At 36.0% G+C, this 72,089-nt stretch overlaps 4 protein-coding genes across 4 annotated transcripts; 3 read left to right on the top strand and 1 right to left on the bottom strand.

The window, feature by feature from the left end:
* The first annotated feature begins 39,605 nt into the window (after positions 1-39,605).
* Positions 39,606-41,130, top strand: LOC147530885 (histone H3.3). The gene is made up of 5 exons (XM_086647668.1): positions 39,606-39,681; positions 40,101-40,173; positions 40,253-40,329; positions 40,550-40,640; positions 40,766-41,130. Exons 2-5 carry the CDS (start codon positions 40,102-40,104, stop codon positions 40,934-40,936), a joined length of 411 nt encoding a protein of 136 aa, XP_086503794.1. The 5' UTR covers positions 39,606-39,681; position 40,101; the 3' UTR covers positions 40,937-41,130.
* A 7,002-nt stretch (positions 41,131-48,132) lies between these two features.
* On the top strand, positions 48,133-50,072 carry LOC147530884 (histone H3.3-like). Its single transcript, XM_086647666.1, has 5 exons — positions 48,133-48,333; positions 48,905-48,976; positions 49,056-49,132; positions 49,532-49,622; positions 49,713-50,072. The coding sequence occupies exons 2-5, from the start codon at positions 48,905-48,907 to the stop codon at positions 49,881-49,883; spliced, it is 411 nt and encodes a 136-aa protein (XP_086503792.1). The 5' UTR covers positions 48,133-48,333; the 3' UTR covers positions 49,884-50,072.
* A 1,565-nt stretch (positions 50,073-51,637) lies between these two features.
* Positions 51,638-59,165, top strand: LOC147530883 (uncharacterized). The gene is made up of 5 exons (XM_086649687.1): positions 51,638-51,937; positions 52,201-52,364; positions 52,544-53,051; positions 55,194-55,288; positions 59,063-59,165. Exons 1-5 carry the CDS (start codon positions 51,638-51,640, stop codon positions 59,163-59,165), a joined length of 1,170 nt encoding a protein of 389 aa, XP_086505813.1.
* Positions 59,166-65,469: 6,304 nt separating this feature from the next.
* Positions 65,470-69,843, bottom strand: LOC147530882 (uncharacterized). The gene is made up of 5 exons (XM_086647864.1): positions 69,626-69,843; positions 68,475-68,840; positions 68,302-68,384; positions 68,049-68,130; positions 65,470-65,789 (listed from the first exon to the last, which is right to left on the bottom strand). Exons 1-5 carry the CDS (start codon positions 69,659-69,661, stop codon positions 65,736-65,738), a joined length of 621 nt encoding a protein of 206 aa, XP_086503990.1. The 5' UTR covers positions 69,662-69,843; the 3' UTR covers positions 65,470-65,735.
* Between the last annotated feature and the right edge of the window lie 2,246 nt (positions 69,844-72,089).

Here is a 72,089-nt window from a genome sequence, read left to right as displayed (position 1 = left end):
CATCATCCGATTGAAGACGCATGTTTTGTGATAGAGTCAACACCTTAATGTCGATCCAAAGAAATGATCTCCTTAATGAGGCTCCTACTATTTGCTCTCAGACTCCCTTTGGTATAACAGGAAGAATTTGTCGGAATTCGCCAGCAAAGACAAAAGTCAATCCACTAAAGGGCTTATTGTTGTCACGAATATCTCGAAGTGAACGATCAACAGCCTCGACCCAATATTTGTGTCACATTAGAACTTCGTCCCATATAATCAATTTCGATGCTCGGGAATAAAATTCGCAAGTGTTGTTTGCTTACCAATGTTACAAATAGAATCTTCATGCACATCAAGAGGAATCCAAAAAGTTGAATTGTGGTTGTTCTCCCTTCGACCAATAGCAAAGAGGAAATAACGGATGAAGCAACATTGATAACTATATTGTAATTTTTCCGACACGTTGTTGCAATTGTATTGAAGAAAAAGTTTTTCCTGTTCTAGTCCCACCGTTGAGAAAAATAATAATCCTTCAGTGTTACTTGGAGAATGAATAACATACTCAAAAACGTGTCTTTGTGCACTATTAAAAAGGTCAACTTTTGCAGTCAATTCCGTTTGATTGATTAATACTTCTAGTTGCATGTGTTCCCAGATAAACCGGTTGCTTAACATTTGATTTCATTGTTAATGCGATTGAGGTGTAGATGGAAAATCGTCTTTAAGAGTTTTGGTGTAATACTAAATCTCATATTTGAGAGTTTGTTGGTTCGGTAATATCTCGTGTACTACGAAGTTGATGTGCGAGATCATCACAAATGTTTAGGGAGAACCTATCTCATAAAGAAGATGAATTTAGTGGAGTACACTAATAATATGATATAAAACAGTCTCCGTAATTGGTAACCTGTGTTTATAACAACAGCTTCTTTTAAACATAATACCCATTCACCATCATCTTCTAAAATTCCACGGGCAACACATGCATATCTGAATGTGTCATACAACCTCTCCTTTACAGTAGTAACGATCCAAATGACACTAGACCTTTCACAACGATTAACAATAACCGTAAGTAGAATCTTTCCTCTTCAATATGATTAACAAATGTATTCTTCCTATTACAAAACTTTTTTCCGTTTCACTCACAATTTAGATTGTTTGTCCCACACATAGTGTTGTGGAAATTCTTGATAAGTGTAATTTCTTGCAGTTTGATTCATGCCCGGAAGAATAAAAAAGTCATTAAAGTGAAAATTTCGTTAACAACTTTATACTGAACGACATCTGGATGATCCATAGATTGGAAAACTACATGATACATACCAGGTAAATGCAGCCAACCTAACAACATATGGATATTCTTCATGCATTAAATGCCCAAATAATCTTCATGGCACCTCCGGTGGTGCAATATATCGAGAGTCAAGATATTGTTGAATCTCATCCGTAGCGCCCACAACTAGTACGATCATCACCTTTTTAGATATATTTGTTTATATATTTAGCACATCGTAAACTTGCACAAACTTCCACATTAATGTGGCAATCAAATAATTTGGAGAGGTGAGGACTATAAAAAACAACACTTATTATCAACTAAATGACCTCGAACGATGAAAGCACGATTATCATTACGACAACGATATACTGGGTATCCATCTTTCCCTATAGTTGTTTTATTTACAAACTTATGGGGATAATTTTTTGAGCATTTTCTGTTTATCGTGCACGATGATGTAGGACGTCGTAGACCACATGGACCGTGTATCATACAATTTTTAACTGTCTCAAAAAGTAGGGGATTAGTATCTTGATCTGGAAATTCTATACAAATGAATTTATCTACCTCAGTAGGGTTGTGAATTTTGTCTTTTCCTTGAAGGAAAATGAGAGCATGCATATGGGGCAATCTACATTTCTGAAACTCTATAGTACGTGTAAATGTTATGATGAAAGCAAGTAATCCAAGAAAAACAATAGGAAATAAAGAACAATCACACAGAACACAAGAGATTTACGTAGTTCGGTTGGTGAGACCTATTCCACCGCCACAACGGCGCAATAATTTCCACTATAATAAACAAATAAGTTACACAAGAGATTAGTGAGAAATCGACACAGATATCTCCTAGAGTTTTAGTTTATATAGCCACTAAAACCCTAATCCCACCGACACACCGCTTCACCGACTCTCTCTTTCTAAAATTAAAATACTGATGTGGCATTGAAATGCCACATTTGGCTCACTTAACTTGGATGAGTTAGTTTTTTTCAGGTTTTAAAACTAATTATTTATGCGTTTTTCTTCGTAGGCCTACCTTATTTGGAGTTTAACGTTTGATTTGGAATATAACGAAGCAATTCATCACATTTTCTTCTCACGTGGAAGAGACCGGAAAGAAAGAGAACCAGGGGTATTTTGGTCATTTTGTGAAAAACAGAGCTTAAATGGCAAGTGGAGTCTATGGTGAGTCCAACGGCGAAGACGGAAGTCGAATCGGAGTTCGGACGAAGAAATTACGGAAGAAATAAGTCGAAGGTTATTTTGGTATTTTCTGGAAATTAGAGGAAGTAGAGACAAAGTTAAAGGCACTCCCTTGAATTCTATATTAAAATCAAAGTCCAAGCCCAAGCCGAAGCCCAAGAGTCTAAGGAAGAAGGAACATAAAGAGATTCTAAAAGCACCTTTCTTATGAAGACCAAGTCTATCTATGAAGACCAAGTCAAGGGTTTATGTGGCCATGTTGAAAGAACAAAAGGAGCAGACTTCATCTTCTTGATTATTAAAAAATTAGGGTTCTAGAGACCAAGAGAGAAAAGGGAGAAAGAGGGAGATAGCAGCCGCCGACCAAAGTTTGGCCAGCAAGGTTGCTACTCGGGACAGACGGGAATAGCCGGAAAAAGTGGCAGCAAGGTCACAAGATCAAGGATAACACAACAGCATCTCTCGGTTGAAGAAGGCACGGGACAGGGAAGCTTCAAAAACAGAACTCTGTATACCTTAGGAGGAACAGCTCGGGGAACCGAGAACTCCATTGAAGCACAACTCGGTTTATCATTAGGCACGGGATTAGCTCGGGATTTGGTTGAATCTTCAAGAGGACAGCACGGGGTAGCTTGAAGCTCGGTCTAAGTGGCAACAGCAGCTAGGGTTTCAATTTCTTGGCCGGAACTATAGCCGGATTTTTCGTGGTGATTCCGGCCATTATTTTGGCCGGAAAATTTGGGAGTTTTGCTCCTTTGATCATTGCTTTGAGCTCCTTGTGGTTTCTTGATGTTTTGTTGCTGTTTGGTTGTTGATCTTTAGAGAGAGAGGGCTTAGTTTAAGTTTTCAAGGTGGATTTGTTTTGAGGAAGAAGAAGACATTGTCGCTAAAGGGAGGTCAAGTTCTGCTGAGAGGACACCTATTGTACACTGTTAAGGGGAATTCTGCATTCTGTTACAGGAAGATCGGCAGCACTTAAACACATATATTCCCCGTCGATCTTAGTCTCGCGCCTCATCGAAATAGGGAGATTTTCACCTTAACTCATGTCTTTCTCTATTATCTTCTCGTTTATTATGTGTTCCACCATGTCTAGCTAGCTTTTGTATTCGGATACTCGTGAAACATTTGTTAATGTGATAAATGAGTTTTATTGCTTTTAATGATAACATCTTCCAGATTTTAGACCATTCATGTTCTAGAATCCGAGTAATATAAAGAGTTCGTTGACCAATCCAAGTAAATGGGTGAAGTTAACTAACTTTTCATGCTTATAAATTATTAGTACTAGTCACTATCGATTTTGTGGATCGGAGTATCCTCCTCACTTTATTCTTGCTCGACCATTTTTCCCGAATCTCACTCATCTCTCCTGTATATAGTTTAGTTTACTTTTCGTTATTTCCTATTAATCAATCCAAAAACCAAATTATCATCTTTTATTTTAGTTTGAGTTCAGTGACACCTAGACCAGTGGGATAGACTTTCTCGATATTCGTATTACCTTCCTATCTTCGTGGATCGATCCCGGTCTTACCGGGTTATTACTTGACGCCCGTATACTTGCGGGTGGAGACCTTTTAGGTGTAACCTTCTAGGCCCATCAAGTTTTTGGCGCCGCTGCCGGGGATAGGTTTAGTAGTTTGGATATTGTTTGTTTGTTTTGTTCATTAGTTTAGTGTTATTTGTTAACTTAGACGTTTTTCTTTATTTTCGTAGTTTCTTACTTCCGCGTGTTTTCAGGAACTACTTTACGAAAAAAAAAAAGTCAAAAAGAGAAATAGGAGCGAAGGAAAGGAATCAGACAGCTTACGGAACGGAAGAACGAAACGAGAGGAGCATTCGCTAGTATCGTATTCTATCTCTTTATTTCTTACTTGTGTGTGATTGCTCGGATAGTTTGCATTTATAACTTGTGTGTTAGTTCCTTGAACATTGTGAGATCATGGCACGTTATTCTAACGGTTGGTCATTCCATGATGATGATGATGACCTTGATCTGAGGAGTTCCCACATTACCCGACCTGATATGACCTTTGGAGATTATCAACGAATGTGTAGAGATGATCCGATTAGTGAGAGGAATAAACCATCTGAACCTGATCGATCTCGTATGACACTAGTGTAGGGTTTTGTGTGTATCTAATACAACTATCTAGTGTTTTAAGCGGAATCTCAAACATCATATTTTAACACTAGATTACCCAGAATCATATAACATGAACTAATCAATGAACTAGAAGGGAATAAATACCTCTATCGCGTTTTTCCCACGAACCTTTCCAATCGCGTGTGAAGATCGAGAGCTCCAAGTGTCGCTCCTCTACTTGAGACACCGAGTAGGTTGACTTGATCTCCCTTCCTTTCAGTCTGCTAGGACTTAATAGAAGGTTGAGAAGAACCCTTCTTCTTGACTAGATTGATAGAACGAGAGCTTTTTTCTCTACAATCCTCTCTCTCCACTAGCTGTATATTGAGAGAGAGAGAGCTGTATAATTTTTCCTCCTGAGAAAAATCCACACCTTTTCTGTTCTCTAATGACCCTTATATAGAGAAACCCTAATTAGAATCATATTCAAATTAGGTCTTTCTATTTTCCGAGTCACAGAAAAGATAATTACCGGTATTTTGGATTTCCCCTTTAGTGTGGCCGGCCAGGGCAGCCCACTGTAGGGATTTAAAACCTTATACTAGTATTTATAGCGGATAACGACATCTAATGTCTAACACTAGTATCCCCAAGATCATCATGCAAAACTAGTAATTAAACTAATGAAGATAGTAGATTACCTTAATCGCTTTTCCCTCAAACTAGTTGAATTGATTAAAGAAGACCAAGAGCTTCAAACGTAGCTCCTCTACTTGGGACACCGAATAGTGTATTTAATCTCCCTCCTTGAAAGCTCGCTAGCACTCCAATGATGGTTTGATAATAAGAAGACCTTCTTCTTGCTTGACTAGAAGATAGCTTGGGAATTAGCTCACTTTCTCCTCTCTACTTGATGTGGTAGAGTAAGAAAGCTTAGAGAGAAATTCCACACCTTATTCTCTGCCCTAGGAGTGTTTATATAGAACCCTAATAAAAATCCACCTCCTTTTAGGTTTCCTAAAACACCCTTTAGAATAAGATTTAGGGAAATAGTAGAAAATAGCAACTAGTTGATATTTTCTCAATTCCCTAAGGAGATGACGTCCAAAACCAGCCAAAACTGGTAGATTTAATGTTCATAACATAAGGAAACGTCCCTCCAAAAATCAGCCCAATCCGAGCCCTAAAAGTGCCCGAATCGGCCTAGGCCCAAAACCCTTATTTTGGGCCTTTTTGCTATCTTTTGCCCAAATTCTATTTAGGCCTGTGAGATATGTTTATGGGACATTCCCAATGTTATATCACACTCCCACTAGTCATATCATCCGATTAAATACCCATTCTTATGTGTAACCCGATGTAGGATCCGATCGAAGTTAGCCGCGAATTACTTCGTAATTCGACGATCGTAGTTGGTTTCTAGCTAAACGCTACGACCCCTAAATCAATCGGACTTGATGATTCATTGCTTCGGTGTGTACTTTGTTTGAGCCTCTCAAACGTTCTGAAGTTGTCAGAGTACATATTGAAGTAGCTCTCGTTAGCTTCTGCAAGTAAACTTATAGGTCTGCATAATACTGTATGAGTCCTAATAGATTACTAGTCTTATGCCCTTTTGAAAGGGTGACTTCGTCAATTAGTCCTTAAGACCAAATCGACAATGCTGAAGTTGATGAGTTTGAATCTCTTGATTTTAGCCATTATCAATGTTAACCTTCAGTTAATTTTACCACTGGTTTAAAACATCATACGTTTCTAGAAGAACAAAATAATCACTATTAAGTTCTAAGCTAGATCAGTGTCTAAAAGAAGACTTTGATCCCTTTCAGCATCCTTAGCATTACTGCTTCTGCTCCCTCTTGGATCTTTACTTCTTTTAGTCAAGTATGTGATTTCCTTGAGCTTTACCGAGCCGTACATCCGGTATAAAATACCTGATGAAGGAATTTTACGATACTTGTTTTTAACTTTGTTAACAAGGATACGGAACCGGAATTCATAATTCCATTCCATTTGTCCTCTAGGTGCTAAAGGTAGTTTCCTTTTAAATGGTCTAGCCATTGTTTGGAAACATTCACAGTAATGAGGAATACTCTTGATCATGTACTCGGCAATTGCTTTTCTTTTATCAAATGTTTGCCTCACTTGACTGATCCTTTGCCCTTTTGAATCTCAAGAACTCTTTCTTAGATTCCTTGTACCAAATCTCAAGAACCCTTCTTAGACTGGATATTCCCGTATGTTCTGCTCAGTTTGTTCGTAACAACCTGAGTGACTCATCTAAGGTCTTTATCTATCTTTGTTCAATCGATATTGAATTGGGTGATATATGTATTCTGTTGTCTTCCCTTAGGATGACTTTCAGATTGCCTTGGAGGTCTCGTACCTCCCCATTTATGACTTCTGTAGGAATTTCTTCCTCGGTTTGTCTTAATGGTTATGCTAGCATCCATTACTCTTCCAAAGAGAATGTTATACGATTGCTTGCAAATGGCTTTTGACCTTCTTCGGTATGAGTCAACATTGGGATTGGGTATTCTAGTACGCTTTCCTTTTAAATCGGAGAACCTTCCTCGATTTATTCTTCCATTCTAGGAAGTTGATCAGCACCTCCCTTAGGTGTGGTTCAATGTTGAAATCGTTTTTGTCATCTTTGAACTACATAAAAGAAATGGCAAAGTTTTAAACTCGTTATCATTTTGAAAAACTTAGTTTTCCCACATTATTCAATAGAAATCGTCCCCGATTGAATAAGTGATTCCAAGATCTCAGTTCTTCGGAGTAAAGTGGACGAAGGCCCTACCCTTTGACTCCGTCGTTCCGGGTGAGTGAACTGCTTCACTGATCATACCTTATGACTCTTGGTTGATAGATTTCATTAATGAATGACTAATCTATCCTTTTGCCTCGAGTATCCAAGACTCTCTTGCTGATCTCGTTGAGTAGAACCATTTAGACGTGTAGGCCTCTTCTATAGACCTACCCGCATTGTCCCAAGGTAGAGGAGGTACTCTGCGAAGGCCGACCCACCTTCCTCGTACAAGGGCGCAACGAGTGTCTTAATCTGGATAGGCGATTACTCAAGATTACGTTTTGGGGACTTTTACGCTAGTCTGGCGTTTGTTATAGTGAACTATTTAGCCTAACTAACATCCACGACATAAAGCGTAAATAAGTAAGTAAATGCGCGCGAGAATGTAAATCAAGCAGACATGGATCCTAGTATGGCCCCTAACCTAGAAGATCTAATCTCCTTTGGTTTTCTTCTTGTTTCGCCTTTTGGTTCGTCTTAGATCGCCATCTTTGAACCTCCATTGATTTCTCCCACTCGCCTTTGGATTTCATCCTCGAGTTTCTTCAATGGACTCATAGACCCTAAACTCTAATTACAAGACTCTAACGATTCGCAAATCGTATATACTTGAAATTAAAATTAATTACAAAGCATGCACCCATCCGTGCTTAAAACAAGAATAAAGAAATAAATCTATGGCCATACTAGTTTCCCGCATTCACATCACATGCAATCATATAATATATCAAGGCTAAGAATTATATATGCATAATTATCTTGGGAGATACTTTTGTTGACATCACATGTCACATTACGGACCTTAAGTCTAAATTCGAAGAATTCAACTAATGGTGCGTTCCGGTTTTATCTTTTATGATTTCTAAAATCATATTTAAGAAAAACTCCGTTTCGGGTTCTGAAAGCCCGGGTTAATTTCGGAAAAAATATTGGTTCGATTCTTAATGATTTCATAAATCAATTTAAAGAGAAATCCGTTTTGGCCTTCTGGATGGCCCGGATTGATTTTGGAATTATTTGGTTGGAATCGGAAGAAATTTTGGCAAAAACTCCCACTCGAATGATGGTCCCTTTTCGTGGTCCGAAAAGCCTCGAAAAAGCCCGGGACAAGTCCCGGCCCAAGCCCACAAAAGGGCTCGGACAAGGTCCGGACATAGCACGGCCCATAGGGCCGGCATATCCTGGCCGAGGCCTATCAAGGCCTGGTCTCGTCCTGGCCGGAGCCAGGACGCTAGTCCATGCACCGGACGCGTCCTCGACGCGTCTGGTGCTGGACCGGACCAGCACTAGGTGTCTCGGACTAATCCGAGACACCCAGAACCTCCCAGACGCGCCTCCAAGACGCGTCTGGTCGAGTGCTCTGGACGCGTCCAGGAAGCTCCCTCGCAGCTGTTGGTCGCGTCCTAGACGCGACCTGGACGCGTCTCCAAGACGCGTCCCAACAACGGCTCTGGACGCGTCTCCAAGACGCGTCCAGAAGCTTCTGTTGCAGCTGCTGGTCGCGCCCAGAGGACGCATCCAGGAGCTTCCGACCGGCCAGGAAGCTTCCTGGCCGGACACTAGGGTTTCCCCAAAAAAACCCTAGTTTCCAATTTTTTTTTTTTTTTCTTATGCAACTCTAAGTTGCTATTTTCCAATTTTAAAGCTTTTCTAAAATTTTGAAATTCCTTTTAAAACACTTCTAAAATTTTTCAAAACTTTTAGAAACTTTTAAAATTTTCCAAATTTGTTTTGGGAGTTTCCTAAACTCAAAATAACTCCTTTTAGAACACTTCTAAAATTCCAAATTTTTGTTTTTCAAAAGTTTCCAAAACTTAAAAACAACTCTTAATCAAACCAATTTTGGATCAAAATCTAGGTTTTTGAAACTTTTTCAAATCACAATTTTGAAATCAATTTGAAAAATCTTTGAATCCAATTCAAAATTAATCAAATTTTATGTTTAAAACCTTTTTAAACATAACTATCAACTTAATCAAGCATGGATTAGTTTGAAATTCAATCAAATTGAGTTTTTAAAACACTTTCAATCATCAATTTGATTCTCAATTTGAAAATTTTATTGAATCCCATTCAATAATATCAAATTATGAGTTTAAAATACTTTTAAAATACTTTTATAAACTCAATTTTCAAACTATCAAGTATATCAATTATGAATTAGTTCGATTCTTAGCAAAAACTAGTTAATTGCAAGAGGCTCTGACGCCACTGTAGGGATTTAAACCCTTATACTAGTGTTTATAGCGGATAACGACATCTAATGTCTAACACTAGTATCCCCAAGATCATCATGCAAAACTAGTAATTAAACTAATGAAGATAGTAGATTACCTTAATCGCTTTTCCCTCAAACTAGTTGAATTGATTAAAGAAGACCAAGAGCTTCAAACGTAGCTCCTCTACTTGGGACACCGAATAGTGTATTTAATCTCCCTCCTTGAAAGCTCGCTAGCACTCCAATGATGGTTTGATAATAAGAAGACCTTCTTCTTGCTTGACTAGAAGAGCTTGGGAATTAGCTCACTTTCTCCTCTCTACTTGATGTGGTAGAGTAAGAAAGCTTAGAGAGAAATTCCACACCTTATTCTCTGCCCTAGGAGTGTTTATATAGAACCCTAATAAGAATCCACCTCCTTTTAGGTTTCCTAAAACACCCTTTAGAATAAGATTTAGGGAAATAGTAGAAAATAGCAACTAGTTGATATTTTCTCAATTCCCTAAGGAGATGACGTCCAAACCCAGCCAAAACTGGCAGATTTAATGTTCATAACATAAGGAAACGTCCCTCCAAAAATCAGCCCAATCCGAGCCCTAAAAGTGCCCGAATCGGCCTAGGCCCAAAACCCTTATTTCGGGCCTTTTTGCTATCTTTTGCCCAAATTCTATTTAGGCCTGTGAGATATGTTTATGGGACATTCCCAATGTTATATCACACTCCCACTAGTCATATCATCCGATTAAATACCCATTCTTATGTGTAACCCGATGTAGGATCCGATCGAAGTTAGCCGCGAATTACTTCGTAATTCGACGATCGTAGTTGGTTTCTAGCTAAACGCTACGACCCCTAAATCAATCGGACTTGATGATCTTCTTCATCAATTGTCCTAGCCGACATATTGCTCGCATTGCCATCTTGGTCGAAGGACATCTCCTTCAACTCCTTCACCCACTATGGGCTTTATCTGGCCGGCCCACTTATCTTGGTTGGCCATCACATGGCCGGCCCACTTATCTTGGTTGGCCATCACATGGCCGGCCCTTAGAGCCTTGCTCCAGGCACCCCCTTTTGGGCCCGGTTCTTTCTATCTTGTTCTGAATCTTTATTCGAACCTTTTCAGCCTATTTAGTTGGATCTAATCAATCTTTCAGCCTGTTCCCGTCTAGTCAAATCTCTTCGACCAAGTTACCACTCTTATGTGTAACCCGATCCGGTATATGTTAGCCGCGAATCACCGAAGTGATCCGACGATCGTAGTTGGCTTCTAGAAAAACGCTACGACCCCTCATTGGACTGGACTGGATGATCTTTACACTATGGTCATCGTTATCCTAGCTGAAAAATTGATCGCATTGCCATCTTGGTCGAAGGACACTCCTTCGGAAGGACATCTCCTTCAGACCGAACGAATATATCCTTCAGTCTCTCACTTGTACTTAGAACAAGTGCAATGAGCGATTCTCATGTCTCTTCGTATCTCATCTGATACGTCATACCTCTCAAACTTTCTTGATCCGAAAAACAACTGTCAAAGCAAATGATTAACCATTAATCCATTTGAGTGTGGCCACACATTTTCAGTTGCTTCTCCTCAAGTGGCCCGGAGATACTAATCCTAACCTAATAGGAGGACATAATCCAGTCTTGTACTCCCACTTAACTTCATGACTATCTTGTCTCCCCCAGTAATCCGCCTTTGTAACCTCTTTTTACGGCACGGCGTTTGACGGTACCAAAGTTCGACATTCCTTACATAAGATGAGTGGAGTACTCATGTTTAAGGAATCTCTCCAATTTTGCCTATGATTGTTCATGACATTTTTCAACATTTTGAAGAACTTTCATGTTTGGGTTATCCGGTGTATATTCCCAATCATACACTCATGTAATTGACTTAAATACTATATTCCTATAGCCCATGAAACAGCGCTATCAGTCAACATCACATGCTAGTCTTCATGAGTCATTGTTGTCCATGCAATGACCTAGACTAGGGACTTAATAATTAATCTATTTCAAGTTCACTTAGTAGGGTTTCAATTACCAGATCACACATCTGATAAACCTACTTGGAATGCTTCACTATTTTTGGACTGTCGATTAAACACTAAACCATGATTTAACGACGAAATAATTAACTTATTTCTGATAATAAGAGTTTGTAATATTGAGCCTTCCCGTGTAACTCTTACACCCTCAATCTTACTTGTCTAAGCTTAAAGCTTAATGCCTATGACCCTAGTATTATTTCCATACTTGGTCTAAGGTGACAGTTTAGTTAATAGATTAAATCTATATGGATTTTGCTTGTTATCATCCGATGATAATCTTTAGTATTACCATACTAAATTAAAACTTCCCAAGTTTTAACTACTTTCTTTTATTTGTAAAGTTTGCAACAGTCTCTGCCTGGAACCTTTCCAGCTTACTGTTCTTCCATGTCAAGATTGTCATCTTATTATGGAAGTTTGCAACATATAACTTTTCAACCTTTTATTTTCATACCGAGATCTCACAACTTCTTCTCAAGTACATTGTGCGATTCAGATCAGCTCATCTGGATTTGATTGGTGACGACCATAGATACTCGAAGTATTTTGCGACGTCGAGGCGAACACTAATCATGCCCCACATGACCGATCTTATGCCTTGAGCATAACCATCTTTTCTCATGCGTGCTTGCTTATCAGAATCCTTCAGATGTTGAATCTTGCTAAGCTATGTGCCATGAGACTTGGGTAGAAATACTCCGTTTGAGTGTTTCACATTGGACTTTTCAAGACCCTTTCTTGAACAAGTCTTATCACCTTCTCGATCTATCGTTGTAGATCTTTGGTGCCCAAAAGCATTTCACCTTTATATGGTCATTTTATTGAGTCAGTTCTAAACTTTTTTCAACATCATAATATTGTACTCAATTTCTAGTATGTCGTCTACATACCGGACCGAAGAAAACTGGGTCACTCCCACTAACCTTCTTGAACTTCTTAAATTCAAGATTTCTCTTCATTCCAAAAAAAACAACTCTTTTATACTTTGTTGAATCGAAGATTCCAACTCCTACTTGTCCGCTTTAATCCATCGATGGATTTTGAAGCTTGCATTTTCACTAGCTTTAGAAGAGTTAACTTCCTCCTGAATGAGTCATGTACACATTCTTTGGCTAGTAATAAATCATTATGGTCTTGATCATTGTGACACGAGGGTTGGTCTTCCTTGGTCCATACCACGAATTTTGCGACCTTCTTTCTAAGTCTTGCTCTGGGAAACACCAATGTTCCCATCCTTGTCTATTTTTCTCTTTGAAAAACCTCTTTGGACTTAACAGGAACCATTCCTTTAAGCAAATAGACCAAGTTCCAAACTTGATTTCAGACATGGATTCCATTCTGATCATATGGCTCCAAATCATGTTTCGGAGTGATTCCGTCACAGCTTTTGTGTAGCTAGCTCATTTTCTTCTTCAGCCAGATCTCCATCCTCTGAGACAGATTTATGAGCTTTCAAGGTCTATAAGGGGTGTGAGCAACTTTGAGACGCTCTCAACACTTTGAGAGTTCTCCTGCGAATCTAATTCGCTTTATGCAAGGAGGATCTTTGAGATCTTCCATCTCTACCTCTCTTTCCATGTCTATTGGCTCTGAATAGATAGGAACCGCAATTTCTGACATTTGTACATCACTGTCAGTTTTGTTGCTCAGATCGATTTTCTTTGATATCTAATATTTCTCCCACTTGTCTTCTTGAAATAACTCTTATTTCAAGGAAGACACCACCACGAGCAACAACCACCTTGTTCTCTGATTGCTTGTGAAAGAATCCCCTAATATTTCTTTATCCCATAAAGAAATATTCTGTTTGATATGTAATATTGGTTCTCGGAAATCATTTACGTTAATTTCATATCATTAGACCTTAAGAAAAGACTACTTTGGAACCATTCCAAACCCATACTCTTATGGTGTCTTTTCAGCTTTAGACGGAATATGCTTAGTTAGGATGAACGACTGTGTTTGAGAATATATCCCAGAAAGTGTTCGGAAGATTAGCCTTTATCCATCATCGATCGACTCATGTCTAACATGTCCGATTACTCCCACTGGACTCATCACCCATATGATGTGTTTGTGGAGCAAGGTGAGAAACTCTTTCTCAACTTCTTTGATGGTCATCAAATTTTTGATTCAAATATTCATCATCTCGATCCAATCGAATGACTTATATTTTCGTCAAGTGGATTCGGGTTAACTCTAGTTAGTGTATTACGTACATCTTTATGTACGAAGACTATTAGTTTACTAGCCATTTCTCCCTTTCTAAAAGGTGACTTTGTCAAATGGCCCTGTTGAACAAAACTCACATATGTCTTATGATTCCAAAATCATTCAGACTCAGAAATCCATACTATTGGAACTTCTTTCATGTGTCTTATGTCAATTTGACCAATGACAAAACATGAGTTGACCACTTTGAATCCTTTAATTATAGCTTATAGTATCATTGTTAATGCTCTTGGTTCTCTAAGAACCTTTTTTTAATTTAGCACTATTTTAAAATATTTGATGTTTCTAGAAGAACATAATAACGTTTATTAAGTTCTACCTAAATTAGTGTCTAAAACAAGACTTTGATCCCTTTCAGCATCCTTAGCAACTTTTTGCTTCTGCTCCCTCTTGGATCCTTTCTTCTTTTACTCAAGTATGTAATTCCTCCCACTGAGCCGTACATCCAGTCTTAAACACCTGATGAAGGTAGTATACGATACTTGCTAGATTAACTTAGTTAACAAAGATACAAGAACCGTAATTCGTAATTCCTTTTCTTTCGTCTTCCCGGTATTTAGGGTAGTTTCTTTGAATGGCCTAGACATTGCTTTAGAAACCTTTACGTCGACCCTTTAACCTTTTGAATCATAAGAACTCTTCTTATATTCTTTTGGTTTCTGAATCTTAAGAACTGGCTTCTTAGATTCAATGTTCCTCAATGTTCTTTTCAAGATGACTTTCTTAGAGGCACCGCCCTCTCCATTCACGATATCTAGTGGAACTCTTCCTTAAGTTGTCGAATGGTTGTGCATGCATCCATATCATTAATCTCTACGAGAGAGAAGAATTTTATGGATGTTCACAAAACAATTTGTGGATAATCATATCCTAAGTCGTTTGAAATGGTAGTGAACACCGGGAATGGGATATTCTCGGACGTTTCCTTTGTTTCGAATACGAGAATGTTTCTCGGATTCTTTACCAATCGTGAAAATAACTTTCGTTTAATTCCTTCTGAAGGAATGAGCGAAGGTTAGAAAACTATTTTCTAATAGTCATTTACAATACTTTTAAAAGAAAATTAAAACAATATCCTAAAACTTATTATCATTGCAAAAACAATTTTTGCCACATTATTCAAAATCGTCCCCGGTTGAATAATGCGATTCCAAGACCCCATTCCTACGAAGTTAAGCGTACTTTGGCACTGCCCTTATCTCCGCCCTCCTGGGTGAGTAAACTCTTTACTGATCATACTCCTATGACTCTTGGTTGATGAATAACACTTTTGTGTTTAATTCATCCTTTTGCCTCGAAATCCAAAACCCTTTTGCTGACTCGTTGAGAATAACCATTTAGACGTGTAAACCTCTTCATAGATCTACCCGTATTGTCCCGAGGTAAAAGATGGCACCCTACTTTGGCATGACCCACCATCGATGAACAAGGGCGCAACAATTGTCTTAATCTGGGTAGGCATTACTCAAAATTGTTTTTGGGGACTTTTACGTTTTTATCATGCATACATTACTGTGAACTCTAACATAATCATCCACGATATAAAAACGTAAATAAATAAGTAAATGCGCGCGAGAAAATAAATCAAGCAGACAAGATCTTAGTATGGCCCCTAACCTAAAAGATCTAATCTTCTTAGGTTCTTGCTTGTTTCGCCTTCGTTCGCCAGGATCTCCATCCCCGAACCTCCATTGAATTCTCCCACTCGAACCACGATCTCATCCTTTGGCTCTTCAATGGACTTTATTGGACCCTTAACTCTAATTACATGACTTAACGATTCGCAGATCGTATAAACTTGAAATTAAATTAATTAATACATCGGGCACACATTTGTGCTTAAAAACAAGAATAAAACACTTCTATGGCGATTCTAAAACCCGCATTCACATTCATACATACATAATAATAATATGACATTTATAAAACACCCAAGTATGTATGAGAATCGCTTCCTAAGGTCGAATCTAGGTTTGCTATGTTCTAAGTAGCAATGCGGGAGATACTACTGACATCTCTATGTCAAACGTGCCTGAAGTCTAGTTTTCGTAAAATTCGGACTGATGGCTCGTTTTGTTTTTGTACTAAAAGATTTTGAAATCGTTTTGGAAAAACTCCGTTTTGGGCCTTCGGATAGCCTGGGTCACTTTATGGTTAAAGTCGAAGCCTCCCAATCAAGTCAAGGCCCAAAAGACCCGAGTCAAACTTTAAAGACTTAAGTCAAACTTGGTCAACAGACCCTTTGACTTGTCTCGGGAAGACCAAGACAGGTCATGGTCAAGGTCCGAGCCATGGTCGGACCCTGGTCGGCACCTGCCAGAACGTGTCATGTCCATCGGGTGGACGCGTCCTGGCCCAAGGCCAGACGCGTCCCATGCCCTCAGACGCGTCCAGGACTCGTCTGACCAAGTATACACATCTCGGATGGTCGGGATATGCCAGACACATCCTAAGATGCGTCTGACCTAGGACGCATCCCAGGTCATCTCGGACTTCAAGTCCGAGATGGTTTAGGTTTTCCCCAGACGCATCTGGAAGGGACAGTGTCGGTCGCATCTCGGATTCCAAATCCGAGGCGCGCTCGGACTACGCTGGTCGCGTCTGCTGACGCGACCTCACGTGCTGGGATGCGGATCTCTCGGGATCCCAGTCCGAGACAGTCTCGGACTCCTGTCCGAGACAAACTCGGACGCGTCTCTGTCTGAAACATTCTCGGACGCATCTCTGTCCGAGACAATCTCGGACTCCCAGTCCGAGAGGGACTGGGACGCGTCCGAGACGCCCACGACTGGCCAAACGCATCCTCGGACGCGTCCTGATCAGTCCGGCTCTTGGACAGCAGCTTCTCCGTTCCTGTTTTTCTGATCCAACCTACTTTAGTTGTTGTTTTTGTTGAAAACTCATCAAAAACAGCAGATTTTGAAAGTTCTTTTCAAAATCCATTAACTTTTAAAACTTCTTTTTCGAAAACACTTTTGAAAAACTCGAAATTTTAAAGTTTTACACATTGAAACCCTTTCAATTTCTATCCGATTACGTCTAAATCTGATTTAAACTAATCAATTTCATGTCTAAATCTATATCTAAACATAAAATTATCTAATCAATCAAGTTCGAATCTAATTCGACTAGTCAGAGATAGTTTCATGCAATCGGCTCGTGATGCCACTGTAGGATTTTGTGTGTATCTAATACGACTATCTAGTGTTCTAAGCGGAATCTCAAACATCATATGTTAATACTAGATTACCCAGAATCATATAGCATGAACTAATCAATGAACTAGAAGGGAATAAATACCTCTATCGCATTTTTCCCTCGAACCTTTCCAATCGCGTGTGAAGATCGAGAGCTCCAAGTGTCGCTCCTCTACTTAAGACACCGAGTAGGTTGACTTGATCTCCCTTCCTTTCAGTCTTCTAGGACTTAATAGAAGGTTGAGAAGAACCCTTCTTCTTGACTAGATTGATAGAACGGGAGCTTTTTCTCTACAATCCTCTCTCTCCACTAGCTGTATATTGAGAGAGAGAGAGCTGTCTAATTTTTCCTTCTGAGAAAAATCCACACCTTTTCTGATCTCTAATGACCCTTATATAGAGAAACCCTAATTAGAATCATATTCAAATTAGGTCTTTCTATTTTCCGGGTTAAAGAAAAGATAATTACCAATTTTGGCTTTCCCCTTTAGTGTGGCCGGCCAGGGCAGCCCACTATGGGCTTTATCTGGCCGGCCCACTTACCTTGGTCGGCCATCACATGGCCGGCCCTTAGAGCCTTGCTCCAGGCACCCCTTTTGGGCCCGGTTCTTTCTATTTTGTTCTGAATCTCCATTCAAACCTTTTCGGCCTATTTAGTTGGATCCAATCCATCTTTCAGCCTTTTCCATTCTAGTCAAATCTCTCTGATCAAGTTACCACTCTTATGTGTAACCCGTTGTAGGATCCGGTCAATGTTAGCCGCGAATCACCGAAGTGATCCGACGATCGTAGTTGCCTTCTAGCAAAACGCTACGACCCCTAATTGGACCGGACTGGATGATCTTTACACTATGGTAATCGTTATCCTAGCTGAGAAATTGATCGCATTGCCATCTTGGTCGAAGGACATCTCCTTCAGACCGACCGGATATATCCTTCAACTAGCAGAATACCGACTTATGTATAGAGATGGTCGGATTAGTGATGGATATGGTCCGACACCAAATATGTATGAGAGACCGTATAGTCCACACTATTCTGAGACCAATGACTTTAGAGACAGGTATGATCCTAGTATGTACGGTGGGTGTTATCATCAAGAGTCTTCATCTAGTTACACTTCTTGGCCTATGAAGAGACTCTTAAAGATAGACCCCAATCAGAGTCTTACAGTCGTCTTATTGAGATGATCTCACAATTTGTAGAGGCAGATACTCAAATGAGGCAAGAAGTACATCAGACAATTGAGTTATTGACTCAACAGATAAAGATGCTTAAGTCACAGTTATTCGTCGACGAGGAAGGGGTTTCACCACCCCAAACTCAAGAGGGTACTAGGTACGATGACGAGGGTAATATGTCTAACCCTAGTACTAAGTTAAATGTCGATGAATCTACTGAGAGGGCCCAAGGGTCCGAACATATTGATGACCTTGTTTCGTCTTTACCTCGACTTTTATCGTCTCACTATGATAGGACTCTACCAGACTTTGTTGTTCAAGATGATGGCTCTATGAGCAAGTTTGAGGATGACACGATCATGAACTATCCGATTTTTGACACTTGTAAGGAGTCAGTATTAGATTCAATCCTAGGAAGGCCTGATATTATAACTGACTGTGAGGCTCTAGATGTCTTTGAGGATATTGATGACGTAGTAGTTAGAGACATGTTGGATAGTTTGTCAGACTATTTACCTAAGGAAACCATGGACCTTGACTTGGTCCCCAAGCATATTGCCTTACCCTTAGAGTCTAGTTTGACATTTCACATGATCTCAAACTCGATTGTTGATCCTTTTTGGGACATTTCAGACGTCTTTCCGAAGACGTCTACGGACATAGTGGATATGCTATCCACTAAGCTTCCAGATGATTTTTTGCCTTCGATTGATATATTGATCCTTCACGTGTATGTTGATTTTTTTGATGACTTCTTCATTGTCGTTCCTTGTATTTATGCCTACTTAAAGGACTGTGCACCCATTAAGTTTGGGGATGGCTTATTTTCTTCTATCGTCTCATGTGCACTTCATTTTCTTTATCTTTTTGTGAGACGGTTAGCACCTGCATATAGCTTTCTTTGGGTTGACCCCCAAAATTTTCGTCTCTTATTGTATGATCTTTGACTGATTGAGATGGTTCTTGATGTTTGTGGGTATCATCTCTGGAAACCCTCCACGAGACAGAACTCGTGCTCTTGCGAAAGCAAGAGAATCAACGGCTAATTGCATAGCTCAATGCAATCGTGTGTACCCGCGTTAGTGGTCATTTTTATGGTCATGATCTTATGTGCTTCATTCTCATATCTCTTGTTGATCATAGGAGCATTTCTTACTTGTTTTGCTTCTGAGACATAGTTTGTTCCAAGTTTGGGGATGACGACGAGCTCGACATCAACTTGGAACCTGTTCATACACGAGTCTCGGTAGTATTATCTTTTATCTCCTCCGGCTATGGTAATATCTTTCTATTCTTCTCTTTAAATTAATATGTCTTATCTTTTGGTGAGTATATGCTTGAAACATTGAGGACAATGTTAGTTCTAAGTTTGGGGATGGGGCATGATTTTCATCCATGACCATGGGGTTTCAAAAGACAAGAGGGTTCGATAAATTCGACCAAATTTGAAATTTTTTTGGGTAGATTTAATATGACTTTAGTGGTATAATTAAGTATGTTGATGCATGTGTTTCAGTTTTGGTGAATGTTATGCATGTTCTTAGTCTTTTTCATGAATGTCGAGTCCTTTAGCGTTTGTTGTCTGATCATGTGAGTAGCATCCTAAGGAAGAAGAAACATTTATGAGGGACCTATACTAGTCATTAGTGGAGACTTAAACCCATGTGATATATCTGAGCCTTTATATTGTTTTCGAGTGTACTCTTCTGCGCTAACTCTGAGTAGAATGAAGAGTTACTCAACCTCGTAACTTTTAAAAGAGCTTAGACGATCTCATGAGCTCAACTTTCTTAGCCACTAGGAATGACATCAAGATAGCACCTTACTCTTGTATTCCATGAAACCCGATAATAGTGTCAACTTTAGGTAGACGGATACTCCACCATCTATTCATCATCTTACTCCCGATAATGAAGACATGATAGTTGTAGAAAGAAGAATGTGAAAGCAAAGTGCGAAAGAAGAAAAAGTTGTTTGTTGAGAATACTAGTGTTAGTATTTGTTTTGTTATAAAAAAAATAAAATAAAAAAAGAAGAAAAAAAAAGTGAAAAGAAAAAAAGAAATCAAGTTTGTTTGTTATTTTTGTGTGTTGTGAAAAATAAAGTGTTCAAAGCAAAAGCTAAATTTAGAAGTTGTTTGAACGTTCTTTTTATTGAAGGCGTCGACATCCTCGGGATCTCATCACTTTCATCTCATTACTTGTAGCCGTTGACCTTTAGGAAACATTGTTAGAGGGTAGATTGAGTGAGAAGGGTGAGTGAGCTTCCCCACTCAATTTTAGTGGCTATTTCCATTCTTTAGAGATCATTTCGTTCTAAAACAGTTTATCCTCATTTGTTTTGTATGTGTTGAGTTTCACTTTATTCCATGCTCACACTTTATAGTGAACCCATTATTATCCTTTTTTTTAGCAATTTTATGTTTTTGAGTGTATGACAGTGAGGCGAAATGTACTAAGATAGGAATCGAGGTTTTGCAACTTTGGACTAATTAGATGATGCTCATTATGGTTGGACACTTACATTTTAGGATGAGACTACTAGTGAGGAGACTTTTAGCATTTATATGCGTTTGTCGATTTTGATTCGCTTGTTTAGCATGCTTGAGTGTGTCATTTGTTGTCATTATCTTATTTACATTGATGTTGAACTCCTTTATGTCTTTGGAATCTTGAATTTTGTGGGTATATTCACTGAGAACCCTCACGAGACGACACTCGTCCACTAGGGGTAACCTAAGGGTTTAACAGCTTGTTGCATACGGTAAATGCAACCGGGATTCTTCCAAAAGTGAGTTAGGATTTTACTTTATAGTTTTGTTTTGTTTATTTCCTCGAGGACTATCAAATTCTAAGTTTGGGGATGTTTGATGTGGCGTTGAAATGCCACATTTGGCTCACTTAACTTAGATGAGTTAGTTCTTTTCGGCTTTTATTTCTAATTATTTATGCGTTTTTCTTGGTAGGTACCTTATTTGGAGTTTAACGTTTGATTTGGAATAAACCGAAGCAATTCATCACATTTTCATCTCACGTGGAAGAGACCGGAAAGAAAGAGAGCCAAGGGTATTTTGGTCATTTTATAAAAACCAGAGCTTAAATGGAAAGTGGAGTCTATGGTGAGTCCAACGGCGAAGACGGAAGTTGAATCGGAGTTCGGACGAAGAAATTAAGGAAGAAATAAGTCGAAGGTTATTTTGGTATTTTCTGGAAATTAGAGGAAGTAAAGACAAAGTTAAAGGCACTCCCTTGAATTCTATATTAAAATCAAAGTCCAAGCCCAAGCCCAAGCCCAAGAGTCTAAGGAAGAAGGAACATAAAGAGATTCTAAAAGCACCTTTCTTATGAAGACCACGTCTATCTATGAAGACCAAGTCAAGGGTTTATGTGGCCATGTTGAAAGAACAAAAGGAGCAGACTTCATCTTCTTGATTATTAAAAAATTAGGGTTCTAGAGACCAAGAGAGAAAAGGGAGAAACAGGGAGAAGCAGCCGCCGACCAAAGTTTGGCCAGCAAGGTTGCTAATCGGGACAGACGGGAATAGCCGGAAAAAGTGGCAGCAAGGTCACAGGATCAAGGATAACACAACAGCATCTCTCGGTTGAAGAAGGCACGGGACAGGGAAGCTTCAAAAACAGAACTCTGTATACCTTAGGAGGAACAGCTCGGGAAACCAAGAACTCCATTGAAGCACAACTCGGTTCTTCATCAGGCACGGGATTAGCTCGGGATTTGGTTGAATCTTCAAGAGGACAGCACGGGGTAGCTTGAAGCTCAGTCTAAGAGGCAACTGCAGCTAGGGTTTCAATTTCTTGGCCGGAACTATAGCCGGACTTTTTCGTGGTGATTCTGGACATTATTTTGGCCGGAAAATTTGGGATTTTTGCTCATTTGATCATTGCCTTGAGCTCCTTGTGGTTTCTTGATGTTTGGTTGTTGTTTGGTTGTTGATCTTTAGAGAGAGAGGGCTTAGTTTAAGCTTTCATGGTGGATTTGTTTTGAGGAAGAAGAAGACATTGTCGCTAAGGGGAGGTCAAGTTCTGCTGAGACGACGCCTATTGTACACTGTTAAGGGGACTCCTGCATTATGTTGCAGGAAGATCGACAGCACTTAAACACATATATTTCCCGTCGATCTTAGTCTCGCGCCTCATCGGAATAGGGAGATTTTCACCTTAACTCATGTCTTTCTTTATTATCTTCTCGTTTATTATGTGTTCCACCATGTCTAGCTAACTTTTGTATTCGGATACTCGTGAAACATGTGTTAATGTGATAAATGAGTTCTATTGCTGTTAATGATAACATCTTCCAGATTTTAGATCATTCATGTTCTAGAATCCGAGTAATATAAAGAGTTCGTTGACCAATCCAAGTAAATGGGTGAAGTTAACTAACTTTTCATGCTTATAGATTATTAGTACTAGTCATTATCGATTTTGTGGATCGAGTATCCCCCTCACTTTATTCTTGCTCGACCCTTTTTCCCGAATCTCACTCATCTCTCTTGTATATAGTTTAGTTTACTTTTCGTTATTTCCTATAAATCAATCCAAAAACCAAATTATCATCTTTTATTTTAGTCTAAGTTCAGTGACACCTAGACCGGTGGGCTAGACTTTCTCGATATTCGTATTACCTTCCTATCTTCGTGGATCGATCCCGGTCTTACCGGGTTATTACTTGACGCCCGTATAGTTGCGGGTGGAGACCTTTTAGGTGTAACCTTGTAGGCCCATCAAATACACATGGATATGCTAACACTAATAACCGACATAAGCCATGCTTCGCATTCTAGCTCTGTCTCACAGCCCTGCTTCCCATACCAGCTCTGCCTCGATGATCAGCCCTGCTAATGGGGCCAAAATTTTGCGCCAACACTGATGCTGGTTGGCGGGTCAGAGATCAGGTGAGACATCAACCCATATTCTAAGACACTTTCAACAATAAACATGAGCCACAACTTTTCCAAATCGACCATCCTTATTAATTACACTCATTAATTTTTTGCATTTTAACTCAAAGACACGCGCAACTAATTAGGTGATTAATAGCAGTTTGATTTAGTAATAGTGCAGTTGTTATCTTTGGTCATTTGGGGTTTGCAGTCATTGTTAAGAAAATACTTGGATGATGGTAACGTGTGATTGTCATGGAGTCTTGATAGATTTCAAATAAATGTCTACTACTACTTGTAAAGGAGGATGGCAAGATAAATCAACGACCTACTTGACCATGACGCAACCCATCACTTGCAATATCTATGAGACCATTATATAGTTCGAAACGCAATTGGCTATGATGAAGTCTAATATAATTTAAGCGGTTCTGCTCGGTTGAGGCCATGCATCCACCAAAAACTCTTGGAATAAATTACACGTCCTTAATGTAGTTGAATATTTCTCAATATGTTGGAATAGGCGATAGTTGTATGACTGCATCTGAGTTAGGCTTTTTTACTTATCCGGATCAATTTTATATCCCACTGCTGCTCGGGTTTCAATCCTAACTCCCCGTACAGAAGTAAAAAAACATAATGTAAGGGCAAATAAGTAGGATGACAGTCTGATATTCTCATTAATTCATTACCCCCATTCAAGTGCAAGTTTATATCATGAGATGAAGGTACTTCGGTGCCATCTCCTGGGATTATCATGCCAATTTCTTCAGTTGTAGGTAGATTATAGCGTAGTCTATCAGATGATGTTTTATAGCGTAGACTAACAACGATATCTTTGTCTTGCGAATTGAACCATATTAAAATGGAAAGAGTTTGGAGATGAATTGGGAAGAATACATTAAGATTTACCAAAGTGTCATGGATAATTTGGAGGATTGAAACATCTAAGTCGTTGTTTATGTGACTACGGATGTTTAGAGCGGATGATGGATCATAAATACTGCCTTGGTCCCAAATTAATAGTCCACCCTTCCTTTTTTAGGTGTCCCAAATTAAGAGTCTCATTCCTTATATATCACAAAAATCCCTTACTTTTCCATAAATATCCTTTCTTATATGTTTCCAATATATGGTACATTAATTAAACTAATTAAGACATTTGATTATTTCCAATACAAAAACTTATTTTTTCAATAAACAAATCCTTTCTTTTAGATTAACCAAATGAGAAATTAATATGGTTACATCTATTTCTAGAATGGAAATTGTAATCTTTGAATTAATTCAAGAAAAATTATCAAATAAATAAAGGCAAACATGGAAGAAGAGAAAATATGACAATAAGTTAGACTCTGAATATGGGACTCTTAATTTGGGATGGAGGGAATATAACGTTACACATAAGAGGGAGTTGGTCCATCTTCTGGTATGAGTGATCCAGTCATGTGTCGCAATTCTCCGGGAAAAAGTGAATGGGAGAGGACGTTGTCCGTTAAAATTTATGCGCTCTAAGTTGCATCCAAGACTTGTGAAAGCATTTAATGCATTGTACCGCCGAATATTACATCGAAATGCTTTACATTTATTGTCAGTGTCATCATACAATGCTTTTAACGACAAAGAGGGTTCATGCAGTTGTGGTAGTCGAATTTTCTCTTGCAAACAACATGTCCCAAATAGTGGAGTATTTGTACAAGAGTTCACTAACTTTTCATCAAACCAATGAAATGTTTTACAATGTGAGCATTCAACTTTCATTAATCTCAGGTAGTGACAGACCAAAGTGTCAGTGGGTATATGGCCGACCATGGGCCTAAAGCAGGCAAAACCTTGCTTTGGGCCCCCAAACTCCAAAAATTTTCAATAGCAATTTATTTTTATCATGAATTTTAAAGGCCCCTGACTAATGACTTAAAGATTGGGCCACATTTTTATTACCCACTCATTTGTTTTGTATTGTGTGGCCCCACCAACTCAATAAACTAACCCTATAAATGCTTCCCCACTTTTTTTCCCTCCCATTATCCTTCCTTTTGAAACTTTAGAAACCCCCAATCCCCAAACGTGAAACGCCAAACTCAGCTGAACCGACTTCTCCATAACTCCATTAAAGGCTACCATTATCTTTCCCACTCCACTAACACATCATAAGTCAACACAAATCATCACTAAGAGGTAATTTTTGTTTTCTTTCTCTAATACTATTTGATTTCTTCAATACCTAGGTTTTGGGTACCCTCTTTCACTCTCTCTCTAGTCTCTGATCAATATAATAAAACAGAAGGGAAAACGATGACTGAGACAAACATCCTTTTTAATAAAGGATATTGTCTAGAAGCCCTTCTCAAAATTTAAAATATAGTCCTTCGTAGAAATAAAATTACTTATTTAAAAAACAATAATCATTTCCTTCTAAGAAATAAAATAACTAATTTACGAAAAAAAAAAGAAACAAAATAAATTTCAAGGGTTAAAAAAAGAAATTAAAATCTCTCTCTCTCAATAAAATAATAACTAATTTAAGAGAAAAAAAATAAAAAAATAATACAAAAAAAAAATAACTAATAAAAATGTCTCTCTCTCAATAAAATATAACAATAAATTTCGTAACATTTGATTGATACAAGTGTCCGTGCCCTAGGGCACGGGATATACCCTAGTCATACTAAATATGAAATATGTGTAACTAATGTGTTGTTTATAGTATATAAATTATTAGATGTTTCAATATATATTTGACAAAACCTAGCTAACTATTGTTCCTATTTATAAACTATTATTTTTGTTTTTATCATGTGATATAGTTTTTCTAATTGACTTTTGAAGATTTAGTTATGCTTCCAAATAGAGTACGAAAGTATGTATCGGGGTCCAAAAAAAGTAAAAAGAAGAGAAGAGAAGAAGAACTAATTCAATCCAAGTTGGTGCCCTTGATCGATTTATTAAGACAAAATAAAGACGTAAACATTGAAAGTGCGGGAGACGTTTCAACAAATGATAATAATATGAACGAGGACATTGTAGATGATATTGAGAGAGAGAATACAAGTCAACCCTTATGCGACAATACAAATGAAGATCTCATTAATGAAGAACTCATCAATGAAGAACACGGACCTAAAAATATCTTTGGTCCGGGAAATTGGGACACCATTGATCAAACTTTAAGGGACTTTTTGGTACAAAAAGGTCCGACAAAAATTACTAATTTTGATTTTCCTTTGGATGAACATGGTAGATGTTTCTCTCCGGCATATTATACTCGTACTACTATAAATGGTGATAAGTATGATAGGATATGGCTTGTATATTCAATTTCGAAAAATAAAGTATAATGTTTTTGTTGTAAGTTGTTCGCTTGAGGAGATACTAGTCAACTAGCATTTGTAGGATTTCAAGATTGGAGAAATCTTATGGGCAGACTTAAAAGTCATGAATGTAGTAAAGATCATTATGAAGCTTCAACTAAATCTTACGGGAAGGATTTCAAGATTGAGAATTTTGAGTTCTTGCTTAGCATGGTTATTTGGTATAATATTTTGTTTATGGTAAATTCTGTTAGCAAAGCACTTCAAACCGAATATATAGATATTAATGTTACATTAGATAAATTGGAAGGACTCCTTCGTTATCTTCAAAGTTATAGAGAAGTGAGATATGAAGAAGGCATGATTGAAGCTAAAAAGATTGCAACAATGGGGGTCGAAGCTATATTTCGAGAAAGACGTATCGTTCGTAGAAGAAAACAGTTCAACGAGAATGCAAATGAAGATAGATCACTATCAGCTGAAGAATCCTTCAGAATAAATTACTTCATATACATATTGGATCATGCCGTTTCTTCATTTAAGAGTCGATTTGAACAATTTCAAGAGTAAAAAAGAATATTTTGTTTTTGTTCGAATTGAATAAGTTAAACTCTATAGATGATGGTGGTTTAAGAAATTTATGTGCCTCCCTTGAAACTTTTCTAAAGTATAACGAGTCATATGATATAGACGGTCTTGATTTGTTTTCAGAGTTGAAAGTGTTGAAACATCTTGTACCAAGAGAGGTAAAAAAACCAATTGAATTGTTAAATTTCTTGAAAAAAATGGAAGGCTTCTATCCAAATGTGTGGATCACATACAGAATGTTGTTTACTATACCCGTCACCGTTGCATCTGCCGAAAGAAGTTTCTCAAAGTTGAGGTTGGTCAAGTTATATATTGGATCTACTATGTCACAAGAAATGTTAAATGGGTTAGCTATCTTGTCGATTGAGAAAGAAATGACTGAAAATCTTGACTACTCGACAATTGATAGTGATTTTGCATCTAAGTTGTACGAAGAACAAATTTTAATGAATATAATCATCATTATCCTTTTGGAATATAAATATAATGAAAATTTTGAAGTACTTATGTATTTGTTTTTATACTTGTGATATGCGTATAGTATAGGGGTCTCATTTTCGGATCTCGTTTCGAGCCCCCAAAATGTTAGCACCGACCCTGAGAGGGTATGCTTTCTACGAATGAAGGTATTGGTGGAGTGGATTCACTAACCGTACTAACAAACATATTTCGAGTGATCTACCTTCTTCATAAATGTCAGATTTAAACCTTGCATGCTTAGCCAAATGTGTATGCTCATTTGTCGTGATGATTGCATGTTCAAGTGAATGTTTATGATGACAGAGACTTAAATGTTTATTATAAATATTTTAACACAACTAAAGGTGTAACAATATATATGGTCATGGTGTTATGGCTTTTATATCGACAATATGTAATTGTTATCGACACGAAATATAAGTAAACAAAATTAAATGCATTATGCATCAAGGTTAAGTACAGTTATATTTATTATAGTTGTAGATGCACTTTAAATTAAGAGGATAAAATTTTAAAAATGAAAAGATAATTTGTTGGCGTACCTCGGACTGATGTTCTACTGCTTTTACATATTTGACGTGTTACCATTTCATTCTGACGACGCATGCGTTGAGTTGTACATCGATTTTAGATTGATATTAAATATATTAGTTGGAATCTCGAACATAATTATTTGTTTTTAAATATGAGAAGTATGTATGAAATCTTACGTCCGAAGAAGGCGATAAAGATGCGTTAACTACTTTTGGCGTCTCTGTCAACGAATGCGATTCACGTTTCGTTTCACGTCTTTGGCGTTAAGCTAATGTTTGTGTTTGCTAAATAACAATGCATAATCAATGATTACTTTTACTAATTCGTACGAAAAAAGAATTTACTCTTTACAAATATTTAGAAGCATACATTTAATTGTGGCGTTTCAGGGTTCTCTAACACAATATTCTCAATATTAGCCAATTGCCTAATGGGAGAGTTATGCATTGAATTTAATGGTAGAAGATCACCAGTAGAAGATAATTGAACCAAATACAACTGCAGAAAAATAAATAAATAATAACAAATAAGTTGTAATCAATAACATCGAAAAGAAGCGATCACTAGTGAAAAGCAATCATTACCTTTATGAAAACGAAGTCAGTTTGAAGTTGTAATATGTTAGTTTATTTATAAAGAAATTTGTCAATACTCACCTTCTTGTTAATATGCAATATAAAGTGAGCAAAACAATTACATATTTTAAGGGTCATATTAGAATGTATTAACTGTGAAGTTAAATATTTAGTAGCAACACATAAGTTGTACAAATCGTTAATTTATATAATAGATTTGTATAGACAATGATAATTGCACAATGTTCAAACACTACAACGATAATTGATGCGAATAAAGTTTTTATGGTTGATCACCCATCACTCGGAATATGCAAATGCTTTGACTACATTTAAGATCGGTAATGAAATCTGACTCCTATCTTGTAATGGGGTTTGTGCCCTTACTAAAGACGATTAAACTAAATAGTTCGTCAAATCAAGTAGGCACACAAAACACATACAAAGACCCACTAATAGGGGATTCGTGGGTGGTCAGAAAAATTACCTCCTGTTGAAGACGGGCGATGACCTTTGTAGACGACTCGGGCCACTCTTCCCTTAAGTGTCTGAACCCGAAGCTTCGTTTGATTTTCGGTTACAATTTAGAAGCCCTCTAATTTAGGTTCAAAACGTTTAAACCAAAAATAAAAACTAGAAAGTCTAAAATCTCTCTTTCTCACCAAAATAAATACAAAAAATAAAAACTGTAAATTTCTTCTTTTGAGGTCCTCCTCCTTGTTGCGCCTCCTCTTCAGCTCCTTAGTGTTCTGCACACCAAAAACAGATAAGCAAGTCAAAGTATCCAAAATTCAAAACTTACCAAAAATAAAAACTTTCCAAGATTAGAACAAATTAAAAACTTAGTCCCCGGCAGCGGCGCCAAAAACTTGATGGGCCTAAAAGGTTTTTACCCGCAAGTATACGGGAGTCAAGTAGTAATATCCCGGTAAGACCAGGGTCGATCTGCAGGGACTAGTCAAACCTATTCTAAAACTTAGAAGTAACACGTTTTCTTTTAGGGTTTTTGGGATAAAATAATAAAATACTAAAACAAATGATAAAGATGAACTCAAATGGGGGGAGATGACCTAAGGTTTTAGAATCTGTTTTAACAAGTATTAACGACGACCTAATTATTCATATCTTTTTTATCACTCAAGTTTTGGTAACCGAATGTACCAAACCCCGGAAAATATTCGAATTAAAGCTGAATAATCCTAAAGTCAGAACTCAAAGTATCGAAATATCGAACTCGCAACTATTAATTATCAATCTATAAGCACACCATCAGAGGACCTAACCTAAGTATGATCTGTCAAACTAAAGGTATAGCGAATGAAGAAATATTCGTCCATCGAAACTAAGAATTCTTTTATAAAAATCAAAACACTTCAAGATATTAGAACATGAAAGGAATATCATTAAAAATAATATGCTAAAACTTCATCATAAACCCTAGTCAGAGAGTTTTAGCTATCCATGAAACAAGATTAAACTAAACATGAAAATGGAAGAAGGATAAAGTTTTTCTCACTGATTCAACCAAACGCGCCCTAAGGGAGTCGTTTTCTCATCTTCTCGGAAGTATTTTCTCTCTGAGAAAATTATTTTCCCAGCAATTTTCTCGTCTTCCTTAAAATTGTTTTCTCTTTCTCTTCTCGTTCTTTCTATTTTTCACTTCTTTTAATCTCTCTCTCTCTCTCTCTCTCTCTCTCTCTCTCTCTCTCTCTCTCATATAACTAAGAACAAAACAAATACAGAGAGGTAAAAAGAATTGAGATTCAACAAATGGTTTAATTGATTGTTTGTGTCTCTCTCTCTACAATCTCTTTCTCTCTCTGTAATTTCTCTCTTTCTCTCTCATAAAGAAGGAAATACAAATAACAGAAAAAAGATAGGTGATGGATAACTCTCTGTTGTTAAGCTCTCCCACTCTACAATTTCTCTCTCTCTATAAATATTGAATCATTAAAGCTCCAGAAAGGGTTCCTCCAAAGAGAAAATAAAAATGGTGCTCTCTGTTTTAGTTGTTCCGAGCTCCCCAAAAGATGAGATGATCTAAATAGTTGATGAAGCTCTCCCTTTATACTCCAATGGCTAACTCTGAAATCCAAAACAGTAGAGAAAGGAAAGAAAATCAGAATCCTACAAACCTCTTTCTCTCTCTAAACTAATTCTGTCGTCCAATCTTGCTTCATGTTCTCTACTGTACATAGAGAGATATCTCTCTGTCTTTCCTGTAAAAGAAAACAACCGAATAACTTCTTCCTATAAATCTCAAAATCTCCACCGATTTCTTCTTCAATGACTCTTTCTCTCTTCATGAAAATCTCCAGCCGTCGTCCAATAGTTCTTTCCATCTCTCTGACTTATTTCTCTTTTAATCTCCCTCTTCACTTTCTCTCTCTGCTGTTAGAGATTTGTTCACAAAAATAAAAGTGAGAGAAAGTTGAAAGAGAGAAGATTTGCAATAAGGTTGGGCCCACTCAACGCTGACTTGCTAGAGCTGATGCTGGCCGTTAAGAGGGGATGATTTGATGTCGCGCGGCTTCCTGAACAGAGGTGATCTGGCCCATCAGATGGAGTTGATGGACGCGTGTCAAAACACCATCATCGAATCTGGAAGAGGAGTACCGAAAGTTCGTCGCTTGCATGTACCGGATCCGTATTCATTTTCAGTCCCAAATAAGTACCGAAATTACAAATTGCCTTTCCGGATTTGGGCCACATGTTACGAAAACATATATGTTGACCTGGTTTTGACTGTGAACTTTGACCTGTCATATTTTGCTCATCCAAACTCCGATTTGGCCTCTGTTTTCACCCACGGACTCGTCTTGGACTTTACTTTTCATTCGAGCACTAAAATTTCCAGAATACCCTAACCTCCAAATGACCAAAATGCCCTCAAGTGTGTCTTTCTCCCTATTTTAGCTATTATTCACACCGAACTCTGTTAAAGACACATGAGAAAGAGAAACACGTAACTTATCAGAGTAACTGCTCGAATTGGACTAACTGACCCGAATTAAGAGATTCAGATGGGACATTTTATTAAAAGAGTTTCCTAAAATTGAAACAAATAAAATTATTAAAATGAATTAACTTCACTTTGTAGATTCAGAGTCAACGACGATGACATCCATTGACCAAGAAGAAGCTTAGACTCCATATCGTAATTTAATTTCTCTGCTTTCACTACTACTACCTTCACCTGTTTATCACCATTGTAAGTTTCCTCCTTCATTTTTAGATTGAAGATGTAATGTTTTCCAATAATACTATTGATAGTATAATTGAAGTTTTCTTCATCCTCTTCTATCAAACTATATAAATTTTCTGCTGAAACGCTCATTATCCCCACATAGAGTTAGTTCTATAGTATAGCCAGAATTATCCTTTAACCACTGAGCTCTTTTTTGCGTGTGAGTATCATCCATCTTCGTTATAGGTTTAGTGGCATTTATAGACGAAACAACTCCAATTATCAACAAATGTACTAGGTTCCCTCGTTTCAATAACATTGACGGGTATGAACATGAAATGATGTTTAGGTATAGACGAATCATCCTCTAGACACTTCTGAACCCTAGAGTATTTTTCTAGATATAGCTCGTAATTGTTTCTCAGGTGATTAAAATTCTTCAAGGCGGATTTCAATACTCTATTAGAAATCAAATAAACGTTCTCAGCTTCTATATCAGAGCAGAATTTATTGACTACATCGTTAAAACATGTAACATGTAGTTCCCATATTTAGAATCTAAGACATTGAATGAAAACAATTCCCCTGCTCCTCGAGCATTTGTAGGTTTTGAGGGGGCCTTTTGTTGTTACCTTGACTCTCACTTTTCAGCTTTTCAGGTGAGGACTTAGGGCCTTGACAGATAATTATTTTGAAGGAAAATGTTTTCTTAATAGAATCCAACTCTTGGTTTTGATCTGACATACATTTCCTCCTCATTTTCTTCACAACATTGGTATTATTAATTATAAAACGTTATCAGGGAAAACGATAGTCTAACCAACAATAGAAAAGAAAGGGATGAAAAAGCATAAAACCTAAAGATCCATATTATTTGGTGGTGTAGGTTATAAATACGATGTGTCAGCACTAATAATGAAAATTTCGCGTTTTATTATGAGATATGTTATTGAGGTGTAGTACTATAATTTTATTATTTCTCCAACGCAAATTATATGAACCACATTTGGTAAAACAACACTACTATTGTCGGATCTCAACAATCAAAGTGAATATGGAGTTATCCTAATAGTGTAAAACTACGATTTGTGTTCGTTCAAATAATTATATGGAAATGATTAAAAAATTTGAACAATAGTAATAATTTATCTAACATTCATATATTAATTAGTTATAGTGGTCAGGATGAGAGAGAGAATTAGTCGTATCTCAATCTTGAAGTGTTTATGAATTATTTAGTTGGATGTTATAGAAGGTAGCTCTGAAGAATATCAACTCTGTTTACCCTATAGAACACTGCAGCTAAACAATAGATTTATCAAAGAACGAACCTCCTGTAGAAGATCGTACGACTTTGGTTGTGAAAGCGACAAATGATATTCAGAAGAGTTCTGAATTCTGATTTGGAATTTTTAGATGTTTGAACTTATATCAAGACGATGGTTTGTAAAATCGTTTTTTTGTTAAACTAAGATCGAATTCTTCTAACATATTGACTTAATTCTTTAAGTAAGATCTATTTTCTCATACGCGCTTCACTTAATGCATAGGATAGAACTGTCTATGCCCGCCTGTGTGTGCCCGGCGGGCACGGGTTATGCCCGCGTAAAGTTAATGATTCGTATATGAATATATATATATATATATATATATATATTTAATAATGAAACAATTTAAACTGTGGTTGGCACAACATTTTAGCAAGAGGAATAAAATCAACTTATTTTTTTAGTGTTTGTAAATTATATTTCGATTTATATGGTGGATGATCGTCAACAATCCCATAAGGTACACTTTGGAAAGAACAATGACACAACATCGATCAGTGATGGTATCTTTAATGTAATACTTAGTCACGGAAATACAATAATGTTAAAAAAACTTACACAAAATATAATTGTTAAAAACTAAGAGCCTAAACGGAAGAAACCCAAGTTAGTTAGATGAAATGAATGCAAATTTTCAACCGACAACCACGTACACAAACACACAATTTATTGCTTTCATTATTGATGAAAGTATTACAAAATGAAAGGTCAGGTGCGAGTTAGATAAAAACGTCATAATTAATCTCAAGATGAAAGGGGCTCAAAAGAGTAGCTTAGTTTATTAGTCTTCACATTGCGACTTATTACTGTGTACTTACATTGGCATTTCTTGTAACATATCACCATGTACGTCATACTCACCCCCCTTGAAGCTTCGGATATCATGATACGATGTATGACATTTTGGACAAGGCGACTAGCAAAAGTAGTCATAGTTTGGAGGTGGGCATGGGCGTTGTGGTGGTGACTTAACAAATTGTGGAGATGAAGTGTGGCTTACTGATGATGAAGATGAAGACGACAATGAAGGAAATATTGTCCTATTAATGGATGGTGATGTTGGCACATTAATGGATGGTGATGATGCAACTGATGACAAAGTCGAGGATGACCAATTAACAAATGGTAAGGGCGTGTCTTGTGTTTCAAATTCATTTGTTTTTCTCTTTTCACGTGGTCCATTGTGTTCTTTTGTGACAAAGGGTAATTTGTTTGAAATGCTTTTTTTTTGCTCTTTTGAAAGCATTGTGGATGTGTCAACATATTAATTCTAGGAGACGCCCAAAAGAAACAATACCTTTACTCGAAAGATGAAGAGTGTTTGTAAAAAAAAAGAAGGTCAATTTTTATAAAATAAGGAGGAAAAAATAATGCCAAGGCGTGGAAAGATATACATATAATATTAGTAACCTACATATATAGACTTTGAAAAACCAACATCAAAATACCATTATTTACGTTTGTTCCAACTTCTACCAAATATAACAAATTAAGTGTGGTCTCAGACACATGAGAACTAAACTATACCAATCAGGGGCGTGTGGTGGGGGGTGCGGGCCGTGCGCCCGCACAGGGCCCCCCACCATAGAGGGCCTCTAACTAATCCTCCAAAGTCAAGTTCACTGATAAGTAAGAGGTCTAACGTATGAGACTTTATAATAACAATGCAGCCCAGTGGTTCGGTTGGTGGACTATGGAGCAACAGGTTACCAGTTCGAGTCTGGCAGTGGACGTTTTTTTCCTTTCCTTTTTTGTCTCACATGAGGGACTTTCAAAGATCAACAAAGATAAAGATCAGACTTTATTGTACATGTTATCTTTATACAGTATTCCAAACCTTCCCAACTACTACTATTTTATTTTTTATTTCCATGTACAAAACAAACCTTGTTTTTACCAGTTCGAGTCTGGCAGTGGACGTTTTTTTCCTTTATTTTTTTTGTCTCACGTGAGGGACTTCCAAAGATCAACAAAGATAAAGATCAAACTTTATAGTACATGTTATCTTTATACAGTATTCCAAACCTTCCCAACTACTACTATTTTATTTTTTATTTCTATGTACAAAACAAACCTTGTTTGCAAATTCTAAATTTTTAGATTTTGTCAAGTTTAAATTTGACGATTTTGTAATCATTTCCAATTAACTTCTTCAAACAATCTCTTAAACCAAATTTTGGAAAACAGTGAATTTGTTATTTTTTGTAGTTTCATAACAAATCTTTTCCGAAGATAATGAAAAATACAACCACATGTATAAATTTTATTTGAATCCGAGTACACAAAAGAATTATGTATTTAAAGTTAAGATAAATCAAATAACTAGCAGATAAAAAGTATTTTTTATGATTTAACTATTCTCCTATACATATATCATTTTGAATTCATCATAGTTCTGTGTTAAAAAAATCATGTTATTGTATAATGGGGCCCTAGTTAATTTTGGCACGGGGCCCCTAAATTCTCAGTCACGGCCCTGATACCAATAAGAACATATACTCCATGATCTCATTACAATAAACTTAAATACATACATGACAACTTATGACAACTGATGAAGAACTAAACTATATATTAATTTATATGAGACATTTAATTGTGCCCATACACGGCAGCTTGTGACATTTGATGAAGAACTAAACTATACTACTTATCAGATTTGTATAATATTATCGTAGGTTATACAAATCGTTAATTTGACATTCGATCGCACACAGACATGGCAGCTGGTGAACTATTAACAACCAAACATTCATAAAGTTCAATTGTTTTTTTAAACAAGGTAAGATTCATAACACACTAAAGTAAAAAACTTACGGAAATGAAGAAAATACTATCATTTTGATGAGATAGAACTTCTGAACTATCATAGCGTGCCCTACAATTAAAAAAAATGATGAAGCAAATGAGTAGAACACAATGTAAGCAGGATGTGAGAGGCGGTTTGTGAAAGGGTTGTGACGGTTTTGGTTATCATAGGCGGTTTCCAAATTGGATTCAATTGTAAGAGGCGGTTTTGGTTATCATAGGCGATTTCAATTGTTCCTAAAATTTGGTTACAAATTTCTAAATTCCTAAAGCTATGGTCGGCTTATATTATATATAAATAGGGGGTTTGAGTACCAATCACAACACAACCACAACAACACAAAACAACTCAAGAGCAATTACTCATAGAGTGAGAGCTAGAGAGAGTGAGCAAGTGAGAGAGATTTTGTTCATAGTTTTGAGCGGTGTTTAATTTCTCGGTCGTCGAAGATTTAGTTTAGAAGGTTAATTTCTATACGGTACCATCTTGGGACGAACTTGCGAGTTGTGTGAGTTGTCTTCATCTATTCTTCAATAAAGATTTCTTGTTCGCCCGAGGACGTAGGCTTTAAAGCCGAACCTCGTTAATTTCTGTTTGCATATTTAGTTTTGGCATAGCTTTTCGATAATTTTCATAATCGGATCAATTTTTAGGATAGGTTCGATAGCTTCCGCGACTTTTAGTTATAACACAGGATAAAAACAACAAAGAAAACCCATGACCAATAAGTATACCCTGCAAAATATTTATGATGTAGTCAAATATTGATAATTATTTTTCCAGTGTCTATATTGTGCAGTTGAGGGTCTAGGTTTACATGGGTTTTAGGGGATATGACAACCGAGAATAGAAGAATACAATAATGTTATCTACCATCAACGAACTAAACTATTAAGATATCATTAAATTAAGCTTGAACACATACATGGCATGTTATCTATCATCAACGAACATTAAACTTAAACACATACACTAAGTAGAATTAAAGATTTCACCAAATTATGGATACCAACGAAATATTGTTCTTTGTAAGAGATAAATGTTACATGTCGCCATTGGAGCATGTGCAAAGTAGTTTTTCTTAATAATCTAGCGTAAGAGAGGTGGGTGAGGTAGTTGGCAGCCGCAATATATTTATAACTAACAACTAAGATGGTCAGATCATCCTATATAAACCAAACCAAAATCCGAAGCAAGAAAATGACGGTAAAATTTATATCTAGAGCTTAAAACTAAGTTGTTTTGTTCCAAAGATATATATATATATATATATATATATATATATATAAGAATTAGGTTAGTAGGAATATGACAATTTTGGTGGGAAAATGAATACATAATCGTTGATCTAATAGATGCAAGTATTTGATAGGTATGGATCTAAAATAACATAAAATTTCAACGCAAACGGTTTTTTGTACTGTTTACATAAAATATTGGAATTTGGTTCAGTAAACCCAACCTGTTGTTTATCAATTTCCTGTAAGTCTTTAACAATCAATACAACACGCACTCAAAGTTACCTAAAGCACCTCAAATTTCCTAATGTTCAAAGAACACCCAGACCCATTAAAAATAAATTTTTACCTTTGATTCTGATTAAAGAAACTCAACCCACAATCTAAAAATAAAGTGATGCACCTCTCTGTTCAATACCAAACGGAGGAGCCAGAAATAGGGTATGGAGGAAACTAAAATGACAACCAATTTAAAGTAACGAAGAGGATTTTAGTGGATCTCTATTGAAGAAATCACTCACCAAAACTTCATTGCACAAACCAATCCTTACGAAGACATGGTGGGGTCAACCGATTATATAATGTACTGAACTCTAATATGGGTATTGGTGTTTGGGTAATCTTACACTCAGTGAAATACTCAAACTCAAAAGTATTACTCAATCCAGATTTTGCGAGAAACTAAATAATCTGCCTTGGTTGACAGAACATTATAAGCTACAAAAAATATAGATAGACATGAAAGAAAAACTAAAGTTCAAGATATACAATATTAGGTAGAGATCATGTCAGCATAGTATACCTGCTCGCAACAACCTTCAAGTCTTCACAAAGCTAATCTTTCATCGCCTCGTGATGCAACAAAAACTCCCAGCTACAACAAATCTAAATGGTGGTTTATTAATTTTTTTACTATTATAGTCAGAATGGTCATATTAATCACCATCTTCCTACAACATATATGTCTTCCTACACAAACTATTCAACACAATCAAGGCACTCTTAATTTGTTCCTAAGAAATTATTTATTCAACGTATTACGTATACACTATTTAGTCATTCGACTCTTCCTGCACAAAATTAACACATCTCCCAAGCATTTCATTAAACATGTGGTAAGCAGTGTTATGAGAGAAAGGGAGAGAAAACATTGCAGAACAATTAAATATTGTCACGCATTTACATAAAAAAAATCTTGGTTACATGGAGGGAACAACTACACCGAGAACAGTTCATTCCAAGATTTGAGTGAGAGATTACCAATAACAAACACAAATATGTTGGTAGAGAATAATCAAGTTATCAAAATAATTCATTCTAAAATTTAAGTGAGACATTACCAATAAAAAACACAAATATGAATACCCATACCGAAACTTAAAAAGAACAATGAAATACATAAACTTTTAAAAAAATAGTGAAGAGCTAGATGAAGAAGAAAAACTCATGAAGATTTTAAGGAGGGAGGAATAAAATTATTTGGAATCCAAATTCATTGAGTCGACCTAGAAGAAATTACAAATCAAACAAAAATAAAGCAAGTGACTGAAGGAGGAAGCAATTGACTGAATAAGGTGAGTTATGAAGATGGATAGATGGGAGGTATGGTTGTTGAAGTCAGATCTCGGTCTGGTATCAAACTAGACCTTGATGGTCTGGTTTCATCAGCGAAGGGGCTCCTCCCCTTCGCCAAGTTATAGAGAGATAGAGGGTAGAGAGAGAAAGAGAGAGGCGGAGGCAGATTAGAGAGAGGGAGTTTAAAAAAAAATTAAATTTAAAAGTCACCGGAGAAATTGGTCGACCGACTACCTTCGCCGAAGACGATGATGATGTGGCGAGAGATGATGTGGAGGAGAGAGGTGATGAAATGGAGGAGTGATGAGGTGTCTTTAATCCTTTTAAAACAAATTTCATTTTGGCCCCTAGTTTGTTCTAAATAAATTTGAATTCTTTTGGGATTCAACCCATGTTTAAAAGGGGGTCAATTATTTACAAAATTAATTTTATAACAAGGGTAATTATGGAAACAAAAAAGTTAACCATTAAAGCTAACTGACGGTGTTAACAAAAAAGGGCTAAATTTGAATTTACGAAGAACAGGGAGCCATAAAGAAAACTGGTCACAAAGTAGGGAGCCAAAAAGAAATAACTCTAAAAGTAGGGGGCCATAATGGTGTAGGGTTTCCAAAAGACAGTACACAAACTTCTAATGAAAGGATAATCAAACTTGGCCAACTAAACATGCCCTAACGATCCGCGTCACTTGTTAAACTAACATCTGATCCGTTGGTTTAACGTAATAAAAACACATTTTTAACTAATCTCCACCGTTAGATACTCCCGTACGAAAAGAGCAGCCCAAAGGTCGGTCGAATCAAATCTATAAAAAGGATTACCTACAAGAAGACTTCATTTCTTTCTTCCGAGTTTTGGATTCTACTAGAATTTCAAGAAGCTTTTGAGATCGTGAGAAAAAAAAGGTAAACAATCGATTAGGGTTTCCTTTTCAAGATCTTCTCTTTCTTGTTTTCGTATTCTGATGTTTGAGTTTATGCCTAGGGTTTAGTTCGATTAAGTTAGGGCTTTGCTTTCGTTTCGTTAGGTTCCAATAATTTCTGTTGTTATACTTCCCGAAGATTGATTCCAAAGCCATTTTCTTCGTGAAATTGATTAGGCGACTTATTTTACATCTAGATTAAGGTTATATTGGTTTGATGAATAATTCGAACAACTTTTGGTAAATTAGGGCAATTTCTTGCTTTTTCTTTAACCAACAACTGTATGAATTGGGTATTTTGATCTTTGTAAGTTTAGTTTTAGAATAGAAATTCTTGTTGGCATGGTTGCTTGGAGGAGTTTGAAAGGGAAAAGTATATGATTTAGTGTTTGTTGATACAGATGGCTCGTACTAAGCAGACTGCCCGTAAATCGACTGGAGGAAAGGCTCCAAGGAAGCAACTCGCAACTAAGGTTTGCTCAATTCTTAAATGTTTGAATGATTCAAATATCTGGGTTAGGGTTTTAATTTGATAGTGTCTTTTAATTATAGGCTGCACGTAAATCTGCACCAACCACTGGAGGAGTGAAGAAGCCTCACCGTTACAGGCCTGGTACCGTTGCTCTCCGGTACGTTCTTTTACTTAAGATGCACCTTGTTGGTCTGATACATGTTTTGATATCCTGATTAAGACCTAGCTAGTTAATGTGTATCGAGTTGGGTAAGTTAGTGATGAAGTGTACATCCTGATTAAGACCTAGCTAGTCAATTTGATGCTGTAAACAATAGTGGTCTTTGTGTGTCATACAAGAACTTGTTATAACGAGAGAGAGATGAATTTGAATGCAGTGAGATCCGCAAGTATCAGAAGAGCACTGAGCTATTGATAAGGAAGCTTCCATTCCAGAGGCTTGTTCGTGAAATCGCTCAGGACTTCAAGGTGAAATTTGGCTTTACTTCCCTGTTTGTGGAACTGTGGTGTCCTGTTGGTTCTAATGGCTCAATGTTGTTTGCTGTTCATTCGCGTTCTAATGGTTGATTGTTGTTTGATGTTCTTTCTCTCAGACGGATCTGCGTTTCCAGAGCCATGCTGTGTTGGCATTGCAGGAAGCAGCTGAAGCTTACCTAGTTGGTCTGTTTGAAGACACCAACCTCTGCGCAATTCATGCCAAGCGTGTAACTATCATGCCCAAGGATATTCAGCTTGCTAGGAGGATTCGTGGTGAGAGGGCTTAAGTGTGATGGATAGACGATGATATATATAGTTAATTAGTACTAGGGTTTCTCTAAATACTGTTGAAGACTAATGATGTTTGAGGATATGGTGGTATTGTTTTTTTTTGTGTGGTCATTCTTCTTGATGAACCAGCTCTGTTAGTCTGACTGCTTTATGCATGCTTAGTTGCTAATTGATATCTACCTTTTGACTATATTGCTGTTTGGGGTTATTAGTTTTCAATGTTATATTATTGTACCTTTTAGATCTGGCAAAACTAGATATTGATAGCTCATGGTGATCATGTTCTGCCTAGGGGTGGGAATTGGGCGGGTATGGGCGTCCATGGACACTTGAAGCATCGGGCTGGGCGGGTCGGGCACAAATTTTCAATGGCTATTAGGGTAAGCGGGTTAAGTGGGCGGGCAATTTTGAAATTCGCCTTGCTCATTACCCGCCCAAGCCCATTAAGAAGTTCGGGTAATTCGGGTATGGGCGGGCGGGTAGCGGGTAATCTCATGACTTGAAAAAAAAATCACTTTTTCCTCTTTTTTTTATAGAATCTGGAAACACCATTCCTGATTCTAAAGAGACAATGTGAGATTAAAACTAAACGTTATTTGTGTTGTTCCTTTTAGGAATTTAATCTCACATCGAAAACTAATGAAGAATTCTCATGAAATATAATATAAACTTACCCCACTCTTTGTTCCCTCAAAGCCAAAGACTACTTCAGTATTCTACTAAGAATTCTCTTGGGCCATTGCAAAGCAATATATTGAGTTCGTGTGATTTCCCTTAAGCATATTGTTTACCATCTCAACTAAGCCTAGCAACATAGACAGCTGGGGCTTCATCAACCCATAAAGTTGATGTAATTTGGTTGGTTATCATTGGGTGAGGTTAAGTGGGTGCGGGCATGGGCGGGTGCGCGGGTAGAGGTTTTAACCCATGCCCGCCCACTAAAATTTGGCGGGCTGGGCGGGTTGTGCCCGAGACGGGCGCGGGCGTCCATGGTCATCGTTGGGCTCGGGTGCCCGTGGGCGGGTTCGGGCTCATGGGCAAAATTCCCACCCCTAGTTCTGCCTATACTTGGCCTCCAATTTGGGGGGATGAAGTAGTAGGTTAAATGGAACCATCACAATTACGAAGTCCAACTTGTCAAGACAAGCCATAGAAACCAAGTACTCTCGGTTCCAAGGGTAAAAGTCAGGCTTTTTTTGCACAAAGCCCTCCATGGCTACTAGCCCATAACGGGCGGGCCGGGTAAATGACCAATTTTTTAATTTTTGTTTTTTTGCTAGAACACTTATCACTGTGAACTCTGATTTTGTTATACTTAATTTCTATATCCCAAACCTTTTATAGATTAACATCACCATGAACGAAAAAATACAGATCTAAACAAATAGATGGAGACAGAGAGAGCAAGATAGATATGTATCCAGATCTGTAGACATGAAATTATTTTTACAAATCTACATCAAATTTTTCTAAAAAGTTGATTTGTTGTTTCTTCTTAGATAGATAGATTTACCCAAAAACAAAAAATACAAATCTATTTGGAAGTAAAATATTTACGGAGAAAAGAATATAGAGAATATTTGCAGAAGAGAGAAAAAAAATCTATTTCTTGAAGATCTTCTTACTCTTCACTCTTCATAGCCTGTTTTCAACCAACAACTCAGTATCTTCGTTTTTTTTTTTGCTTCGATTTTCGTTTCTCCCGTTTTCTATCGATCTTTTTTGTCTTTCTTTCTCTCTCTCGTTTTCTCCCTCTCTCTCTCTCTCTCTCTCTCTCTCTCTCTCTCTCTCTCTCTCTCTCTCTCTCTCTCTCGCTATTTCTCTCTGCTTGTCCCTCTTTTCCTTTCCCACTTTGGCTAGTGGAGACTGAAGAGGCAAAAATAGACTTTTATACCTACAAAACCCTAAGATTGGAAATCTATATCTGTCCATCCATCTCCAATCTAACGGACCTTATGAGTCGGGTACGAGATTCGGGCTATGTACTGGGGTAATGCACTCGGGCAAGAGATTTTTTAGTAGAGCCCAAGCCCGCCCACAAAAGCTCAACGGGCCCGGCGGGCAGAACCCGTAACGGGCTTCGGGCTGCACGTTTCTTCGCCGGACTCGGGGGTTCTGGGCCGGGTTTCGGGCTCCCGGACTAAATTCCCACCCTTACGTTTGGGTGTGGGATTATTTTCAAGGATAAACTACATCCTAGGATTAAATCTTATGAACTCTTGGATAGCCCTCATCCTATGTTTGGAGAGTGACACTAGAATGAAATTATCATGTTGAGTAATTTCGTAATGTGATTTTGAATAATAAATAATAATAAACCATTACAATAATGTTTAGTTTGGTCAAGAGTAGACTTGGTACAAATTGATTATCTCGATACTTTTTATCAAGAATCGAAGGGAACGGGAATTACAGATCGACCCACTCTTTTTTTTGGTTGAAGAGAGGTCGACCTACTCTTCCGATGTGATTATTTGTTTCATTCGTTTGCACCGAATGTGGTTTACAGTTACCCTGTTCCATCTCTACAGGCCAAACTTGCCCAGTTTTAAGGCTAGTTGCAGTAACCAGTACCATGTGGACAATGCTTTTCTTCCTCACCGTATGATATTTGGAGGAATGGTCTCTTGGGAAAGCTCCCAAGATTCGTCTCTAAGTGAAAATGAACAATAACTTGAAGCAAAGTTCTTTTTCCTGGAAGTTACAGTAAACCCACCTCGGTCTTATTCTTAATTGGATGTTGCATCATATTCAACAGGGCAGTTCCAAAACCCTATTTGTTCCGAGTTCCGACAAGGAGGGTTATACACTACCACAAGGAGGGTCATACACTACCACAATGTGTTATATAAATTGTGTGTTTTGGGCTTGACCAAGACGAGGTCGTAAACTTGGGTTTTCTATAAGTCTTATGTTTACTGTACTCGATTGAATTCAAATGAAAATAAGGAACTAAATACCTGAAAAAGGCCACCTCTTTGTAACGAGGGAATATTAAGAAAAACAAGTTTAACAGATGAATTTAAATATATACAGTATATTAGCTCTACTCTTTTGTGTGAAGTAATCTCCTCATATATTAGCTCCATACTGGAGTTAGCAAACAATTCAAAAGTTTTATTAACTCAAACTTAATGATTAATATCTTCCCACGATGTTTCTAGAAACACATTCCACCATGAGAGGACGGTGGTGGTGGTAGTAGAGTTGAATTTCCCTCTCAACTGAGGACCCGGGGAAAGTCCCATTCGCTCTTTGCTCGTTCCATTTCTCTACTACCTGAACCAATATACAGTATAACATCAACTTCTCCATAATTTAAAACAATATCAGAAAACAAACTAAGGGTCCGTTTGTAAAGTGGGAAAGAAACCACCACTTTTCTGATAGGAAAGTCTCATTTGAAATTCAATTTTTGGTGTTTAATTGGTCGTGGGAAACCTGGAGGTGCCTTTAAAAATCAAATCAATTCACGTAATTCATACTTATAGAAATTGGATCAGATATCTTAAAAAAAATCCTCTCTCTCTTCTCCATTTCTAAGAGCATCTCCAATGCAAATCTCAATCTTAGAAACTCGGAGTGCCACGTAGGACTTTTGGAATTTTTATCTTAAAGTTCATCTCCAATGCAAAACTCAATTCAAATCTCCAAGATGACATGTTGAGGGTAGAATGAAGATATCTCAAGAGGACACTCCATTTTCAGAGTGTCTTCTTGAGATATCTCTAAATGCCAACTCAACATTTTCATATATTTTAATGAAAAAGAATGCCACATAAGCAATTTTTGGAGTTTTAGAGTGTTGCATTACAGAAGTCCTTCGAATAGAGGATCTCAATCTTGACAAATAAGAAAGAGAAAAATTAGAGATTAAAACATTTGAATCTCGACACATAGGATTTTTAGAGTTTCTTTTGAGTTTTGCATTGGAGATGCTCTAACTCTAGTCTATTTCTTCCCCTCTCAATTCTCATCCATTTCTTTCTCTCTCTCTCTATATATATTTGTATACCCACACATACAAGAGACTGGTTATACATATACATACAAGAGACTGGTTCTATATAAGACCATAGAGAAGGATATGACACAACTAGTTGATGAAGTAGGATTTTAGGGCATCTTTAAGTGGGTGAATTAGGGGTTTAGGGTATCAAGTATAACATCAATAATTGGGCGAAATTGTGAAGATACTGTAGAGAGTGGCAGAGGCAGCTCGAAGAGAAGAAGGGTATCACGTTTAGTCAGGGCCGGCCCAAGGTTTTGGTAGGCCTAAAGCGAACTTAAAATTGAGGCCCCTACTTTAAGCCAAAAAGCTTCCATCGATTTTGCTAACCTCCACCTATTAACCCGTTACGACTTTTTAAAGCTAAATAGTTCGAAAGCCAAAAAATGTAAAGAAGAAAAATTGGAAACTCTTAACTCTAAATAGTTTAGTGTTCGAAAAACCTTGTAGATTTCGTATCTATTTAAATACGAACAGAATATTAATTTTAAAGTTCGTGAAAATATAATTTAGTCACTACCTATCATTACGAAGTTTAGTAGATTTAACTACTATAGGACTTCTTAGAAAAAATAAGATACAAGTAAGAAAGAAATTGCACATTAATTCAATTGTAGATAACTTCACATAAACAAAATGTAATTTATTGAACAACAAAACTATTTAATAAAATTTATTATAATCTTGATTTTCAAAAATATATGAAATACATGTAGGTTAGGTGATTTGTGTTTAAATAGGAGTGGTTGAGAAAAGAAAAAAAACTTGCAGGTTAAATAGAAGTTAAAAGAAAAAAAAACATGTAGGTTAGGTGATTTGTGTTTAAATAGGAGTGGTTGAGAAAAGATAAAAAACTTGCAGGTTAAATGATTTGAACTCACGACTTAATGAGGGAAATGAACAAACTTCACCAATTGAGCTGGAGCTCTTTTATAACATGTCTTTTAACTTCCAAATTATATACTTGAACGCCCAAATTTGGGGCCTTATCATTCCATCCAAATCTTGGGGCCCAAAGCCACCGATGAAGATGAAAGAAGCTTAAGGGAGATGTTAAGGAGCTTGTGACCAGCCTCCTCAAAGGTAGCACTTGACATGATTGTGAGATAAATTGTTCTCTGAAGATTGACAAGGTTTGTCTCTGTTTCATCCTTGATCTTCATCTGTTCTTCATCAGAGTCTTCCTCATCGTCCTCATCCGAGCCTGCATCAGAGGACTCGTCGTGATCCCCAAAGATTTTTCGCTTTAAGTCTTCATATCGTTGCTCATTTTCCACAAATTGAGGATCCGACTTAAAAATATCTGAATGATTAAAAATAAGTCAAATGAGAGAAAATGCAATAAAACTATAAAGTATAAATGCCTGACTTCCATTAAAAAGAGCATTGTGTTCCAAGATATATTACCCAAAGCAGTCTCTGGATCAACCTCGTCTTCAAGGGATAATTCGTGAGGGGAAGATTTTAAAAGGCCTCCCCGTTTTTGTTAAAAGGCCTCCCTATGGTTTCGTTGACTTAGTAAAAAACCTTGGGAAGTTTTATAAGGCCTCCCCAATTTTATTAAAAGGCCTCCCCATGAACCATTTTACTTGCTAAATTATCACTGAGGGGAGGCCTTTTAACAAAAATGAGGGGGCCCTATAAAATCTCCCAAAAACCTTTGACTTAGCTTGGTTAAAGGGCCCCCTCTTTGAATGGGTGAAAAAAACCCCCTTAAAAGGTGTATTTCACCCACATCATTTGACCACGCCACATCATCATCTTCTCCGGCAGGGCCGCCGGCCGGCCGGCGACCTTCAAATTTTTTTTTTTATTCTCTCTCTCTCTCTAAAAACAATTTTTTTTTTCTCTCTCTAGATCTGGTTCATATGAACCAGATCTAGAGAGACCTTGAAGGTCTTCAAAAGACCTTCTTGAAGGTCTGTAAAAGACCTTCAAGCAGGTCTGTTCGACCTGCTTGAGGGTCTGCAAAAGACCTTCAAGCAGGTCTGTTCGACCTGCTTGAAGGTCTGCAACAGACCTTCAAGCAGGTCTGTTCGGACCTTCTTGAAGGTCTGTTGAAGACCTTCAAGAAGGTCTCTCTAGATCTGGTTTATATGAACCAGATCTAGAGAGAGAAAAAAATTTTGAAGGTCGCCGGCCGGAAGTTTGGCCAGCCGGCGACTCTGCCGGAGAAGATGATGATGTGGCGTGGTCAACATCACCGGTCTTGGGTTAAGTTTGACCTAACGGCGTTAACTTTGCCGTTAGGTCAAATATTGATGAAGGAGGTGCTCTTTTGTAGAGGGGGCCCTATAACCAAATGGGTTATAATGAGGGGCGCTTTTAGCGGGGAGGCCTTTTAACAAAAACGGGGGGGCCTTTTAAAATTTCCCATTCGTGAGTTAGCTGATCTTCTTGTTCCACAAACCCAGCAAAGCGATAACGCAGAGTCGAGAGAGAGAGGGAGAGAGAGATTTGGTCATCCAAATTCTAAACAAAAAAGATTTTATACCACTTCGAATTTTCTATCATTTTCATATACAAACCCCACTAATTGAACTACACTGATTTTGCTGCTAATGGAAACTACACCATTAGCGATTAAACTTGAAGACTATCATTCCATGTTTTTTTCCACCCACTGACCACTGTAAAATAGTTTCTATCACGACCGATTAACTAGAATCTACAACCATAATCCCATCGTGAAAATCTTAATTCTTCTTGCACCCAAAATAGAATTGAAAGTTCTCTGATTATATATCGAAGGTTAGAAAGTATTGGTTTCTCTCTCTTCTCTTTCACGGGAGGAGAGAGAGAGAGCGTGTTTATTTTAAAAGGTGGGAAATCTGCTTTCCCATTTTTTTTTGTAGAAAAAATTTTAAACTAATTTCTTAACCTTTTTTTTCTAACAGAACACGACTTTCTCGCTTCTCTGGCCATACTGAACAGTGAAAAATTGATTTTCTTAGAAAAATTGATTTTCTTAGAAAAATTGATTTTCTTAGAAAAATTGATTTTCCCACATGATTTTCTCATGCAACAAACGGACCCTAAAGAGAAATTATAATACTCCTAGGTTATGGTAAGATGAACTCCAACCAGAACTGGTCATACAATGCATATAACTTTCAACAAAAAAAAAAATACAATGCATATAAATTTCTGGCTCGAGCAGTATTTAAGTGCAACGGTACATTGGTCTCGAGGAGTGTTTAAGGGCACGCCATTTTGAAATAAACCCCACCGTTAGATATTCTCGTAAGAAAAGAGCAACCCGACGGTCGTCGAATCAAATCTATAAAAAGGGTTGGTTATTTAGAGAAAGACTTCAATTCATTCTTCCGAGTTTTCGATTCTAGAAGAATTTCAAGAGACTTTTGCGACCGTGAGAAAAAGAAGGTAAGCAATCGATTAGGGTTTCCTTTTCAAGATCTTCTCGTTCTTGTTTTCATGTTCTGTCGTTTGAGTTTATGCATAAGGTTTAGTTTGGTTAAGTTAGGGTTTAGCTTTCTTTTTTTTAATTAGGGATACTTTGGAACAAGTTTTGGTAAATTAGGGGGATTTGTTGCTTCTTGGTTAAACAACAACTATTTCAATTGGGTATTTTTACATCTAGATTAAGGTTATTGATTCGATGAATAATTCGAAAAGGAAACCCTAATCGATTGGCGATTTGTTGATTTCTTGAATAGAATTCTTGATGGAAGAATTCATGATTCCTAAGCCATTTTCTTCGTGAAATTGTTTAGGCGACTTATTTTACATCTAGATTAAGGTTATTGATTCGATGAATAATTCGAACAACTTTTGGTAAATTAGGGCAGTTTCTTGCTTTTTGTTTGACCAACAACTGTATGAATTGGGTATTTTGATCTTTATAAGTTTACTTGTAGAATAGAATTCTTGTTGGCAAGGTTGTTTGGAGGAATTTGAAAGGGAAAAGTATATGATTTAGTGTTTGTTGATATAGATGGCTCGTACTAAGCAGACTGCTCGTAAATCGACCGGGGGAAAGGCTCCAAGGAAGCAACTCGCAACTAAGGTTTGCTCAATTCTTAATGTTTGAATGATTCAAATATCTGGATTAGGTTTTAATTTGATAGTATGTCTTTTAATTTTAGGCTGCACGTAAATCTGCACCAACCACTGGAGGAGTGAAGAAGCCTCACCGATACAAACCCGGAACTGTTGCTCTTCGGTATGTTCTTTTGCTTAAGATGCATAACTTGTTTGCTATATGAATGTCTCTCTTGAGATTCAAGTCTTGTTTTTTTATTGGGTCCTTCCAGCTCCGTGTCTTTGTTCTTTTGTAATATGGACCTTGTTGGTCTCTCTCATACATGTTTGACATATCCCAATGCCCTCTATTATGTCATTAATGGGAGACCTAGCTAGTTAATGCATATTGAGTTGGGAAGGATGGTGATGAAGTGTGTATCCTGATGAAGGCCACTGCCTCAGGCTATCCTTGTTTCTCTTGACGATCATCATTTATCATATTTAGTTTGGTTTTGTAAGTTCGACGCTGTAGACGTTAATGTTCTACGTGCGCTGTACATGAACATGTTTTGACATGGAGCGATAAATTTGAATGCAGTGAGATCCGCAAGTATCAGAAGAGCACTGAGCTCTTGATAAGGAAGCTTCCATTCCAGAGGCTTGTTCGTGAAATTGCTCAGGACTTCAAGGTGATCATTTGGATTTGCTTCCTTGTTTGTGTAATTGTTTCCTCTTGTAGTTTCTAATGGCTGATTGTTGTTTGATGTTCTTTCTCTCAGACGGATCTCCGTTTCCAGAGCCATGCTGTGTTGGCATTGCAGGAAGCCGCTGAAGCTTATCTAGTAGGTCTGTTTGAAGACACCAATCTCTGCGCAATTCATGCCAAGCGTGTTACTATCATGCCCAAGGATATTCAGCTCGCTAGGAGGATTCGTGGTGAGAGGGCTTAAGGCTGATGGATAGATGATATATATAGTTAATTAGTACTAGGGTTTTGCTTTAAATACTGTTAAGGACGAATGATGTTTTGAGGATATGGTGGTATTGTTCTTTCTTGTGTGGTCGTTCTTCATTGTGAACCGACTCTGTTAGTCTGACTGCTTTATGCTTTGTTGCTAATTGATATCAACTTTTGATTATATTGCTATTGGGGTTATTACTTTTCAATGTTATATAATTCTATGCAAAAACTAGAAATGATAGCTCATGGTGTTCATCTTCTGGCTCTATTTACCACCCAGTTTGGGGGATGAAGTAGCAGTTTCAATGGCACCCATCGGCTATCACTATCAGGTTGATTTCTTCCTACTATAAATTCATTTCTAATATTCAACACCCATGTTGATCTTTTACTAGGGCAGTCATTTGACAACCAATCTGCAACAATGTTTTTGAATTCGAGCAATGAAGATTTTGATTGGTGGAGTCTGATTCCATTCCCAACTTGAAATGATTAGTCTTTTTGTTGGTCTTTTTTCTTAATTACTAGGTGAAAATAGGAAAGAATTGATCCACAGTATAATCGAGAAAACACCGAACCCCCAATCCTTAAAGGGCTTACATTTTTTTAATTAGGCATCATATTAAATCGGTTATCTATTAAACATTTGTTTGTAGTTAAATTCAATTTGTCAAAGAGCCAAACAAAATAGGACGGAGGGAGTAAAACATAAATTTCACACCAACTCCCTTCTCTTCAACCTCATCTCATCTCTCCTCCACTTCATCAGTTGAGGGCCAAAATGGACTTAACCCAAAGAAATTGATAAAAAAGGACTACAAAAATTACTACAGAAGAATCATTCATCCATCTAGCGTGTAAAAGTTCATCAAGAGAGAGAAAAAGAGTTAACTCGAAAATGAAGCTCCTCGATTTTATTTAGGTTTTGATTAGACTTTGGCTTGTAGCTTCTTCTAGCTTTATTCTAATTATAAAGGAAATCTGAATAAAAATTTTTGCTTAGCAGATATATTTTTCATTATAGCATGAATGATGAATAAGCCTACGATAGAAACCTCAACCAGAAAAAAAAACTACTCCATTAAGACAGACAACCATAAACGTAGTTACAACAAAAAGAAAAAGAAAACTAAACTAAATAAAACACATAAGAATCAAAATCATCTTCAAAATTCAACATCACATCTTCATTCTTCATTCTTCAAATCTTCAAGACATGCTTCATTTGGTAGGGTATTTTCGTAAATCATGCCTACAAAGAGGACAAGTTAGTTTTTGTTTGTACCACTCAAATAAACAATTGAAGTGAAAAATATGTGAACATTTTGTAATCCTTCCATCTTCATCATCTTTGATTTCATTATAATTATCTTTTCTGTTAAGTACCATTTCATTTCAAATTTCCTTCTTGGCAAAATTATTGACTTTATGTCTTCTAAAACACTACAATTAAATCTATCAACTATTTGTTGTAAACTTTTTTGGAATGATAACTACTTTTCGTGAATTCACAATCCCCTTTAATACGTTTTTGGAAAACAAAAATTAAAAACTGATGAACTTCCAAGAAGAAAATGTAGGGTTTTTACTGACTGTACTTGGGCTGTTTTAATTAGTACTTACTGTAATAAGTTATGAGTTTAGGGTTTGGAATTGGAATAAACTTACATTACCAGCTCAATTAAATTAGTATAAAGTCTAAGGCTGAACCTCCATATTCTTAACCAGGTCAATTAAATTAGTATGGCGATGTTTCTGAATCTACCGACTAGAACCAGTTTCGATATAGAGAAGGTAGTTTGCAGCCATGGCTTCTTCATGATGGCACCAAACGTTTGGAACCCTTCAACCAAAACACTACAACGTCCATTTCATCTCCCTGCCACCAATGATAATCATAATTCTCTCACCATCACTCTCTCTATCTCTCAGCATCAACACCATAACAATAGTTATCTATCTTTAAAAGTTGTCCAAGTATTAGTAGGAGGAACTCATCAGAAAAATGTTTCTCCCTCTCCTAAACAACAACAATTATTACTGGTAAGTACATGTTAATATCTTGTCTAGTTCATTACCCATATTACTTAACGAAAATGATGCTATGCCCCGCACGGAACCCGGCCGAATCCCGACGGGATGACGTGTCGGGCCATGATTTAGAGAGAGATTCTGCCGTCCCGACGTGCCGGGATTTGGCCGGGTTCTGTGCCGGGATTCGGCCGGGTTCCGTGCCGGGCCATCTATCACGGTTGATTACTTAATTGTTCTGTTTAATTAATTATATTATTTTTATAATTATTTAGGGTCAAGTTAGAAGAATGTTACGTATTTCAAAGAAGGACGAAAAAGAAATTAAGGAATTTCATGAGATGCATCATGATGCCAAGGAGAGAGGATTCGGCAGAATTTTTCGCTCTCCTACTCTTTTCGAAGATATGGTTAAGTCGATCCTTCTCTGCAACTGCAAGTACGTTCTCATTTCGTAGACCTTATACGTACTGCACAACCATTTATTTTGGTTATTATCCCAAATTTGGATGACTAATTCTAGCTATATATATATATTCTTTTCAATAAGATTAATGAGATACATGCACAGGATATTCCATGATTTATTAATCATAAAATTACTTGTCATATGTATAGGTTTGAAAGGTCACTTTCAATGGCTAGGGCTCTTTGTGAACTTCAGTTTGAATTAAGAGACGGTAAACATCTTCCTCATTATTCTTCAACTAATCCAAAATGTTTGAAGAGAAAAGGTATAAATGCTCCTAAAATGCAACATTGGAAAACCTCGAAAAGTAAAGAGTGTGGTGACTTTCCTAGAGCAGAAGAACTCAAAGGTCTTACTGAGGAATTTATGAAAGATCGTTGTATGCTTGGTTATAGAGCAGGGACCATTCTAAGACTTGCGAAAAAATTCGAGAAACTTAAATGTTTAACAACATTTGATAAGAAACAATTAATAATGCTTGAAGATGAAAATAAAGAAGAGGAGACAGATCCTATATACTTGCTATATGATAACATTTACAAGGAGTTGTTGAGTATAAAGGGGTTTGGTGCCTTTGCATCTTCATACGTGTTGACGTGCTTGGGATTTTATGAGAGGATTCCAGCAGATAGTGAAACTAATAGGCATCTACAACTGGTAATTCTTTTTTCATATTATCTTTAACTTCTATTTTGTTTATTGAGTTAATTACTCTCCCGCCGGCATCTCCAATGCAACATTCAATCTTAACTGTCACTTACGTTTTTTACAATTTTCCTTTACAAAGTTTTAGGGCCTGTTATTTGTTTAGACATTTTTACTAGATTATTTTTTGTTCCGGACCTCCAAATTTAAGTAGGCTTTCATTTTTAGTACAAAGTATTATTTTAGAATGAAAGCTCAAGAAGTTCCTAAACACATAGACTTCTTCGACTCGCGTAAAATTTAAGTAGGCTTTCATTTCTAACTTCTCTGTCATTTCTACGCAGGCTTTCATTTAAATACTAAGCACATAGAGACTTCCTTGACTCGCGTAAAAAGAATAAAAAAGGAAAAAATTCAATTATTTATATAAAAAAATAAATAAGAGATGGATGGTATGGAAACAGACAAATTGGATTAGAATTTCGAGAGGAAAAAAGAGAGATTTGAAATAAGGAGAAATCAACAACACTGGAGATATGAGAAAAGAAAAAAATATTTATGTGATAGGAAATCTTGTGTGAGAGAAAGAGAGAGTGAGAAAAATTGTGGAGGTAGAGAGTATGTAACTTGTTACTTGTTAGGAAGAAAGAAATGACCTCTTGTTGTGGGGATCAAGTGCTTGTACACATCCCGCACCCCCTATCACACGGGTTTGACAATAATTTTTAGGTACATCCAAAGTAAGAATTTCAAAGATCCAACTAAACAGGTGGATATTTGACTTTGACTAATTTATGAATAAATTTGTCTCGGAAAGTTTCGGGTCAGATCTTTGATTAAAAGTTCTTAATTTTGAATAAAAAACGAATAACGCATTCTTTTAAAGTTCTTAAAAAAAAGATCTCAACTAATAACATGAAACTTTAAAGTTCTTATAATTTGAACCAATAACACGGAACTTGAAAACTCTTAAAAAGAGATCGAAACTAATAACACTAAACTTCAAAGGTTTTAAGAACTTTGAAAATCTGATAAAAGTTCTGGACGAATAACCCCCACTTAATATATCAATTTAGATCTCTAAGATGATATGTTTGTAATTAATTAGATATATCTCAAGAAAACAATCTATTTCTAGTGTGTCCTTTCAAGATATCTCAAATTTTAACACCTAAGAATGACAATTGCGACTGAAACTTGACACGTAGGACTAAATAATTTTGAGTTCTGTAAGTGACATGCTCATGATGTGGCGGGAAAATGCCACTTCTATATCATGTGTAGTTATAGACATTCTTCTTTTAATTGAAAATTAGTGACGATCTTTCCTCGCATAAAAAGTCAAAAATAGCTCTAGCCTTATTTTTTTTCAAGTTCCTTTTCTCTAATATCACTTCGCGGTTCCCTTTCTCTAATATCACTTCGCCTGCTTTGCATCGATATAATTCCACAAAAAAATAGTTATGGTTCATTAGGCAAAGATAAATATTGTTTGTAAGGTAAAACAATATCTTTTTTTCTTGAAACAAAGTAGGAAGAAGTTATATAAGAGGACAATGGTGATGTAAACGGTAGCGCAAATACTACTGCTAATAATAATAACCATAATAACAATAAAAAACAATTGTCCTAAAATTCATTCTAGATCACGAAACAGACAATTAGTCATGGTTGGGCAAAATTATCATGGGAAAATATCATAAAGGTTCGGGACTAATTTATTCCGAACAAAAATATCCTCTACGCAAAATCTCAGGAAGTCGTGTAAGGCATTATGGTTGTTCATAATGAATTATAAATTGTCTTATTTTAGGCTTTTTTTATAAGCATTCATAATGTATGATAAAGGTTCATAATGCATTACAGCAAATATCTTATTTTGCTATTTAACCCAAATACAAAATCGTTTCTTCTTCAAGACCATGTTTTATTTTTCGTATTGTATGTAACGACAAAAAATATGACATTATGAACAAACATAACACGATATATATATAGTTGTTCATAACACGTTATATATGCACAAAAACAATCATACTTCTTTTTAGGATTTTGTTTCTCTCTTGAAATCCCATATTTTCATAATACGTGAAGAATCCGACTTGAATGAGGAAAAAAATTTCACATTGGACCTATCATTTTCTTTGATTGCAGGTTCACGGAAGGGGAACGTGCAAAAAGAAGACATTGACGAGAGATGCTAACAATATATACAACATCTACAAGCCATTCCAGTTCTTGGCATACTGGTACACGAATTATACTTTTCATTTTGATAAGATGGTTTATGTTTTTCTAAATTACATCTGATTTACATAAATGGGTGATTTACACTAATTCTAGAATTTGTGTTAAATTCACGATTATATAATAATCGGAGATATGATAAACATGAAGTAAAAGACACGATAATTAACGTGGTTCGGTCGAATACTCAAGACCTACATCCACGGATAATACTTCTTTATTAATAATTCACCACATACAATTGTATGTGGGTTTGATCGGTTACATTGGTCAGACATAACTCGATGAGTTTTATTCCTACAACCCTCTCCTATTTATAGATGACTTAGGGTTTAGGGTTTCCTAGTTTCTGATTACTAAACTAGGAAATAATACAAAATCTATCTAATATTACCATTAGATAGTTACAAGAGATATTCTGAATATAAGAAACTAAATCTTCACATATCTTCAATATATCTTCAATATATCTTCAAATATCTTCAATATTCTGAATTCTTCTTGAGCGTCGGATCTCGTCTTCTCGATCCGTCACGTACATACACGTATATTATTTCTGCAACTTATCTTGACCGCCGGATCTCCTATTTTCGATCCTCCTTATGTAACATATCCTATTACCCCCCCGCAAGTTGGAGCACGTAAATTTTGAAGTGTCCGACTTGGAGAGAGAAAAAGGAAATACTTCTTGATTCGTCGTATTCGTCTTCTTGCAACTCTTGGATTGTGGATGCGTTGGAAGATGATTGAACGATGATTAAGTCACAACCAAAAGGTTGGTAGTTGCGGTCAAAAAACTGAGCGAAAATCAATGACAACGAAATTACATGTATTTTTCTCATGTATGTAAAGTTGGTCATTGTATGAAGAAAATGTCAACAACTAAAAGGTTGTGATGATCAATATCTTGTCGTATAAAAACGTCAAGTATGAACTTTAGGAGTGACAACAAAAATAATGTTGTTTTGTTTAAAATCGACAAGAAATCATTGTCGTAATTGCCAAAAAATATTGGAGAAGAAACAACCAAAAAGATGGTCGACATTAAATTCATTGCCAAAAATATGCAAGATCGATATAATTCCGAAAAAAATAGAGATATTCTATTCATTGAAGAGATATTCTATTCGGTGGAGAAATATTCCAAAATGTTATTTGGTAGGAAAGACAAGTCATCATATATTAAGTATGAGTTGGAAAATGTCACGGGAGAATCCGGAAATAAAGATCAAAATAGATATATTCTATTTGTGGTGGGAAAATCCAAAATATAATTGGAAGAAATAAAATAATCATGAGAAAAATATGATTATGAAAATTTCGCGGGTTGATTTCCGGAATTAAAATCCAAAATAGGAATTCTTTCTCCGTTGAAGAGAAAGTCCAATATTTTGGTAGAGAAATAAAATCGTCATAAACAAAGTATGACTTTGGAAATGTCACGGGTTTATCCGGAAAGAAAAGTCAAAATAGATTAAATTAGTCTATTTTAGTGTCACAAATAGAAGAGAAAGTGACAGAAAAAGTTGTGTCACAACTAGAAAAAGTTGGATATAGGTGACATTAGAAGTCTGTCACAAAATAAATTTCCGACAGATGAACTATGTCGAATAAAAACTGTGGCAAAAAACAGTGTATAGTTGCGACAGATTTGTGAAATTAGTATTTAGTCGCAAAAAAAAAAAAACTGTAACATTAGTGACAGTAGAAAATAGTGTCACTTTCCTTTAGATGGAAATCAGTGACATTTTCAAACTGTCACTGATCTGATAAAGTCGCCGTCACAAAATAATGTGGGGAAAAGAAACTGTCGCAAATATTGAATTTAGGGGAAATTTATGAACTTCTAAATTAGGGTTTACCCAAATTGGGAAATTTCTCAAAATTGGGATTCCCAAATCAGAAGGTAATTGAAAATGAAACAATAGGAATCACATCTAATGTGTATGAGGCCCTGATCCATCTTTGGTATAATCCATATCAACCAAACTCGGCCAAGAATCAACCGGTGGTGATCGGAAGCTAGAGAGAGAAAGAGTCGTTCTTCGGCTAAAAAAAAACCGAGAAGAAGAACTCGTATTTGCACCAAATCGAAAAAGAAATTGTTGGTGGTTGGACAAATCGATGGAACCAATCGATTGGCAATGGAGATCTCGCCGGAAAATAGTTGAAAGGCGGCTGTGGGTGAGCGGCAGTCAAAAACCCTAGCTAGGGTTCGCGTGGGAGAGAAGAAGTTGCTGCTCGGGTCAAAGTACATTGACTGAATCAATGATGACGTAATGATGACATCATCACGTGCAAAAAACACGGGTCAAAGTCCGCTGACTAAGTCAGCAAAGTCAAACATGACCATAAGGTCTGTTTGGTTGCGGGTTAGTGAAACCCGGGTTTCTTTATTCCGGAACGAAAAATCTGGTTGGTTGAAAGTGAACCAGATCCGTGATTTTGGTTCCAGACCTATTTTAGGTCTAAAAAAATTCGAAAAAATTGAAAAAAAAAATCCGAAAAAATCGAAAATAAATGTAGAATCATACCTTTGTTGGAGAGGAACTACGTCTTCGATAAACTTTAATAATCTCATAAAAATTTTGAATCTCCTATTCTCGGTTGAAGTTTTTTTTTTTTTTAACTTTTAATTGATTTTCTCGTCATAATCACAAGACTAATCTTGGAAAACAAATCGTATACACGATTGAAATATAATATAATCACAACTAAAATAAAAGTTGGAATTTGCGGAAGCATTAATCAGGATCAATTAACCTGCTCATGATACCATGTTAAATTCACGATTATATAATAATCGGAGATATGATAAACATGAAGTAAAAGACACGATAATTAACGTGGTTCGGTCGAATACTCAAGACCTACATCCACGGATAATACTTCTTTATTAATAATTCACCACATACAATTGTATGTGGGTTTGATCGGTTACATTGGTCAGACATAACTCGATGAGTTTTATTCCTACAACCCTCTCCTATTTATAGATGACTTAGGGTTTAGGGTTTCCTAGTTTCTGATTACTAAACTAGGAAATAATACAAAATCTATCTAATATTACCATTAGATAGTTACAAGAGATATTCTGAATATAAGAAACTAAATCTTCACATATCTTCAATATATCTTCAATATATCTTCAAATATCTTCAATATTCTGAATTCTTCTTGAGCGTCGGATCTCGTCTTCTCGATCCGTCACGTACATACACGTATATTATTTCTGCAACTTATCTTGACCGCCGGATCTCCTATTTTCGATCCCCCTTATGTAACATATCCTATTAATTTGTACTTTCTGTCTGATTTGTGGGTCTATATGGTTGATTTTATCTGTTTGCGTGGGACATAAAATAAATCTAGTATATTTTGTTAATTAACATGAAATGACTATTTTTTCCTTGAAAAAAATCATAAGTGGGTCTTCGACCTCAGGTTGCTAAGCATATATATAATGTCGATGGGACTCTACCACATGAGTGCCGTACACCTACAGCTTCCCCACGGGTCAGTTGACTCAAATGGGATGAACCGATGAATAATATCTTGGATCAGAAATTCAGAATAGAGTTTAGTTTCGTGTAGTACTAGATTTTATTCATTTTAATCTCTTTTACTTTTATTTCCTTCCCCTCGTATATATGATATCTTTCCATAGTACCTGTAAAACTTCATACTTATTATTATAAATGTAGATGAGGGGCAGAAGAAATCATATATGAATAAAGTATAGTAATAATAATATCTTGATATTAACGTGAATGCAGGTTTGAGATTTGGGATTTTTACGAGAAGAAATTTGGGAAGCTAAATGAACTAGATCCTTCTCGTTACAAATTTATATCTGGCCGTCTAGATATTGTTAACTAGTGTTTTTAACCCAACTCATATACTATGCTTCAGAACCCTACTCATTTTGGTGCCAATTATGGTTCTTTGTTGTCTTGAGGGAGTTCAGAATGCAGTCTCCTATTATGTCTTAATATTATATGAAACTAAGTTTGTATAAGTCATTTCTGAGTAGTAGTGTAACTTATCATTGTTACTGCGTTATTCCTTCTCGGACATATTTTCAGTGCAGTTGTAATGCTATGACCGACAGGTCTCTTGGGCCCTGGCTGAATTCCATCCGTCTGACAAGTCGAGCATAGATCTTGTGTGAGAAAGTAAAAAAAATACATTTTATCTCTAGATCTATGCTCGACACCTCAGACGGTCAGGATTCAGCCAGGAGACGTGTCGGACATAATGTCATTTTCCTTTTCAGTGATAGTTTGGCAGAAGAAATCTTTATTTTCACAAGTAGCAATTTCCACTCGATTGAACATGATTTCTGAAACATTTATTTATTTTAGTTATTTCTCAAGCACAATCGATGAGTTCATGGATCTCTTTTCAAATAGTGGTGTTGTGAATGAACACCTAATCATAGTTTATTCATTTTAAATTTTTATTTAAACATTTCCTACCGATTTTTCCTAGATTTTCTTGATGTGATATACACAGGGTTGACCCTAGGGTGTAGGGGCTTAAAGCGAACTGAAAAGTTGAGACCCTTTTCGGCAACCTTAAAGAAAATATTAGTTATAATGCATGCCACTCAAAGTAAATTTTTCAGTTAAATTACTCCAAAAAAGCTAAATATGCAACTTTTTTTTTTTTTTTTTTTTTTTTTTTGTTGAAATAGCTAAATATGCAACTGATCAAGTTTTTAGAAGAAAACCTAAAACAAAACGGCAAAGTAGTATTGTGTTCTAAATATTTTTAGGTTTTATGATAGATTAAATATGAGTTATTTAAAAAGCTTAAAACACACGACAAGTTATGCTTTGTTACTAATTGAAAGGGAAACGAATTATTATAATTAATAACTTTAAGTGAAATTTGTGTATCATAATATTAACGATGCAAACTACGATTTTCATCAATAACTTCAAATATATATATATATATATATATATATATATATAAATATATTCATATAACAACAGAGAAGATTCTATTCGGCAACAAATACTCCTTACTAAAATAAACTTAATCTTGAATTTTAGTAATGGATTGAATTTTTTTTTGTGAAATAGATAAATGGATTTTTGAGTTTAAGGTCCAAAAATAGGGGGGGTAATTAATCATATATCCACTCCTAAATCAATAAATAAAATAAAACCAAAATAAATCGAAAATGTAAAATAAGTCCAAAAATTCACTATTTGGTGGGCCCCATGCATCAATCCTTTAATTTTCTCTCATTTTTGCCCTTTCATAGATATTTTTTAACCAGTGGTAAACCAAAGGTTTGTGATGGTTGAGTTAATACAATTGTTCTTTCCATAAATTTTATGAAAGAATATTTATGGTGGATATTTAATGTTAATCTTTTATTTCCAAAACTTATATTTTTCTAAAGTAACCTACCAAATCAATGGATATTTACCTAAAATTAGTTTCTCTCTCCCAAAAATGAGTTTCTCTTTCTGTAATTATATGTTCTTTGAGTTCAAGAAAATATATTATTTCCAAAACTGATATTTGTCTAAATTAACCTACCAATTCAATGGATATTTACCTAAAACGAGATGCTCTCTTCCAAAAACGATTTTCTCTCTCTGTAACTCTATGTTCTTTGAACATCAAGAAAGTATGAATTTGTGATTTGCTTTTTATTTCTACCTCGATCCAATTAGACATCTACAAATTCGTTTGTGAGGTTAAAAAGCAAACTATTTTGCTAGCATCTTACTGATTCTACTAGCATATTTTACATTCTACTAGCATCTGATAATTGAATTTGATAAAGTAGTTTAAAAAGCAAATACTATTTCGTTAACATCTTATTGATTCTAATAGCAATTTTTACATTCTATTAGCATCTGTTGAATGAATATGAATACAGTAGTTTAAAAAGCAAGAATATTTTGCTAGCATCTTATGAATTTGTTACAGTAGGTTAACAAATACTTTTTCTAAAGTAACCTACCAAATCAATGGATATTTACCTAAAATTAGTTTATCTCTCCTAAAAATGAGTTTCTCTTTCTGTAACTATATGTTCTTTGAGTTCAAGAAAATATATTATTTCCAAAACTGATATTTGTCTAAATTAACCTACCAATTCAATGGATATTTACCTAAAACGAGATGCTCTCTCCCAAAAACGATTTTCTCTCTCTGTAACTCTATGTTCTTTGAATTTCAAGAAAGTATGAATTTGTGATTTGCTTTTTAATTCTACCTCGATCCAATTAGACATCTACAAATTCGTTTGTGAGGTTAAAAAGAAAACTATTTTGCTAGCATCTTACTGATTCTACTAGCATATTTTACATTCTACTAGCATCTGCTGAATGAATTTGATAAAGTAGTTTAAAAAGCAAATACTATTTCGCTAACATCTTATTGATTCTAATAGCAATTTTTACATTCTATTAGCATCTGTTGAATGAATATGAATACAGTAGTTTAAAAAGCAAGAATATTTTGCTAGCATCTTATGAATTTGTTACAGTAGGTTAACAAATACTTTTTAGTAATTAAAATATATTATGTGAAATTGTTTTTGTTACATTTTCAGTATTTTACTAGCATTTTCTTGATTCTGTTACCATCTGATATGAATTTGTTACAATAGGTCGATTCTAATAAAATTCTATGTTGGTAGAATATTATCGAGTCTAACAACATTTTTAACATTTTATTTTAACGTTTGTTTTTTCTTACTCTTCAGTACTGTAGATGATGAATGAAACCAGCAATCGATTCTCTCTCTCTCCCACTCGATGTTTTTGCCTTTTTCACTCGGTTTAATTTGGCGTCGATGATGAATGAAATCAAAACCTAGTTCGTATATTAGAAAGTGATGATGCTCTCTCTCTCTCTCTCTCTTCGGTTTGATTTTGACCAATTCTAATATAAATATAAAACAAAGTATTCTGCTAAACGAAAAAGGCAACTATTTTTCCGGAAGGAAAGTTTATTTTTAAGGAAATCATTTAATGAATCTCTAAATATTATGGTATATTTTATTTTAGGTTATTTTTTTTTAACTTAGGATATGCTAGGTAGTAAAAGAGAATGAGAGGATAGACATGTAATTTACTTTGAGTGGATTTATTTTCTATTTCAGATTATCTTTGGTTTTTAGACTCATTGATCATGCGATTTTGGACTTAAAACACATCCCCCGTAGATAAATGTAGATTAAGTACATGAATTGTAGACATTTAATGGAACAAATAAAAGTAATATATTGATAAGGCGAATTGAACTTGAGATCTCTAGAATGACTTTATTATAGTTTACCAATTAGGCAAGATGTACTTCATTTGTAAGTTTGCATTTATGTCTTACATATAAACTTCCAAGTTTTGGTCTCTTATGACACCACCAAAATCTTGGGTCCAAAACCACCTTTTTGGCTTTGGGCCTAGCGCGACCCTGAATATAGACTATTCATTCTCTATCAGAGTTCTATTTTATTTGGGTAATTTCCGAAATAGGCCCCAACTTTGTGATCGGTTTCCTGCCTAACCCCCTATTTTGTCAAAAATACCCAGATGGTCTCCTTTTTGAGTTACCGTTATAACACCGTTAACCAGTCTTCAATTCTCTCTCCTCCATCTCATCATCTCTCTCTGCCACCTCATATTTTGGCCACTCATAGTCTTCCCGGCGACCTTCAAACATAAAAAAGAAAAAAAAATTATTTTCTCTCTCTAAAAAAAAATTTAAATTTTTTTTTTCTCTCCTCTCTCTCTAAATACTCCGGCGAAAGGAAACCCTTCGCCGGAGTAGGTCGAACTGACCTTGAACAGATATGTGCAAGGTCTGTCGGAGACCTTAAACAGATCTGTTTAAGGTCTGGCCGAGACCTTGAAAAGTCCTCTTCTCTCTCTAGATTTGTTCTAAAGAGAGAGAGAGAGAGAGGAAAAAAATAAAGTTTTTTTTTTTTGGTTTGAAGGTCGCCGGTCGGAAAATCGACCGACCGACGACCTTACCAGTGAAGACGATGAGGTGACAAGAAGATGAGGTGGCAGAGAGAGGTGATGAGATTGAAGAGAGAGAAATGATGACTATAACTGTGTTATAACGGAATCTTAAAAAGTGAGCCATCTGGGTATTTTTAATAAACTAGGGGGCTAGGCAGGAAACCAGTCACAAAGTTGGGGGCTATTTGAGAAATAACCCATTTTATTTCTACCAGTTTGTAGAATGTCTTATTTTGTGAGTGTAAAGTCATCTTTGCTCATGAAACAACACAAAATTTCAAAGCCGGAAGAAATCAATCAACCTGTTGTGGAGTTCTCAAATAAGTCAACATTTTCTAAACAGATCTTGTTCAAAAAACCATTAGAATTCGTAAAAACAGGAAGATTAAACCTAAATAAAGATTTCCAATTTGTTTCAAACCAAAGAGTGAAAATCATACTTACCCATGAGTATCACAACAAATACAGTAGAAACTCTATAAATTAATACTCAGAATTATGAGTAACTCTTTTTGTGTAGTAAGAGGTAATGAAGTACTTTCACAAAATGATTCTTTTTTTTTCCAATAATATAGAAGATTGGGCCTACATTTCTATTCCCATCTTTTGGGCTTCATAATTACCGGATTCTAGAATAAAAGGAAATTTGGCCATATCTTCCTAAAGAGTTTTTGCTTTAGTTAAAAAAGACTCATCAAAATTTCATAGGCTTCGATTCTTTGTGGTATTTATGTAATTCTCTAACATCGTGAAAAGACATGATTGATTCTTCGTAAAAACAATTTTCAAAATTTTCTCTTACCTACACGATGTCCCTCTCTCCCTCCAATACCTAATACTGTTTTTTCTCTCTCTCTAAAATTAAACTACAAAAATTGAAGAGACTGATTCTCATTGTCAAATATGTATTCTTTATAAAACAATTGATTGATTATCCAAAACCGATCAAACGAACGAACTAAAGAAGTCAAGGTATTCTCACTGTTATTTTTATTTGATGATGTTATAACTGATTAATTTTGCGGGTTTAATTATTCAAGAGAGTAAAATACATGCTAGGATTTGATCTCATGAGCTCTTCGATAAAAGTTATGTTGTGTTGGGCTGGTGAAACTAGAATAACATCATTATCAAGATGAGTAGTTTTGTAATATGACTAGGTTTTTTGCCGCGTCTTACGAACGCGACAGATCTCTCTTAGTTAACGTTGGTAGGTCACATAGTAAATGAGTAACGAAAATGATGCCAAAGTATAAAAGTAGAAAGATTGAAGAGAGATTTAGGAAAGAAAATAAACAGATTAAGGGAGAAGAAATGGGGAAGTAGTTATTAACTGATTTTGTGATTTAAAACGAAGATGATTTTATATCAGCCGTTAGATGTGATTTTTATCAAATTCTCAGCAAAAGTCGACAATTAGACTTATCCCCTTGATAACTGACTAAGATGTTTTATTATACTGTAATATAATTGCAATAAAGATTACATCCAAGGGTAGATATGAAATCATCTTCATGTAAATTGCCTGAAAGTATTCGGGTATTGGTGTCAACAATTTTTTTTTGGATGTACCAAAATCAGTTACAATCGTTCTATATCTCTCAAATTTGGTTCACATTATCAAAACTATTGCCCCACACATTTTCCCTCTCTTCTTTTCTCTCCCACAATTTGTCGAAATCCGTCTACGCCATGGGAACGGGACTCTAGGAACCCCCCCACACCAAGGTAATACATGGCCTTGGAGTTTTGATTTCCCCACAAGGTAATAAGATTTGTGAACTTTCTTTTGAGTTTTGGATTTCCCCACGATAAGGCCAATTACAGTAGCCAATATCATATGTTGGCAACTGCTTTTCTTCCTCACCATATGATATATGGAGGAACTCTCTCTTGAGAAGCTCATAAATTTGTTCTCATGAAAATGACTGACAACATTCATTTTCCTGGAAATGTAACTGCTTAAACCCATCTCAACCGTATTCTCAATTAGGTGCCGTGTCATCATATTCAACTGGGCAATTCCAACAAATCTCTTTGTTCCGGAAGGAGGTTATGCACTACAAATAGCGCGTTTTGAGCTTGACCTAGACAAGGTCAAGAACTTTGGTGTTTTATAACAGCTTTAATTTTTGCAAGGTGTTGTGTTTACTATATTCGGTTGAATTCAAATGAAATGAGGAACTACCTGAAACAAGAGAAAAAAATCCTCTTCATATCGAAGGAATATTAAGACAAACAAGTTTAACAACTGAATTTAAATATATAGAGTACATGAGCTCTACTCTTTTATGTGAAGTTAATCCCCCCATATATTGGCTCCATACCGCAGTTACCAAACAATTCAAAAAATTTATTAACTCAGACTTGATTAATCTCATCTTGTCATCCTGTTTCTAGAAAATGCATTCCACCATGGAAGTATGGTGGTGGTGGTAGAATTGAATTTCTCTCTCTACAGAGGACCGGGGAAAGTGCCGTTCTCTCTTTGCTCGTTCCATCTGTCTACCTGCACCAACATCCAATATAACATCAGCTTCTGCATTTCTTATAGCAATATCGCAAAACAAACTGAATAGAAATTATAATGCTTTGTTTAGGTTTTGGTAAGACAAACTCCAACCATAGCTGGTCATACAATGCATATAAACACAAGAATTACTAAAGCTTACAAAGATTATAGCAAGAATCATAGTAACAATAAAACTAGATTAGATTAGGACACTGACACCTTCTCCGTCGCCTATATTTAGAAGTGAATCCATCTATATCGATTTAAGTGCATCAGAGCATAGTCTCCAGGAGTATTTAGGTGAAGCACACCCCTTTTTTTTATCCACAAGGCAAATAGAAAGCAGATTCTACTCCGTCTGGACACTGAAGACTTAAAGTTTTGGGACTCTACTTTTTCATCAAAAGCTAAACGAGCACAGGGATTCCAATCAACCCAGTGAAGATTAAGAACATATAACATTTATAAAATGTATAGTTATACTAAATATGTCTTAGTATATCATAAACGGTCACATGAACAACTAATATGGGGTACTAGTACTACACAAGCAAAATGTTTCCTAAATTTAAATTAGGTGCACGACATCCCACTTACAACTATTTCCTGCATAGTTTCGACCGACATGATGGAAATTTCGACCGAAATTGTTGGAAATTTCGAAATTTCCACTGACATGATGGAAATTTCCACCAACATAATAAAAATCTAGCAAAAAATCCGGAGAAACTAAAACTAAAGATATGTCTTTTCCTACATCTTTTTCATCTTCATTGTCATAGATATATCTTTATTTTCATGTTATGTTCTTAATGTTTTTTAAATCTATTTGGATGATTTACTCCCTGACTTAACTGCCTAAATTGATTTTATGTTAGTAACACCCCTGATATAATTGTGTAATCGACGATACCTTCTCAAACTAACAGAGTTTGTTAATCCGTTATATACATCATTTTATGCTTCATTATGGTTTAACAATCTTGTTATATACACTTACAAGTTGCATCGTATTTATATCATTTCCATGGATTTGTAAAATTTCCACACTAACTGAAATATTTCTAAGAAACGTTTCAATTTAGGGACTGACCGAAATTTCCACCGAAACTAAAATTATGTTCCTTGAGTTTGTCACGTTATCTACAATGGCAATGCTAGTTTTGATTCTAATGTCCGAAAAAATGGACTAAACAAGTTTAAGAGTTATTCAAGGTGACGTTTTAGTTCTACACTTCTTATTCACATCGAGTCTCTGTCCCACTCCCACCTTATCAAAGCAAACAGTCTCGACACCAAAAGTTAATTTTTATAACATTCAGCTAGTACAGAAAATTTCTCTATGCTTTTCTTCATTATTTAAATGACGAAGGTCTTAAGAATTTCCCTACTCTCACGAATCTCTAAGGTCAATGTTTATGTTTCCGAAAAAATGGGCCAAACAAGTTTAAGAGTTATTCAAGGTGACGTTTTAGTTCTACACTTCTTATTCACATCGAGTCACTGTCCCACCGTATCAAAGTAAACAGTCTCGACACCAAAAGTTTATTTTTATAACATTCAGCTAGTATAGAAAATTTCGCTATGCTTTTTCATCATTTCTTAAATGACAAAGGTCTTAAGAATTTCCCTACTCCCATGAATCTCCAAGGTCAATGTTTATGTTGCACTGTTTACTTCGCAAATTTATTTAGTTGAAACCGTTTTAAGTAATGCACTAAACGACAAATCACATTCATTTCCTAGAAATGCTGAATTGTTGACTGATTAAACTGTCTTAGCTGGGTTAACCCAATCTTCTTTTGCCATCAAAGTGGAACTTGGACATGGCGCACATATATATAAAGTTATAAAAAACATACAAAATCATAGTGTTGCCTGTTGAGAATTTATTGACCCTCTAGTATGCTAATAATACGAGTTTTCTAAGAGTCGAAAAAGAACTGGAAGTTAAGCAAAGGCGTCTGAGGCTACCGTCAAATCACAAAGGCACGACTACTTTGCATCTCTAAATGACTAAATTAACTGAGCTTAAGTACTACATGAAGATGGAATGTAAGACAAGCCCTACAGTTGGAACAACAAGGACACAACATAGTCGAACAACAAAAGATGATCTAACCATTTTTCACTATTTTTCCGTAGCACTCAAAGGGTAAACAGGAACTTTGGAGATTTCTTATAAGTTAATATTCGCAAGGTGGTTTCTCTAATATCTACGTAAATCAATTAAAAGAAAGTTTTAGTAGGACATACCCATTCACCAGGGCAGAGTGATCGGTAATATTTTGCGAACTTATCACACTCTGGAGCACTTTCTCCTTTCGCCGCTATGCACCTAAAGATCAAATTATATTATTAAACTATCAGATACACATGAACAGCATTACCAAGCCAGGTTCCGAGCTTAAGTCTTTTTATTTTCTTTCATTTGATAGAATTGGATCTTGAAACAAGAAAATAATATGATAAACCAGTATCCCAAATGAGAGAACTAGATCGAGTTTACCTATGATACTCAACGTAACGGGTGAAACAATGTCTTGATTGATTCGTAGTTGGGAAACGGAAATCTGCTGGTGCTGTCTCAAGCTGGAATTCACCAAAAGTTAAAAAAGAACTTGTTGTAAAACTCTTGTAATTTCGTAGTGTGAATAACTTCTTTGTATGTTATTTTCTCACCTTTATTTCCGGTGCCACTTCTTCACCCGCTTCCTCCTCAGGAGCTTCCTTGCTGTCTTCAGCAGGAGCAATTTCATCAGTTTTCTCAACGACTTCCTCGGTAGTAGGGCTTACCACACTCTCCACAGCAACTTCCTCAGGAGAATTATTCGTTGGGTTCTCAGTAACAACTTCTTCAGCAACTGCACTTGCGGGGCTCTCAACGACATCTTCGACATTAGTAGTTGTTATAATCGGATTAGCCTTATCCTCGGCAGCAACATTAGTAGGGCTCGCCTCGGCAGCAACATTAGTCGGGCTCGCCGCGGCAGTGGCTTCCACAGGAACCTTAGCGCTTGACAATTCTTCTTTAGGCAGTGCATATTGCTACATGAATAAGAATGACAGCGTAATCGTGTTAAAATGTAATAGATTAAAATATATTTGTATAAAGATGTACAAAATCATTGAGGTTCCAAGAAGTCATGTCATGATAATGATGCACATTATCGATCCCGTGTAAATTCTTCCCCAAGGAAAACTAAGGGTTTTCATTTTGTATTTATTTAAACACCAAGCATCATTACATCAATCAGGTTTTCTTCTTAAAGATACACACATATACAAGGTTATGATAATCGTCACTCTCCTGCCTCTGATCTCTGTACATCACCAGCATATTATGCTTTGTGATCATGGAACCCTCCCCACAATCATACTATATATGTTTTCTTCCAACTGATAAATAAGGAATTCGAGATCCTTTTGAACAATTAAATTTTAGCATAGACAATAAATTGTGAACTGTCTGAATTCTCATAGAAGAAAGCTACTTGTACGCTATTATATAGATCTAGATAGATATAATCAATAAAACTGTTGGAAATTTCGATTTCCTTGACCTAAATATAGCTCGGAAACTTTGTAGATCTAATTAAGTATATCAGGTATAAAAATCGCCAGGATTTTGATGTTAATACCTTCAAAATAGATCAGATTAATATAGAGAATTAACTAGACCAATAAATCTTCAAGTGAACAAATAAAAGTATCATAATCAAACTGCTGATCGAGTATAATGGTAAGATCAAAATATCTGATTTTCTTCGTATAATTAACCAACGAAAAGATGATTCCTTTTCGATTTAGAGGAAAAGGATTGATGTTCGTACCTCAGCTAAGGTTAGGGTTTTCCCGCTTTCCGCCATTGCTATCTTTCACTTTGGTCAGTTGTCTGCCTTCGTGTTTCGCTGTCTTAGATAGGGAAAATGGAGAAAGAGAAAGTAGAGAGAGAGAAGACCAAACACCAATATAGGAACCAATGGTGTGCTTGGATACGATCCAAGTTCTACAAAGTGATCTTGACCGTTACTGAAAAAAGTAGGTCGCTGCTATTCACAAAGGGATTTTTGAGCCAGGGGTCCAAAAAGTGGGGGGTAAACCCAAAAAAAATCCACTCTTGCCCAAAAATTAGTTGCAGGTCCAAATGTCAGTTTTTTTTTTTATTCCCCTCTTGCCCTTGGACGGGACATGCTGACGTTTTCCTGAAAAAAAAAAATGTCTGGTAAATAAAATAATTTACCAGTACACGAAAAATTCAAAGTTTCAAAATTTTTTGAAAATTTGAAATTTTCAAACGAAATTTCAAATTCCCGCCCAGCAATCCATCTCTTCCCGGTAAATAAAATAATTTCCCGTACACAAAAAAATTTCAATTTTCAAATTTTTAAACGAAATTTCAAATTCCCGGCCAAAATTTCAAATTTTTTTGAAAATTTTAAATTCCCGGGCAAATTTTGAAATTTTTTTAAAAATTTTAAATTCCCGCCCAGCAAAAGTGTCTAGTACAGAAAAAAATTTCCAGTAAATAAAATAATTTCCCGGTCTCAAATTTTTTTTTTCGAAGTTTTGAAATTTTCAAATGAAATTTCAAATTCCCGCCCAAATTTTTTTTACGAAATTTCAAATTCCCGCCCAAAATTTCAAATTTTTTTGAAAATTTTAAATTTCCGGGCAAATTTTGAAATTTTTTTGAAAATTTTAAATTCCCGCCCAGCAAAAGTGTCTAGTGCAGAAAAAATTTTCCAGTAAATAAAATAATTTCCCGGTCACAAATTTGTTTTTTCGAAGTTTTGAAATTTTCAAACGAAATTTCAAATTCCCGCCCAAATTTTCAAATTTTTTTACGAAATTTCAAATTCCCGCCCAGCAAAAATGTCTAGTACAGAAAAAAATTTCCAGTAAATAAAATAATTTCCCGAAAATTTTCAGTAAATAAAATAATTTCCCGCCCAAATTTTCAAATTTTGTAATTTCCAGTAAATAAAATAATTTCCCGAAAATTTCAAATTTCCAGTAAATAAAATAATTTTCAGAAAAAAAATCGTTTCCCGAGAATTTTCGATGGCAATTTTGTAATTTTCGATGGCATGAACGGTAAATACTTTATTTTCTAAGGGCCCTTTACGTAATTTTAACTGACACATTGGACCTCCCTTTCATTTTTAGGCAACTTTGGGTGAAATTTTCATTTTGGCCCCCTTTTTGGACCAATGGCTCAATCCCTCTTTACAAAGCTACTTTGGCTCTTTACAGAGCCCAAAACTTGGAATTTTTCCACGTTCTTCGTTAATAAGACTTTGTTATTTACAGAGCACAAAGGGACTAAAATCAAATTTTGATATGGATCAAACTAAAAAAGATTATACATCTATATAGTAGAAAGGAAGGAGAAAATGGGACAAACATTTTTTTTAATTAAAAAAGAATTTTTGGGTATATGGCCCCAAAAACAGCCCCTAATAGGACTTTTAGTCCTCTCTAATCCCATAAAAGGTATAAAAACCAAAATAATATTACAAATAGATATCTAGTCCATTTGGTTCAATCTAGAGAGAAAACACAAATCCCGAGAATAACTATTAAATATTAATACCTAGACTAACCTTTCTTAAATATAAAAACAGTTATAAGATCAAAATCACCAAATATATTTTCCATTTTTATCTCCCTGTTTCTCTCTCCAATCACGTTTTTATATTAAGAAACCGTGATCTTCTCATAATCAGTAAGTTTTGTAACCGAAACCTTATTGTCTCTACACTCTCTCTCTCTCTTCATCTGATTCGAAAGTAAATCCTCCATTAAATCAGACACCTTGATTCATATTCTTTTGATTTGCTGAAATCAAATCACCATTGTTAATCAGGTAAAACATTAATCAAGTTATTAGTTTTTGTGATTTTGTTTTATTTTATGATAATTGATTATCTCTCTACACCTTAATCTACTGAAAATCTTCCATTAAAGCAAAGAATTTTGTGTTTAATATTCATTAGAGATATTCAAAAACAGTTTCTTAATATTGTTAAACAGGTTAACAATCATCTTCTTAAATGATTATATTTCAAGTGAATATGAAATTCTTGTCTTTCTCTCTCTAAAAATTTATTGAATGATATATATTTTGATGAGACAATCCTTCATGAGTGATTCTTACAAATTCAGTATCGAATTTCTCACTGTATAATCTAATCAGATCTTCATCATTATTCAGTCTCTCTCTAAGATTCATAACCGATTTTATTATGTTAATGTTAAATCCGTCTTTACTGAAGATAATGCGATTAAGAAGTG

Source organism: Eschscholzia californica, unplaced genomic scaffold (genome assembly GCF_041429995.1).
Source record: "Eschscholzia californica isolate CP2 unplaced genomic scaffold, dmEscCali1.0.p SCAF_6, whole genome shotgun sequence".
Classification (NCBI taxonomy): Eukaryota; Viridiplantae; Streptophyta; class Magnoliopsida; order Ranunculales; family Papaveraceae; genus Eschscholzia; species Eschscholzia californica.
The sequence above is the reverse complement of the archived record's forward strand: the minus strand, read 5'-3'. Positions and strand labels throughout refer to the sequence as shown.

Coding starts and splice junctions, on each gene's coding strand:
- LOC147530885 (XM_086647668.1), top strand. CDS start 40,102: ATGGCTCGTACTAAGCAGACTGCCCGTAAATCGACTGGAGGAAAGGCT. Junction 40,174..40,252: donor GGAAGCAACTCGCAACTAAG/GTTTGCTCAATT, acceptor TTTTAATTATAG/GCTGCACGTAAATCTGCACC. Junction 40,330..40,549: donor CCTGGTACCGTTGCTCTCCG/GTACGTTCTTTT, acceptor ATTTGAATGCAG/TGAGATCCGCAAGTATCAGA.
- LOC147530884 (XM_086647666.1), top strand. CDS start 48,905: ATGGCTCGTACTAAGCAGACTGCTCGTAAATCGACCGGGGGAAAGGCT. Junction 49,133..49,531: donor CCCGGAACTGTTGCTCTTCG/GTATGTTCTTTT, acceptor ATTTGAATGCAG/TGAGATCCGCAAGTATCAGA. Junction 49,623..49,712: donor AAATTGCTCAGGACTTCAAG/GTGATCATTTGG, acceptor TCTTTCTCTCAG/ACGGATCTCCGTTTCCAGAG.
- LOC147530883 (XM_086649687.1), top strand. CDS start 51,638: ATGGCGATGTTTCTGAATCTACCGACTAGAACCAGTTTCGATATAGAG. Junction 51,938..52,200: donor AACAACAACAATTATTACTG/GTAAGTACATGT, acceptor ATAATTATTTAG/GGTCAAGTTAGAAGAATGTT. Junction 52,365..52,543: donor ATCCTTCTCTGCAACTGCAA/GTACGTTCTCAT, acceptor TCATATGTATAG/GTTTGAAAGGTCACTTTCAA.
- LOC147530882 (XM_086647864.1), bottom strand. CDS start 69,661: ATGGCGGAAAGCGGGAAAACCCTAACCTTAGCTGAG. Junction 68,385..68,474: donor AAGTGGCACCGGAAATAAAG/GTGAGAAAATAA, acceptor GGTGAATTCCAG/CTTGAGACAGCACCAGCAGA. Junction 65,790..68,048: donor CACTCTGCCCTGGTGAATGG/GTATGTCCTACT, acceptor ATGTTGGTGCAG/GTAGACAGATGGAACGAGCA.